Source organism: Carcharhinus amblyrhynchos, chromosome 14 (assembly GCF_965287045.1).
Source record: "Carcharhinus amblyrhynchos chromosome 14, sCarAmb.v2.hapA, whole genome shotgun sequence".
Taxonomy (NCBI): Eukaryota; Metazoa; Chordata; class Chondrichthyes; order Carcharhiniformes; family Carcharhinidae; genus Carcharhinus; species Carcharhinus amblyrhynchos.
In genome coordinates this window covers 76003280-76064227 of record NC_137337.1, presented here as the reverse complement: position 1 = coordinate 76064227, position 60948 = coordinate 76003280, and the positions used below count along the sequence as shown (strand labels likewise).

Below are 60948 nucleotides of genomic sequence, written 5' to 3'. Positions count from 1 at the left end.
CAAAGGGTGGCACAGTGGTTAGTACTACTGCCTTACAGCATCAGGGACCTGGATTCAATTCCAGCCTCGGGTGACTGTCTGTGTGGAGTTTGCACGATCTCCTTGTGTCTGGGTGGATTTCCTCCCTAAGTCCACATATGTGTAGGTTAGGTGATTAGCTATGCTAAATTGCCTCAGTGTCAGGGGGATTAATTAATACGGTAAATATGTGGTATTATAGGAATAGGACCTTGATTTATTGTCACATAGTGTACAGCAAAAAGATCTGTTTCTTACATATATACAAAACATACCATTCATAGAAAAGGAAATGAGAGTGCAGAATATAGTGCAGAGTCATAGCTAGGGTGTAGAGAAAGATCAATTTAGTGCAAGGTAGGTCCATTCAAAAGTCTGATGGCAGCAGGGAAGAAGCTATTCGAATCAGTTGGTACAGGACCTCAGAATTTTGTATCTTTGGAATAGGCTTGATGGGCTGAGTGGCCTCCTTCTGCCCTGTCAAGAGTCTATGAAATCAACGTATTGACAATTCCTCAACTAGGCATCACCCCATTGTCTTTAGGGATGAAAATATTCACAATCTATTTGACTCATTTTGATTTATTACCTCTCCTATAATTGTTCATGGGTTCAATCTGGACTCTGCTTGTCAGCCATCTAGCAATAAAATGCAAACATTGTGGTGCCATCACCGTTCCTGTGTTCATCACTTTATAATTTATGCAACAGTATTGTATATATTCATACTTAGTCGCTGCAATTTGAGGTTTCTCTTAAAAGGGAAAGCGAAGGCAAAACAAAGTACAAAACAGCAATTCTTAAGATTGAGTAATCCCATTTAAAAGAAACTGATGCACAAGTCGTCAATGAGTACTACATAAAGACATAGCATGTTTTATTCAAGTGCAAACTCACAGGAAATGTCTACTTTAATGTTTCAATTAAAAGAATACAGTGCTATGCACATTTTGTTAATGTCACCTTACTGCTATTAGTAAACAGCTGCATGCTCTACTGTAGTGCTTTCTTTATTGAAATCATAACTTATTGTTGCACAGTCATAGGCAAATTTTACAACCTTGAATCAAATATACAGAAAATACATTCACAGTGTCCAAATGCACTGAAGCAGCATTTCAGTGGCAGCTGATTGGCACTAGCGTGACAATATTGAAGAATACAGAGTTTCTCCTGTCCAAGTAGGGTACATGAATCTGGAGCGCAAAACAGTGTCACATCATCAGCTCACGGAGTCGAGTATAATGCCTTTTGGCAAACAAACCACTTCAATGTGAAGTAGCTTCATTGGGTTCAATAGTGGTTTTTGAACATTCTTCGCAACCAATTTAGTGCTGAGCTTACTGTTGACCACTTTCTGCAGTGCTGGTCTCCCAAACATTTCAACAAACGAGGTTTTTACGGTGTCGTAAAGCAGCTTGCAACTGCTTTAGTGCGTGAAAAGTTAAGTCCCCTGAAAACTGCATATACTTAGTACAGCTGCTCCAGGTAAGTCCCCACACTCTGCAGAAACAAAAATAAAGACATTTTCAATTGTTAGATCATTTCTTGTATGAACCAAGGTAAGCTACTGTTATATTTACCAAATCTGGTCATTTGTTTCCAAAATTAAATCATTGTAAGACAGCTGCACTTCACAGTATACTAGCAAGTGGCAAGTTTCATTTAAAGGAAAGAAATACAGTAGAATTGTGAAAATCACACCTAAATTGATATTTTATCTACTTATGTCTGAAAAAAGCTTGTGCTTAATTATCTGTCAAATAACGCAGCTCACTAGTATAGAATAGAGCAATTGAAAATTAAGATCTGATGGCACAATGGTTAGCATGGCTGCCTCAGTGCCAGGGACCCGGATTTAATTCTGGTCTTGGCTAACTGTCTTTGTGGAGTCTGCACGTTCTCCCCATGTCTGTGTGGGTTTCCTCCGAGTACTCCTGTTTCTTCCCACAGTCCGAAAGACATGCTGGTTACGTGCATTGGCCATGCTAAATTCTCCCTCAGTGTCCCTGAATAGGCACCAAATTGTGGCCACTGGGGGATTTTCACATTAACTTCATTGCAGTGTTAATGTAAGCCTTATTTATGACAATAATAAATAAACTTTAACATAAAACTCAAGATCTGAAGGCTCTCAATTAAACAAACCAAACTATTTTGATGAAAAATTGTAAAACTATTTCTTTGTCATGGTGGCCTTATAAAGAAAATAGGGGTAAGAGCTCAATGATTCATTTCCACACTCCCATCTTCACATTCAATGGCTATTAATATGTTAATCCAACTGAAATGTCAAAGGACATGAAATAGTGAAATCAACAACACACCACCATTTTCGGTTCCTGTATTGAGAAGAGATTAAAATATTTTTCTGCTTTTTCTGGGAAAGGAAGAAAAGACAATGAAACAGGGGGTTCTTACGTACTCTTATGCCAATTTCCCAGAGGCAACATTAATGACCAAGATGGGTAGGTTACTGGAATGGACCCAAGATGTAGCCCAGTTGCACAGTTAATGTACATGAAGTGCAAGGTAATATTTCAGAGGCAAACAAAGAATGAGTGCAAAGCTCATGGAATGCTGCTGACAACAAAATATTAATACATAATTCCTGTTGCTTCAAATTGCAAATGCAAATAGAATCTTTGAATCCCTACAGTGCAGGTGGTCATTTGGCCCATTGAATCTGCACCCACCACAATCACAGCTAGGCTGTATCCCCATAACTCCACTTACTTCTGCTGCAAATCCCTGAGAATAGGGTCAATTTAGCATGGCCAATCAACGTAACCCACACATCACTGGAATGCAGGAGGAACCCGGAGAAAACCCATGTAGATACAGGCAGAGTACAAGCTCCACACAGTGATCCAAGGCCGGAATTGAACCTGGATCCCTGGTGCTGTGAGGCAGCAGTGCTAACCTCTGCGCCACACCTCTGCCCATTGGTAAGCAGGTAAAGCACTTTCAGAAAAAAAATTAAATTTTGCAGTGGAGAACATAGAAGGACATAACTTGAAGCTAATGAAGATTCACAGGAATGGGAAGGGTGAGGAAATGTGGATAGTTTAGTATTATTCTAGGAAAATTAGCAAAGATGGAGCCAAATGATTTATTTTTATTCCCTTTCTCATCAGTAATGCACCTGATATTTTGATTGGGAAAGATGGGGTTGGGGGAAGAATCTGGGCATACAGAAAAAAAAACAATTTTCTCCCTCATTACTTTATGGATTGGAAACATTAACAATTTTCAGAAAGTTAACATATGAACACAAAAATATTTAAAAATACTAGAAATACATTACGATTGTAATTCCTTTATATTCAGTAGTCAGATGAGCCAAAAGGAATTTAAAACACTAGCAAGTGTGCCCAGCAGAACACAGCTTGTTAACCATAATAGCTATTGTTTGGTTAACCAACTTGTTAACTTTTACCACCAAAACTATTAAAGGAGATACACTGGCCAAGATTTTGCAATAGAAACGACAGTGAGGCAATCAGTACCCTGCTATTATGAATTGACAGCAATCTCTGGCGTCTGCACATGTGCAATTAAACAGAAAACCCATAGGTTCTGTTCCTCCACAGGCTGTGCTGTGAGTCATCTGCATGTGATTGCACCAAATAAACATGCCAGAAAAACTTGGGGCTGGTGCTTTTGGGTCCGAGTGAATTTTTAACAGGAGTTATCAGTCGTAATTACTAAAAGCAAAACACTTCTGTGGCACTGAAAAATTTACAAGTATGGAGTCTCATTGCTGCAGAATTTTAGGGTTGGAGATTACTTTTTCGTGTTTCTTGTTGCCCTCTCTTTTAATTTCATCTTTCTTTTGCAATCTCTTTTTGCACACAATTTAAATTTCATGGTTTAGACTCTGCATGTCTTAGAAGATTCTTCAAGGTTAAAGAGCCTGTTGTTTGTCTCCCTGCTTGACACAGATGTGTAGAGAGGGTGATGTGCAGAAAATGACCTCCAAACGCACACGATACATGACTAACAGCGAGAGATATTTCTTTGCAATTATTGCAAAATCTGGACCACAATCTTAGGAGTGGGGGTAGGTAGATGCTAGCAGCAGCACTGAGTAATCAAAGAAAAAACACAAATAGTTCCTACCTTTGCTACTTTTCCAGTATACCCTGGAACTGAAGATAAATGAAAGCCTTGTTCCCGTAGTTGTCGTAACTGATCTTTCAAAGCCTCAATGTTTCTAGAACAAATATTTCAACAGTAATATTTCAAGCTGTCGCAAAACTTTTCATCAGTGTTCAAGTTTTAGAAATATCATACTTCTAAAAATACAAAACGTAACATGATCCCCTGTTCTTCAAACTCAACTGATCTTTCACTTTCATTAGCATCATAATTTGGGGAGGGAGTTAACTAATGTACTTTTGCCACACAATATAACTAGAATGAAACTGGCTAAGCGCACATAACTTGCTTCTCTTAGTCTGTGTCGTTTGATGACTACAACAAGAAAAGCAACAAATTATCAGTGATTCAATACAACATTTACATCCTTGCTCTGTGCAACAAACTCAGTACATATAATTGCAGCCCAGATAACGACCAGTTAAAAAGGTTTCACAATCCTTACAGGATAGTGCGAGGCCTGAATAGAGTGGACACGCAGGGGATGTTTCCACTAGTAGGAAAAATTAGAATCAGAGGGCACAACCTCAGGCTAAAGGGACAATCCTTTAAAAGCAAAACAGGCACTGGATTGTTTGAGGTGGAATTTCTTCAGTCAGAGTGATGAATTTATGGAACTCTTTGCCGCAGAAGTCTGTGGAGGCTAGGTAACTGAGTGTCCTTAAGTCATAGATAGGTTGGTTCTTGATTAATAAGGGCATCAGGGGTTATGGGGTAAAGGCAGGAGAATGAAGATGAGAAAAATATCAGCCATGATTGAATGGCGGAGCATGCTTGATGGGCCGAGGGCCTAATTCTACTCCTATGTCTTATGGTCTTACAACAGTATTCTACACCTCCACTGAGAAATTTGACGTAAGGCTGAACAAAATGAGTGAAGGCTGGATCATGGAAAATATCCTGGGTTGAGTTCAAAAGATTTTTGATCTACAAAGGAGTTGAAGATTATGGGGACAGAATTAAGACCACAATCTCACTGAGTGGCAGAGCAGTTTTGAGAGTAATGAGGTGGCCTAGTCCTGCTCCTATTTATGAGCTAGCATTTTCTTTCTTTGCTAACCCAAGGTAATAAACTATTGCGTTGTTTTATACAAGATGATCCAATGCAATCATTTTGGGGATCAAAATGTTACTATCCATATTGGTTAAAAATATATTTACTTACCTATCCTCTACACGAGCTTCATCATTATTTTTTGTGTCTGCAGATAGCTCTGGCCACCACTGCTTAAGGACAGCTCGGAGCCAATTTAAACCAACGATCAAATATCTGCAATATATAGGAAACTGTTATCTGCATGTTTCACTATGTCACATATTTCAACAGGACACAAGTAAATCTAAATGCATGAATAAAGTTTGCGTTGTTGTGGCAACAAGATATGGTGTTGGGTTGGAGCCTTTCAATTGGTGTTGTGCATCAGACAAACTGGGCGAAATCTGTTTCATCGAGTTTACATGGGGCCACTACCAAAAACAACTTACATGAAGTTTTTTGGGCGTTACCTTACACACTTTGCCCAACAAGATAGATTTGATCCTGGCATAAACATTAAGCGCCGTAAACTCCATGTCTTTTGTGATTTAGATTTTTTTAAAAAGCCAAATGGTCAGAATGCAACTGACCTTTAATCACCTCCCCCAAATCCAATCCTATCAAGCTCGAGGCCCAACCTGAACAGAGAGGGAGGGATTTTCTGGTTGCGCTTGTCCCAACGTTGGAAATTGCTGCGCGAGGTGAACGGACCTTTGCATGGTCCGCCAAATTTTCTGTCCCGTGGTGGGCAGGGCAAGAAAATTCTGCCCAGAATCACTGGTTCTGAAGAAGTCATATTGGATCCAAAACGTTAACTGTTTCCCTCCTCACAGACGCTGCCAGACCCGAGCTTTCCTAGTACTTTGTTATTTCAGATCTCCAGTATCCGCTGCATTTTGCTTTTATTTGTACGGATTCTCTATCCATCACTCTAGTCCTTCACACAACAGTCCAAACACCAGCTGAGACTACGTCCAACAGTCTCAATCCAAATTGGTACATATCCCAGCTTAATACAGACATCATGCCATTGCTGTGAAAAAAATCACCCCACTTTGTACTGAACACATGAATGAAACTGCAAGTGCACCAGTTTTTCTCAAAGAAAAAAAATAAGCCAAGTTACTTGGTTTAAATGCAAGGCGGTGGCAGAGTCAGCAAAATTAAAGGAAACAGATGCTTATATTTTGAGAAGCCATTGGTTGTGCTTTGAAATACATGACTAATTCAAATTTGAACTCAGTCTGGACTTCAGACTCTTTGCTGTGAATTCTGTTCCTTGTGTAAACTAGTTTTCCTGTTGCTATCCAAGATGGAACACATCATCATGTCATACTCAGACTGTCTAGAACTACCAAATTTCTTGCCTTGTTACACAAGTGTAGAGAAGTATGATATAAATTTCTCAAGTTATCGCAAAGCTGTATATAGTGGAAACTCTCCCCCCCAGAGTATACAAAGGATTACATTGAATATATTGTAGAAACATTCGGACCAAACTCTGTCTGCACTTCCCGATGCCTCAGCAAAGCAGCCAGCATAAGAACCACACCCACCCCGGGCATTCTCTCTTCCACATTCTTCCTTTGGGAAAAAGATGCAAAAATCTGAGGTCACGTACCAACTGACTTAAGAACTGCTTCTTCCCTGCTGCTGGCAGACTTTTGAATGGACTTACCTTGCATTAAGTTGATCCTGCTCTACATCCTAACTATGACTGTAACACTACATTCGGCCCTCTCTCATCTTCTCTATGAACGGTATGATTTGTCTGTAGAGCGCGCAAGGAACAATACTTTTCACTTTATGCTAATACATGTGACAATAACAAATCAAATCAAATCTAGTCAAGACCAATGTTTACACTCCATTCAAGCCCAGTCCCATCTTTCTTCATCTAAAGTAGTCACCATAATCCTGTGAACCCTTCTCTTTCATATACATGTCGAGTTTCCTCCTTATACTTGTTACTTTAATCATTCCTGCTTGTCTGATATATTAGTTCCTAATGCAAGATTTTGTACTGAGTTATACTTACTCTTCAAACCTGCTTCTCAATAACTCTTGCACTAATGGTAAGAGGTCAACACAACAACCAATGGAGATGCTTTGTTTTTCTTCCTCCAGACTACGAGCAAAGACAAACAAAATTAAAAATTATTTTACAAACCAGCAACATTTATTCTAGATGGGGAAAAAAAAATGAATATTACCTCTTTGTCAGTACTGGTAGGCAATCTGCAATAACAGCAATGTCCTGTATCCTACAGATGACAGAAAGATTCAACATCAAATATGAGACAAGAATCAAAGCAAGTCACTGAAAAGCAATGGTTCATGACGAGAAACAAAATAGAAGATTTCCACCTTTCCAGTACAGATGGTGCTCATTTCAATCATATCATAGAACAGAATCATTGAATCCCTACTGTACACAATGAGGCCATTCTGCCCAGCAAGTCTGCACTGACCACAATCTCACCCAGGCCATTTTCCCGTAACCACACACATTTACCCTGCTAGGCCCCCTTGACACTAGGATCAATTTTTAGCATGGCTAATCAACCTAACCCGCACATCTTTGAACTGTGGGAGGAAATTGGAGCACCCGAAAGAAACCCATGCAGACACAGGAAGAAAGTGCAGACTCCACATGGTGACCCCAGGCCGGAATTGAACCCGCGTCCCTGGCACTTTGAGGTAGTGCTAACCGCTGTGCCACCCATTAAACTACATGGGTGGCTAATCTTTGAGTCTTAGACCTGTGTGATAATCTTCAGACATTCAAAAAGCACAAGACACATACAACCTTTACAGATACATTATTATTGTATTCACTTAGGTGAGGAAATATATTTAACAAAAACATAAGGGCAAATGATCTATAAGGTATATATAAATTCAATGAAGTTTACAAAAGTGCTGATCTCCCAGCCGCTGTGGCTTGTCATCCGGCATTGCAGAGAGCTCCAGAAGAATCAACCTCCAGCAGAACACCAATTCCCTGCTTCACAAGGCATTGCTTGCAAGAGTCGAGGAGACTCAATAGCCTGCTTCTGCTGCCTGAACTGTCCATGTGGAGTTTGCACAGTCTCCCTGTCTGCATGGGTTTCCTCCAGGTGCTCCGGTTTCCACCACAGTCCAAAGATGTGCAGGTTAAGTGGATTGGCCATGCTAAATTGCCCCTTAGCGTCAGGGGGATTTGCAGGGCGAATACATGGGGCTACAGGCTCGATGGCTTGTCTCCTGCTGCACTGTTGGGATTCTATTCTAACACAGTATTCAGCAAGAAACGCAATGTGTTATTCGCAGCAAAGGCTTTGCATGCATTTGCTGAATGATGAATGAATGAATATCAAGCATAGGAAAGGGCCCCAGGTGCAGTCACTAACAGATTGCGGGCACCAATCCACTCGCTACGTTCACATTAAAGTGAGGCCTTGTCTGTGCTCCCTTCCCATCCTGTTGACTGAGGTACCCTCTCTGCACAATGCGAGTCTGCTTCCTCCTCCCGGTCACTGAGCCACACGAAGCTCTGAGCCCCGGTTTGGACATTCGATACATCGTAATAGCAGCAATGAAGTTTACCTTTATAATGTGTAATACTGACTTACAGGAAACAGATTTAGTGTCAAGCTGAAGAAAAAAAGCAGAACTGTTACCTGACCAGGTAAGCTACCAGTTCGCTTGCACTTTTTTGCCAGAATGTCAAGGCTACATTGAGTCTTAGATTTCTACCAAACAGCACTTGTGTCATTGTAGCATGATCCTTGGAAATCTGTGGTATTGATAGAATCAAACAGAGAGAGTTAGAGAACGTAGTAACTTATACATTGTTACGAGTGTCACAGCTCACATGATCTCTTCAATTCTTGTTGATTTTACTTTGTGAAGATTAGAAATGTACGATAAAATTAGCAAAGGGCATTTCAATGATCACTGTTTTAATGGAGATATCAAAATAAATGGGTTAATATCTCTGCTAAATTAGGTAAGGGAAAAGCAAATGGTAATTTAAGCACTTGCCATTAATATTACCAGCGTGTTTTTTTAGTCTTTGTTGTTTGAAACTTTACCACTTCTTCAGTGACTCATGTAAAGTGTATTAACTGATGATTAAGAACCACTGGATACAGCTGCCTATTTATAATGCAGGGACGTCATGAGCAGCAATCCTGCAATATTACCCTTGGTGCCAGTACCATAGAATCCACCAAGGATAGGCTCTACAACAGAGGATACATTAAAATCAATTATATGACTTTTTAAGGTGCTGTCAATGGTAACAAAAGGGGACAAAAACAGCTCAGCCAGACATAAATGCTGGCCTGTCTCCAGGGGAGCCCACAGGAACCATCTCTGGCCAAGTTACCATGCTTGTGGATGAAGCATTCAATCTAAGGTGCTCCTGTTACCTTTAGGAGCAGCGCAGCTAAGTAAATGCCATTATGTTGACACTGACACATGTTTAGAAAGAGCCTAAAAAACACACTGCAAACAGAATTCACAGATCAGCAAAAGTGGGGCTGTTCACCACTTTCCTTGAATCAAAATTGGGAACAGCAAATGCCACGTATACCATGTGCAGAAAGGTATCTATTGAAACAAACAGAAGTCAAACACAGACACGGTGTAGTTTCCATGAGTTTGTCCCCAGAGTAGCACATTTGAACACCAGTCCATGTAGTTAGTTGACTTCAGCAGCAGCAGTATCAGGGGGTGTTTTGGTTGCCTTTCTAGGCTGGAGAAGCTTTGCATTTTCAGGTGGGAAGGGTTGATCACTGCCAGAAATTCCTGTTCAGATGCACATGTGGATTAAGACAGGTTGCAATGATACGCTAGATTGCGTTTACACTGACAGCACGATTCTACCTCGTCTACCATCTTTCACTGCCTTTGATGCCACACCAATTGCTGTCTGGAGCAGAAATTTCCAACAATTAAAATAATGAGCTTGCATTCACACGGTACCTTTCATGCTCTGCCAATGCTCTTTGCAGGCAGTGAAGCACTTTCTGAAGTGGTCACCATTGCAATGTGGAAAATGCTGCAGACAATTTGCACACAGCCAGCATTCAGAAACAACTGAAAAAAGTTACCAGTTCATCTGTGGTTTGTTTTGTTGATCAAGGGATGAGTATTACCTTCAGGATGCTGAGGCAAAGTTCCCTGCTCCTCTTTGGAGTTTGGTGTTACATCCACCTGGGAAGGCAGATCAGGGCCTCAGTTTCACATCTCATCCAATAGACAGCGAGTCGAGTGCAATGCTCACTCAGTACTGACACCAGGGGTGCTAAATACAGAAAAGACCAAAGCCATTGTCTTTAGTCCTCGCTGCAAATTCTGTTCCCCAGCCACTGACTGAGGTTGGTTTAGACGGATTGCAACCTCCACGTCTTATCTGACCAAGCTGATCTTCTGATCACATTTCCTATCCATCAATAAGAACATCTACTTCAAAATATATATTTTCTTTTTTTGTCACATCTCAGCTCACTGGCTGCTGAAACTCTACTACATACGTACCCCTGCTACCTACAGATATCATTCCAAGTTGTGTTAATCTGACCAGCCTCTGATGTTCTATAAACTTTAACTCACCCAAAAGTTGGCAGCCTGCATCCCAACTTGAACCCAAATTTTATCTACCCATGCTCACCAATCAACACAAGCAACATTTCAATTTAAAACTCATCATGGTATTCAAATCACTCCATTTTGCTAACCTCCTCCAACCTTCCTTATAACTCTCCCAGATTTCTGCACTTTTTTTAATTTGAGTCTTTTGCACAAATGACTAATACTCCACCATTCTGTTGTGGGCTCAGATTCAGATATTTCCTCTCTAAACCTTTCACCTTGCTCCTCCTCAGAGACAGTTCTTGAAAATCTACTTCTTTGGTCAAGCAAATATGAAGAGCACTGAACCATCTCAGATCCTGAGGGGACTTCACAGTGTGGACATGGAGCTGATATTTTGGCCTTGGAGGGAGTGCAGAGGAGGTTTACTAGGCTGATACCGGAGTTGAGGGGGTTGAGCTATGAGGAGAGGCTGAATAAACTAGGCTTGTACTCGTTAGAGTTTAGAAGAATGAGGGGAGATCTCATTGAGACGTATAAGATGATGAATGGGATGGATAGGATAGAGGTGGAAAGACTCTTCCCGCTCAAAAAAGACAGTAGGACTAGGGGGCACAGCCTCAAGATAAAGGGGGGGCAGTTCAGAACGGAGTTGAGGAGGAACTTCTTCACTCAAAGGGTGGTGAATCTCTGGAATTCTCTGCCCATTGAAGTGGTGGAGGCTGCCTCGCTAAATATTTTTAAGAAGCGGGTTGATGGGTTTTTGATAAGAGAGGGGATTAAGGGTTATGGGGAGAGGGCGGGAAAGTGGAACTGAGCCACGACAGATCAGCCATGATCTTATTGAATGGCGGGGCAGGCTCGAAGGGCCAGATGGCCTACTCCTGCTCCTATTTCTTATGTTCTTATGTTCTTATGATGTTCTCTCTTGTTGGGAGAAGCTTGTGCTAGGGGCCACGGTTTAAAAGTTAGGGGGTCATCTACTTAGAATACAGATGAGGAAAATGTTTACCTCTTGAAGGGTCGTGAGAATTTGGAATTCTCTTTCTCAAAATGCAGTGGAAACAGAATTTTTGCATAATTTTAAGGCAAAGCGAGATAGATTCTTGATAAACAAAAGGGAGATAAACAGGAATGAGTGGTTGATCTCATTCAAAGGCGCAGCAGGCTCAAGGGGCCTATTCTTGCTCCTAATTAGTACATTTTTATGAGGAACTGGAGAACTGAGGCTATTCTTCTTTAAGGAGAGAGGAGGGTTAATAGGGATGTTCAAAATCATGAAGGGCTTTATAGAGCAATTAAGAAGCTGACTCCTTTAGCCAAAAAAATTGTAAGCAGAAAACAGATTTAAGGTATTTGGCAAAATAGCCAGAGTTAGATGAAGAGAACACGCCAGCTACAATGACCTGGAATGCACTATCTGAAAGAATGGTAGAGGTAGATTCAATAACTTTCAAAAAGGGAATTGGATAAAGACTTGATGTCAGGGAGAAAAAAAGTGATTCCCTTGCAACCAGTTTCGATAAGCAAGATCAAAAAGCTCAGAAGTACGTTGTAGCAACATCACAAAATCTGTGACATCCTCACCTGTGCAAAATAATCTGCATATGTTACAGAAGAACCAGCCCGTGAAGCAGAAGAATCACTAGAGTTCAACAGTGAGCGCCGATTGTCATTGCTTAATTTAGGTACAGTTCCTGAACAGACTACTTCATTTTCTTTATTTGCCATGTCACAGTCCTGAAAACTGGGATGTGGCTTTCTGTTTCTGTTGCTCACGTTACTTTGGATTCGACGTCTAGTCTTCTTCTTACAGCCTGTCGCTTTGGATGTTCTGTGCAATGTTTTCTCCGTTTGTCCAGTAGGTGATCTGTCGAGATAAATCCAACAGTTGGACACTCACTGGCTCCCAGCAAAATCACATTATATTCAGTAAAGAAAAACAGATTGTACTACAGTTGTTCCCATGGTGTCCCTTTGTTATTTAGAACAAAAGTATCCCACCTTGTGAAACTAGAGCAGAATTTGAGGTTCTCATTTGGGCAAGGGGGTACTACACTGGACAGGCAGGTATGTGAAAAATTAACTTTGTAATGTTTGGGAATAAGTGATAATTCAAAGCAATAAACTCCTCCATTAAATTCTAGGTATGAATTGTGATGAAATATGCAACATTAATGACCTCACTTAACCTATTTCTATTCTACAACCACAGTAAGACCAATTTCATCACCACCAACTGGTTATCCAATTGTTCAGCAGATAGCATTTGCTCCCCCCCGTCCAGCATTTGAATCTACTAAATAATCTCTAGACCAGAAGTTGCATGAAAGCAATTGATGATTTTTATATTCGGAGTCAAGGGAGTGGAAGATGGCACCTTATGGCATTGGTGTGACGGGGTTCCATTTCATTTTTCTGTATCTAAAACATCAGAAACTAACGCACTGCAGTTGGGGAGAATGACTAATTACTTCGCACACACAAAACCAATAAGAACCAGTTTTACAGCATAGAAAGAAGCCCTTCAGCCCATTATGTCCATTCCAGCCACAGCACCTATCCTCACCCCATCTTCCAGCACTTGGCCCACATTTAGGTAAAATGTTAGGGGTCAGCTTTTACATAAGTAATGTTTTGGAAGGGCTTACTTTTAACCGAAGCACATCTAACATGGCAATCAAAAGAATACACAAGATAATGGGGGAAGATGCACTTACTCCAGCCATTTTTCTGACTGCTGTGTGACATGTTGGAACATTGGGACACATACTGAAGTTGCTCTTTTTTAGAACTCTTTCCTGTTTTCATCGCTGTCTCCCAGGAGAGAAAGCTCTTGGCTAGGTCAGTGGTTACTGTGCTGTTTGAGATTGGGGGCAAGAGCCCTGTCATTGGAAAATGTCACCCTGATGGCTCCAAACCCTTGATCTCAGCCTTGGTGCAGGGGGATTGCACTGAGTCGCACTTGCAACGACCTGTTGGCAAGGCTTGGCCACCTCTTCCTTCCCCAGGGGGGCAAAGGTTGAGGACATGAGACCCGAGCGCTCATTTATTTCAAGTGTGCACTGGAGGTTGGTCCCTGCAGCTTGCTTTCACAGGCGCAGTTGACTACTCCTCTCCCAAAAACAAAATTGATCTCTTCCTGCCTTAATTGGCCTGAGTAGCTTGAGGAAATATGGCAAGTTCAATTTCATTCATATATAGCGAATTGAGGTTCATGACGTGACTGTAGAGATTATATTTCGGTTCCGAAAATTTTGAGCTTTGACCCTCAAAAAGCAGGATTGACTGTTACACAGACTGACCTCGACATGAGTCTCTATCGTGTACATCATCTTAAAAATAAGCCAGTAATTACTTGCGAGTAGAGTCTTTTCCAGTGAATTTAAAAGCATGACCATCACTTCAGTATCCAGCCCAACTTCTCAACATGTCACGTGAGACTCAGATCTCTAAACGTGCTGTACTATCACTATCTACAGATGCACAAATGTGTGACCTAATTCACAGCACAGAAAATGGTCACTGCATCAAGATAGAAACAAATCTCAAAACTAATTTACCCTGGAGAACATAAGGGAGTCCTGCTAACCATTGAAAGTCTAAGGCATAACCTATGACTGTTCTGATGACAGGTCACTGACCCGAAATATTCAACTCGGCTGCCTTTACAGATCCTTCCTGACATACTAAATATTCAATTTTAGGGGATTTACCCATTTGTTTCCTGGTGTAAATTGGTTGGGGAAGGGGAGGCATGGAAGTAGTTACTGGGTTGAAAATTAAAACTTTTAAACTTTGCTTTTGGCGGTGTCTCATTGTGTTTTTTCTGGCTTTTATTTAGATGGGCTGGCACGGTGGCACAGTGGTTAGCACTGCTGCCTCACAGCACCAGGGACCCAGGATCAAGTCTGGCCTCGGTTCACTGTCTGTGCGGAGTCTTAACGTTCTCCCCATGGTTGCATGGCTTTTCTTCGCATGCTCCAGTCTGCTTCCACAATCCAAAGATGTGCGGGTTAGGTTGATTGCCCATGCTAAATTGACCCTTGTGTTGGGGGATTAGCAGGGTAAATGTGTGAGGTTATGGGAATAGGGTGTGGGTGGGATGTGGTCAGTATGGACTCAATGGGCTGAATGGCCTCCTTCTGTACTACAGGGTTCTATGATGGTCTATGACAAGTGTGTCCTCAGAATTCTGACCTAAACATTTTGCTAAGATCCATTTAGATCTAAGATCCAATTTTGTTTTTTCTCTTGAGCGAAACATTTAATTTGATTCATGCAAATGAAAAGGCCCTGGGGGGATGAAGGGGGTTGAAAACAACAGCTCTGGCAATTACTTCTTGAGGTCAGGAGGGAGTATGATTTCTCCTTGCAGCCACATAAAAAAAAGTCCTTGCCTGCTGTCAATTTCTCCACTGCACCTCCACACCAACAATGCAAGGAATGCAAGGAGGGCCCAGCCTAAAGACAATCCCCGCAATCCTCTGCAGAGGAACCAGTAGTTTTCCCACTTGCACCCCCAAATCAGTATGCTACCTGCCCATGCTTGTTCAGCTCTGGCAGTTCACTGTGCTAAAGTGAGGCACAACTACAAAAAACAGACTGAGTCTTGAACTACATCAGGTGCAGGGGACTGACTCTCTTCCTACTTTAAATTACAACATATTCGAAAACCAACCTCTAGATAGCAATTTGGTAAAAAGGTTTACCCTTTAAAGTAAAATTATGGATACTGCAATAGGTGGCCTAACGTCCAGACAAGCGTTATCATGCAAACTGGTTAAACCAAGGACTCATCTCACCTTTTAGTTTCAGGAATCGCCTCTTTACATTCCGAGATTCTAACCTGGTATTAAAAGCACAATCATTATAAATTTCTACATCACAGGCAATAGCTTTCTCAGATTAATCTTTGGCTGTCATGAAATGGGTATTTCTTGCTGAGAGAAAAAAAAATAAATTGAATAATTTCACAAACATTTCCCTCTCTGACGAAGGGTCATTCAGACTCGAAACGTTGGCTCTATTCTCGTTCCACAGATACTGTCAGACTTGCTGAGATTTTCCAGCATTTTCTGTTTTTGTCCCTCTCTAGCCTACTATTTCCATCGATGAAACATAATCAGCAAGTCTGCTGTATTTCTCTAATGTGCAACAGCCTGGATCTGACTACAGACTATATAGTTAGTCTGAAGCCTGCAGCTGTCATTGTTGTGGACAAACCTGACTTACATTGTGAAGAATTTAACAAAACAATACATTTAATGTTGTTATTTCCAGAAATCAATTTCTGACCCTGCCAGAGTGGGTATTAACTTTGACAGTAAAAATACAGATCATGAATGCAATCAATTCTCATTTCCATAGTTAATTCATTATTTACCGTTGTATTTAAAGGATTTTTAAAAAAAATGGGGATCCTTGATTAATTGCGTTACTTGGGCACACACATGGATCACTGGAAAATAAATGTTACAGCACTTTAAACAGCATCTTCCAACAAAGTCCATCTGTCTGAAATTTTAAAAATAATTAATGTAAAATTCAGCAAACAGATTAGCATCTTTGGAATAATCATCGAAATTCTGTTGCACACAATTTGGGGCAGCACGGTGGCACAGTGGTTAGCACTGCTGCGCCACAGCGCCAGGCTTGATTACGAACTTGGGTCGCTGCCTGTGCGGAGTCTGCACATTGTTGTCTGTGTGGGCTTCCTCCAGGTGCTCTCACAACCTGGAAGATGTGCTGGTTAGGTGGATTGGCCTTGCTAAATTCTCCCTCAGTGTACCCGAAGTGGTGGCGACGAGGGGGTTTTCACAGCAACTTCATTGTAGTGTTAATGTAAGCCTACTTGTGACATTAAACTTTTACTTTAGAAATTCAAAAGTAGTGGCTGAGCCAAGTCAGAAACGTTCCAGTTTTTTTTCAAATAAACAGTTTTAAACAAATTGTATCTTTATGCTCAACTAACTACTGGATTCTACAGCTAGAAAATCCATGAAACAATGGTACAGTTGGATGTCTTTTAAGTAAGCATTTTTATGCATCAAGAATTGATCCAATGAAACTTGCAGCTGACATTTACAACAGTTGTATAGATTATTTAATATAGGTTTATGTGCTTCACATACATGTCAATACTTTACTTCAATATATATAAATCTTCAACCTACCCAGTGCAAATATTACTATTTAATTTTAAGATATCGATAAGAATGTTGCCAATATTAAGAAAATTAATTTAATTAGCTTGACCTCATACATTCAATGCATTTGTTTTTGACAAAAATATGCTTAAAAAGTACTGCATACAAGAATGAAGCAATCTGCAATTGAGTATGGCAGAGGCAAATTCAATCCTGGTTTTCAAAAGGAACTGGGATAATGAACTGAAGAGAAAAATATCGAGTCCTCAGGGAAAAGGCAGGGATGTTACGATTAGCTGCTGAGTTCTGCCGGACAAATGTGAGGTAATGCATTTTGGAAAGTCTAATACAGACAGGAAACATATAGTAAATGGCAGAGCCCTTAAGAGTATTGATAGGCAGAGGGATCTAGGTGTAGAGCTACACAGGTAACTGAAAGTGGCAATGCAGGTGGAGAAGGTAGTCAAGAAGGCATATGGCATGCTTGCCTTCATCAGCTGGGGCACTGAGTTTAAAAACTGGCAAGTTGCGTTGCAGCTTTATAGAACCTTAGTTAGACCGCATTTGGAATACAGTGTTCAATTCTGGTCACCACACTACCCGAAGGATGCGGAGACTTTGGAGAGGATACAGAAAAGATTTACCAGGATGTTGCCTGGTATGGAAAGCATTAACTGTGAGTAGAGGTTGGAGAAACTTAGTTTGTTCCCACTGAACGGTGGAGGTTGAGGGGCGACCTAATAGAAGTCTACAAGATTATGAGGGGCATGGACAGAGTGGATAGTCAGAAGTTTTTCCCCAGGGTGGAAAAGTCAATTACTAGGGGGCACAGGTTTAAGGTGCGAGGGTCAAGGTTTAAAGGAGATGTACAAGGCAATTTTTTTTTTTTTAAAACACAGTGTAGTGGGTGCCTGGAACTCGTTGCCGGGGAGGGGGGGGGAGGTAGCGGAAGCGGACATGGTAGTGACTCTTAAGGGGTGTCTTGACAAATACATGAATAGGATGGGAATAGAGGAAGGGTAGGGAGTTTTAGTTCAGTCAGGCAGCATGGTCGGTGCAGGCTTGGAGGGCTGAAGGGCCTGTTCCTGTGCTGTGGTTTTCTTTGTTCTTACAGAAAGATGACACATTAATGATGGGCCAAGTGGCCTCTTCAGTGCTGCAACCCTTCAATGATTGTAAATCAAACTAATAATCATCACTTTGTAAATATCTTGGTGATTCAGTATGCAGAATTAGATCATATAAAGGATTTCACTGGATGCTAAAATGTCAACTTGAAAACAAAAGTGCTCTTCTAATGGTCGTGATAAAAGTAAAAATTTATTTAGTCGTAAGTAAGGCTTACATTAACACTGCAATAAAGTTACTGTGAAATGCCCCTCTGGTCATTGATGTGAAACATTAACTGTTTCTCTCAACACAGTATTTTGTGTTTACTTCTTCATTTTGCATAGGCATGACAAATAGTAAAAATATGCTTTTTGTACTTACCTGTGATAGACACATCAAAAAAAATCAATGTTTTGACTATGTTAATGCTTCGGCTAATCACTTTAAACCAAAAACATCAAAAACAAGTGAGTTGATCAATTAAAATAATTGTGTTTTTTAAAATTTTGAACTTGAACTTTAACACAACAACTCCAGGAAGACTAGTTGGAGCCACAGGTTTTAACTATTTAGACAAAGGTTTATTTGTTATTGGGCCAGGCACTGTAGATCTCAAACCAGATTAGCCAGTTTGTGGCATGTCACAAAGCTCTCAGTCTATTTAGGAACCTTTCCTTTGAAACTTTGAGGGTGTGAGGAGATGGAAAGGTAGCTGGTATTATCAATAGGAGTTATACTGGCAGATCATGGAATGGGAAAAATGTCAAAAAAGTAGCCTTCCCTGTGGCAGGTAAGAGACCAAGAGAAATAGGAGTCACCTAAACAACTAGGGCAGGGGTGCAAGTCTGACCTTGAAATGGGAAATTCATTCATATCAGGTCCAAAGTCAATCAGAAAGAAAACATCTACCAAGAGAATTTCAACAAGGAAGATTCTTAAATTTTGCTGTAATTAAAAGTCAGGGGTGGCACAGAGGTTAGCACTACTGTCTCATAGTGCTAGGGACACAGGCTTGATTTTGGCATGAGTTGGGGGAGGTGGCATAAACCCTGGTGACAGACTAGTGACCTGTTCCAGGAACGTAGCTACAGAAACAGGCAAAAGTCTGATCAATGCATCATCAGGGTACAGAATGGTTGAGAGAGAGTTAAAATCAAGGGGAGATTTGATTAAAATTATTTATTAGTACCTTTACATGCTGTCTGTAGTACTACAAAGCTGAACAACTAATATCTGCCGTACAAGCGTGCTTCTGCGCTACCAGCTTGTCTTCCTCTGGATGCTCCGGTTTCCTCCCACAGCCTAAAGATGTGCAGGCGTTGGGTGGGATGGCTGTGCTAAATTGCCCCTCAGTATCAAGGGGATTAACAGGATAAATACGTGGGGTTACAGGGATAGGGCCTGGGTGGGATTGTTGTCAGTGCAGTCTCAATGGGCTGAATGGCACCTCCCTCTGCAACGTAGGGATTTTAAGGTATTGCAGAAATGTATTTAATTGCTACAGCAAGGCTGGGGAGGTGGGCTACTATTAGGCTTACAGATTACACTATTGCAATAACATATTGGCCTTGTTTCTATACCGCTGATCAGAAGCTTAGAGTCACACTTTAGGCTTCTGTCAGAAATGGGGCAGTGTAAAAGACAAGGACTCCAGGAGGGACAGGCTACAACACATTGTTAGTCTATACATTGTGGAATGGCAAGATGAGGTTCTCACTTGCACTTCTGAGAGACTAGGAGTCTCTGATGGGCAGGATCAGTCACCCCAGGTCACTTCTGAACAAATGCAAAGCGACTGATACAAGGCCTGGAACTGCAGAAACCTTGGTGCAGTTTCCCTGCCCAGAACCTATGACCAAGTCTGAAGCAAAAAAAAACCTAAAAGTGTGTGGGAACATAGGGATAACTATTGAGAAGACTGGTTCAATAGACCAATGTCATGGAAAAGGAAATAGTACAGTACATGATGCACTCTGGCATTTCTCCGGTACAAGCTGCAGTGATTTCAGTGAATTAAAATAATCCGTAAGAGACAATAACTACACTGGAAAGGATATATGCACTGCAGAAAGAAATGATATAAATATTTTCTGCTTACCTTTTTCATAGTCTCAATGCAATCAGGATGTATTCTTTTACTAAGTTGCCTTCTTTCAATGAGTTCATTCTCCAGAGCAAATAACAATATATCTTGCTTGACATTTTGATGTCTAGATGCCATAATCACTTGCAATCCTAGATCAGAAACAGAGGAGAATAATTACTATACAGTCTTTTTAAAATTATTTTTCAGACTTGCTGCTCTTTTTTTAAAATCATAAATCTGCTGAGTTGGAGCCTTCCTGGCCCCTGGATGCCAAATTGTATCAGTGATCTGTTAGAACCATAGAAAGATTATGGTGCAGAAAGAGGCCATTTGAGCGATTGTATCTGCATCTGTCATCACTTCTTGGCTAGTAGCTTTTATCCAAAATCTTTCTTTTTCTTATAATGCATTATAAAGGGTTCCTTGCTAATTTCTAAACCATAAACAAAATTTCACTTAGCTTCTATAACATGAGAAAGTTGCCTGAACGCTGCTGAAGGTAAAACAATACTGGGTACCAAACGCTGGAGAGAAGAGGCAGTTTCAAGGGAGATTTGAAGGGTTGACTTGAGAGACAGACCACAGCTGCTTGAAGAAAAAGCAACAATGGAGAAAGTAAGTGGAAAATGCAGTGGTCAGAGGCCAAAGGCACATGTGGATGGACTGCTCAAGGAAATGACTGAAGTGTGATGGAGCAAGACATTAGATGGATCTGAACACAAGTGAGGATCCAAAAAACAATTCACTGGACCTTGTTCAGCCAGGTGAGAGGGCACAGGTGGACTTGTAGGACAGGAAAGTAGACAGGACATCATGTTCTAATTTGTGAAACCAGCCACGGATTTGCAGCGAAGAAAACACTTGTAATTCCAGCCTCAAGATGCTCAGGAAATGGACGCTTAAATTAGGGGTTGCTGATGCTTAACCAAGTACATTGTATAACATTTCCTTCATTACAAAACATACCAGATTCAGTACCTTAAATTTCTACTGAACTTTGTTATTTCCACACTTCACTGCTCTGTGTCAGCTGTGGCTCACTTGAAAGCACTCACACCCAATCACAAGTCCCACTCCAGAACTCAGGTACAAAAATCAAAGCCGGCACTCTAGTACAGCGCCGAGGGAGCGCTGCTTTGTCAGAGGTACCATCTTTTGATTGAGACATTAAACTAAGGCCCAAGCAGCTTATTTGGATGGAATTGAAAGATCCCACAACAGAATTGCAAAGAGGAGAAGGAAAGTTATCCCTGACCTCCTAGCCAATGTTTATTCCTCGATCAATATCACAAGAGAGATGATTTGGTCATCACATTGCTGTTTGTGGGATTTTGCCGAGTGTAAACTACACACTTGCATTTCACACATTACAACAGTGACTACACTTCAACATGGACTTCACTGGCCATTGAGACATCCAGTGGTCGTGCAAAGTGCTTTATGAATGCAACTCTTCCTTACTTTCATATTCGTACAGGCCTGTCCCTATACTTGGTACCTGTAATTACAAGGTAACATGAAACTGACCCCCACCCCAAACCAATCCAGCTTCCAACCTGGGCATTATATCACGTTCCCAAATTCCCATCTGTTTCATTCTCCTGGGTGCTGGAATATACACCAGCAACAGCATATAGATTTATAATATTAAAAATCAACACTGATTTTAATCAAATACAAACCTAATTTCTAGATTTAAGAATTAATAAGCAGTTGCTCCTGAATGAAACATTGGACACAAGGCCTCATATTCAACAGCATCACTTGGTATTTCCTTTGTTGAAAAAAAACTACACTGCTTTTTGGAAAAATACTTGAATGGATGCTTTTCCACCTACTTATTTGCTGGTTACATGTAACTCTTCATATAATTTCATAACTTCATATCATCTGAAAGATGTGCTAGTTAGGCCACGTTAAATTCTCCCTCAGTGTACCCGAACAGGTGCCAGAGTGTGGCTACATGGGGATTTTCACAATAACTTCATTGCAGTGATAGGATAAGCCTGCTTGTGACACTAATAAATAAAGACAAAAAACTTAAAATTGGAATTTTTTTTCTGCTTATAATTTTGTACTTCCTTCTTTTCACTCACAGGGCAATTCCAGTATGCCATATTCATCAATATATTGAAAAGCACCAAATTAAGAAAAGGTTAAACTTGTGTGAATAGTTCTTCTAAAAACGTGCTTAAAGCAATAAATTTTAGGCATGCTAAGCATCACTGCCTCGATGTTCTTTTGGCCCATTAAATCGTTTTGCACAGAAACGCAAAAGGAGTCTACCGTCCACAAGGGAATGTTTAAGTTGCTGTGCAGCTTAGAGGGACCACTGATACCAATACCTGATACTCCGTTTGGAAAGGAAGAATTAATATAGTACGACATTCTTCCCACTATTTGAATGTGAACCATTGTACAGAGGGTGGCATCGCAGCACAATGGTTAGCATTGCTGCTTTACAGCGCCAGGGACCCGGGTTCGATTCCCGGCTTGAATCACTGTGTGGAGTTTGCAGGTTCTCCCCATATCTGCGTGGGTTTCCTCCGGGTACTCCGGTTTCCTCCCACATTTTGAAAGACATGCTGGTTAGGTGTGTTGACTTGAACAGGTGCCGGTCTGTGGCGACTAGGGGAATTTCGCAGTAACTTCATTGCAGTGTTAATGTAAGCTTTACTTGCGACAAAATAAACTTTAATGCTTCCCCATGCAAGTGACACCCCAGCCACTTCAAACTGGCATTTCAATGATTGAAACAACACGCTTCATAGCTACAGAGAATTAGTTAAACCACTCCTTTGCAATTTCTGTGGTGGCGACTGCAGTAAATTCCCAAAACTGGGAACAAAAAACCCTTTCAAAAAAATGTGAAATATTCTGTCATTGTGAGGTGGTGGGTGCAGACATAAGGAAGTATTTCTAAATAGTTTTTTTGAGGCAAGTTTATCTTATTCATTCACACGATTTAGAAGTCGATGGGAATACAAAGGTTTATTGTCCTTCTCCTTGAAAACTGCTGGTGAATTGTATTCATTAACTGCAGCAGTGCAAAGGAACAGGAGACGGCCATCCAGCCTGCTCCACTATTCAATATCTGATTATAGCTGATTAGACACTTCACCTTTTACACACACTATCCCCACACCCATTTACATTATTGTTAATCAGAAATCTCTCAATCTCTACCTTAAACATACTCAATGACTGAACTTCCACAGTCCTGAGGTAGAAAATTCCAAAAATCCACAACTCTGTCCTAAATGGCATTGAGATTCTTGTCCTTATTGGACCTACACTCACCCAAACAAAGTGGAGAGAATTCCAATACAATTCCAACTACTGCCTCATAGGTGGTGGGAGATGGCATGAATCATTTGCCACAGGTTCTGATGTGCTCTAGCAGTCTCAGTGTGTGCGCGGCTGGCTCACTTTGATGATGGCAATGCCAACTGAATGTCAAGGGACAGTGGTCAGACTCCCTCTTCTCACAGCTGATCACTGCCAGGTACTTGTGTGTGCAGATGTTACCAGACAAAGCCTGGGTGTTGTTCAGGTCTTGCTGCATGAGAACGGATTGCTTTATTTTGCAGAAAATCAAATGATACTGAACACAATGTGATCAATCCCACTTCTGATTTTATATCAAGGGAAAGGTCATTGAAGATGATCCAACTGTCTACCAGCTGCAAAGCAGAAGGGAATGCTTTGACATTGCGTAAGAGGTACATACAGTATGAACACAATTCCCCATCAATTTGGGAACTGTGAATTCTTCCAATATCTCCTCGCCCCTGAATATGGGGCAAAATAATGAAGAGGTTAAATAAATACTTCCATAAGGAAGAAAATAGCTGAGAAATAAACCATGGAGAAATCAGAGGCTGCTGTATCCATCTGAAACATTGTGGTTCACCAATTCTAATTATAAAGCTATGCTCTCACCCACAAAGAGCAGCTGTTGCATAGAAAAAGGGAAAAAAAACCGTCTGCTAGCTCTAGACCAACTGTGGGGTATCGCTGAAATCCCTAAGGTCATATATACTGGAGTTCAGCCACATATATTCTATACAGGCCTGGATGAGCAGAAAGGGAATGAAAGGGAAAGAATGAGATAATGACCCAGATTTTCATGTCAAAATAACAACGATGTAGATATGCTTGCTTCTAGGGGATTTTCACTAACTTCACTGCAGTGTTAATATAAGCCTATTTGTGACACTAATAATCTATCCTATCAAAAGCGCCAAGCAAAAATCAAGCACTTCACCAAAGTTGAGAGGACAAAAAACAAAAGCAACAAACTAGAAAGATTTTCCATGGATTTCTGAACCCTACTTCCTACCCTAACAGACAAGGTTGCTGCTATCTTATGCAGTCAAAATAAGACTTCCTCAATGATTAATTACAGTTCTGTGATGATTACACATAAAACAGCTTTGTGTTTTAATTATCATTCTGTTATTCAGATCCAGACATGGCAGGGTTTAAGAAAGGATCCTAAAAACAATACAGGAAAAACTAACAATGCAACATTAGGACACAACTTCAGTCTGTCTTCCATCAGTTGTTCTTTAGCCATCAAATATACCCAGTAGTCTGTAACTAGTTAGGAGTAAGTTACAGGAATACAGTATTCAGTGGATTCCCACTACATTTTAAAACAGAATTAAAGCTTAATTTACATATACCATTTTCACATTATAAACTACTTTGGTGTAACTCAAGCCAAATCCTCAACTGACTCAAACACTTCAGAATCAGGTGTTAAGGAACAAACTCTACCAGTGACACACACTGCTTCAAGCTGACAGCCATGGCATAGTCACCACATTCAATTTATTAGGTGCACATAATTGTCCAATTCCATCCACGTCAAAATTGGAGAATGAGAATTCATTAGTAGCCTAGTTGCATCACTGTGGAGTTTGGAAATGATGCCTTCCTGGCATAATACCCCAGTTATAGGGAGAATTGAATACATTATTGATGCAGCACATTAGTCATTATTAGCTCAAACGATGAGACTTAAACAAGGAAATACACAGGTGTTCTACAGGAATATTCCACAAACATCAATGAGGAAATGGGGCGGCACGGTGGTACAGTGGTGTAGCACTGCTGCCTCTCAGCACCAAGGGACCCAGGTTCGATTCCCGGCTTGGGTTAGTGTGTGTGTGGAGTTTACACAGTCTCCCCACGTCTGCGTGGATTTCCTCCAGGTGCTCCCATAGTCCAAAGATGTGCAGGTTAGGTGGATTGGCCATGCCAAATTGACCCACAGTGTCAAAAGGACTAGCTAGGGTAAATGCATGTGGTTATGGGGATAGGGCCTGGGTGGAATTGAGGTCAGTGCAGATTCAAAGGACGGATGGCCTCTTTCTACTCTGTAGGGATTCTATGATTAATAGCCAATTAATCTTTTTGGTGGTTTCAGCTGGTTTAGTGGGAGATTTCCTGCCCTAATTCTAATGGTACAATCTGCTGAATAGTTGCAGTCTTTGCTGTTCCGACTTCAGACATCCATGATCTGCAATGCACTACTTTTGTATTAGCAACTATCACATCTTGTAAAAGTCCTAAACAAAAGCTAAACACTTCACCAATATCTGAAGCATGCTATATTACACACACAAACCTCCCCACTAAACAAGGAAATGCATTTAGAAATCCTATTCAACCTCACTTTCCTCCAATGTATCTAAAAACTGGTGAACAGTGAAACTGCTTCAGAAACCTAAAGGACTGAGAAGACTTTACCCACACAACCACTACCATTGTCTTGAGCTTTCACTACTTGGCTCTGTTCATGTGCTTTATTCATAATGAATGGAAGGCAAAAATCAGGCTCTGTAAAGAAAAGTCAGGATTCCAGGGCAAAACAGTAAATTCAACACAACTCAATGCCAGTTTCAAAAACTATGAACAGGTTTATTTTATACTTTGTTCAGTGCTTTTGCAAGATGATAGTTTTATAAACAGGGTTTAGAACCTGCAAGTGGGCCCTCCAAGCTGATTTTGATGTGTCACATGTAATAGTATACAGCGAAATGTACTGTTTCTATACAGACAAAGCATACTGTTCATAGAGAAGGAAAGGAGAGAATGCAGAATGTAGTGTTACAGTCATACTAGGGTGTAGAGAAAGATCAATTTAATATACAATATGTTCATTTAAAAGTCTGATGGCGGCAGGGAAGCAGCAGTTCTTCAGCTGGTTGCTAAGTGATCTCAGACTTTTGTATCTTTTTTTCCCAAAAATGTCCAGGGTGCATGGGGTCCTTGATTATGCTGGTTGCTTTTCTGAGATAGCGGAAAGCATAGACAGAGTCAACGAATGTCAAAAAGCTACAGTAAAAGCAGCCAAGAGAAAATGCTGGAAAATCTTAACAGGTCTGGCAACATCTGTAAGTCTGACAACACCAGGTTTTAGTCCAACCTATTTATTTGATAATATATTATCAAATATATTATATATTAATATATATATTAATATATATAATATATATATTAATTATATATAATATATTATCAAATATATTATCAAATAAATAGGTTGGACTAAAACCTGGTGTTGTCAGACTTTTTACTGTGTTTACGCCAGTCCAACGCCGGCATACCCACATCATAACATCTGTAAGGAAAGAAAAGGGCTGATGTTGAGTCCAGATGACTGTCAAAGTTCTTAAAAAGCTTTAAATACATTAAAAGCAGCTTTGACTGTAACACTACATTCTGCATTCTCCTTTACTTCTCTATGAAGATTATGTTTTGTCTGTACAGCATGCAAGAAACAATTCTTTTCACTGTATACTAATACATGTGACAAAAAAATCAAATCCTGTATTCCCAGCAGCAACAGAGAACACCACAGCTGTCTAAGAGCACAGGAGCTGCCAGCCACCAATCCCACAAAATTGGCTTTGACAACTTTGCCCTGTTTTGAACTGCCACTCCCAGACAGATAAACAAAATGGACCCAAACAGATGTCCCACTGAGGTGTGGCAGCTCTTCAGGGAGAACAGAGTGTGATGGCTGAGTTGACAAATTTTAAAATGGGCCATCTTCAGGTTTTATTATAACATTAACCAGGTTAAAAATACATAACAATGGTTATACTTGGCTTGTTAATAAGATCTCAAGAATGTAGAGCAGTGCAGAGGGAGGGTTTATAAACCTTGGATAATTATATTTGGATTAAAGGTAAGAAGCTGCCCTTCCCCCTCATGCTAATCCCAATCCCTTTACTTGTCAGAAACTAGCCCGGTTTGAGGCCTCGGCCCGGGCTTCTGGCCACAAGGAGGGCAGTCACTCACCTAAACATTTTACAGCATTTCAGTGGGATTGCGAGCGGGTAGAATCAGTCCTGGCTCCCTCTTTCTGCTCTCCTCTCTTCTCCCTGCCACTAAAAGGCCGCACCTGCCGCCGCTCCCCTCACCTGAAGGTGCGCCATGCAAAGCACAGGCCGCGCGGCACGCCGGGATGGCTCAGATCCTCCCAGCCGGCGGACCTCCTCTGCCCTCGGGGGGGGGGGGGGGGCGACGCGCGGCACGCCGGGATGGCTCAGATCCTCCCAGCCGGCGGACCCTCTCTGCCCTCGGGGGACGCGCGGCACGCCGGGATGGCTCAAGTCTTCCCAACCGGCGGACCACCTCAGTCCTCAAGGGACGCGCAGCATGCCGGGATAGCGCAAATCCTCCCAAACCTCCTCAGCCCTCAGGGGCGCATGGCATGCTGGAATGGCTCGGTCCTCCCAGCTGGAGGACTCAGTCGGACGCAGGCACAGCTGCTGAGACTACCCCCACTGTTAACATTCACCAAAACAATAAGCCTGGGAACATGTTTACATTCACAGGCCCCTTTCCGTCACCTGCAACACCACCTAATATTTATGCTGCTTTATTTTTAATTATTGATGAGAGAGGGGAGGGGGAGAGAGGGGAGGGGAGGGGGAGAGAGGGGAGGGGAGGGGGAGAGAGGGGAGGGGAGGGGGAGAGAGGGGAGGGGAGGGGGAGAGAGGGGAGGGGAGGGGAGGAGGGGAGGGGGAGGGAAGAGGGGGAGAGGAAGGGAGGGAAGAGGGGGAGGGGGAGAGGAAGGGAGGGAAGAGGGGGAGGGGGAAGAGGGGGAGGGGGAAGAGGAGGGGGGGGAGGGGGAGGGGGAAGAGGAGGAGGGGGGGGAGGGGGAGGGGGAAGAGGAGGAGGGGGGGGAGGGGGAGGGGGAAGAGGAGGAGGGGGGGGAGGGGGAGGGGGAAGAGGAGGAGGGGGGGGAGGGGGAAGAGGAGGGGGAGGGGGAGGAGGGGGGGAGGGGGAGGAGGGGGGGAGGGGGAAGGGGGGGAGGGGGAGGAGAAGGGGGGGAGGGGGAGAAGGGGGGAGAGGAGCAGAGGAAATGAGGATAGTGGAGGGAGAGGGGAGGAGAGGAGTGGAGGGAGAGGGGAGGAGAGGAAGGAGAGGAGTGGAGGGAGAGGAGTGGAGGGAGAGGGGAGTGGGCAGAGGAAGGGGGAGTGAGGGGAAGGGGAAGAGGAGGTGGGTAGGAAGGGGGCAGGAGAGGAGGGGAGAGAGGCAGAGGAAGGGGGAGAGGATGGGGTGCAGAGTGATCTGATGAGGTGGGTGGGGGTGTGTCAACATGAGAGGGACACTGCGATCCTGGAATCATAAAGGGCTAAAATTTTAAAAATCAATTAATTAAAAACTCCCAACTTATCTTACTGTTGAGTCGCACTCCCATTTGTGCATATAAACTCTGTCCACATTAATGGGGACGAAGTAGAAATGGTTGAGAGCTTCAAGTTTTTAGTTGTGCATCAGAGCTTGGTATGGCTCCTACTCTGTCCAAGACTGCTAGAAGCTACAAACAGTTGTGAACGAACCCCGATCCATCACTCAAAGCAGCCTCCCATCCATTGACTCTGTCTATCCCGCTGCCTCGGGAAAGCAGCCAGAATAACGAAGGCTCCCTCACTCCCCGGACATTCTCTCTTACACCTTCTTCCATCGGGAAAAGTATATATTTTTTTAACCAAAAATATACTTTACTCATAAAAAAACTCGATTAATCTATTTCAAATATACAGGGCTTTGAATAGCAAACACAACGAGGAATCAAAATATTTTTACAGATCTGTACAAAAAGATACGAAAGCCTGAGGACACGTACCGGCCGACCCAAGAACAGCTTCCCTTCTGCCATCAGACTTTTGAATGGACCTACCTCTCATTAAGTTGAGCTTTCTCTACACCCTAGCTATGACTGTAACGCTATATTCTGCATTCTCTCCTTTCCTTCTCTATGAACAGTATGCTTTATAGTGCGCAAAAAACAATATTTTTCACTGTATTCCAATGCATATGATAATAATAAATCAAATCAAATCAATAACCATAAGCAATAAGAATAGGTCACTTGGCCCCTCCAACCTGCTCCAGCATTCAACGTGTTCACAGCCGTTGTGTGCGTTTCAAGTTTCACATTTGCATCTAATCCCAAAAGCCTTTGATTTTATTGCCTAACAAGAATCTATCTAACCCCCGCCTTAAAACTATTCAATGACCCTCCACTGCCTTTTGAGGCAGAGAGGTCCAAGGTCCTATGATCCTCTTGTCACCCAGACTCACCCTGGGGACCCTCCATCCCTCCCTCAGGAGACAGGAGAAAGAGAAAGAAATGGATGATGTTTGACCAGGTGTATAGAGTTTTGCAGTGTTGCAATCCTGCACCTAGAGAATCATGTTCAATACTAGACACAACACCTCAGGTAAACTCATATTGGCTTTGGAGACAGTTCAACCCAAATTCATCAGATTACACCAGGGTTAAATTATGAAGATGAGTTTCATAAGTGTCTAAAATTGCAAAACCCACTTTCTCTACCTAACCTGGAAATTCATTACATTAATGGAGAAAAACTGCAGAAACACTGGGGGGTACTTGTGCACAAAACACAGAAAGCTAGCACACAGGTGCAGCAGGTGATCAGGAAGGCAATGGATGTTAGCCCTTATTTCAATGGGGTTGCAGTATAGGAGTAGGAAAGTCCTGCTGTAGCTGTACAAGGTACTGGTGAGACCACATCTGGAGTAGTGAGACCTGTTTTGTTCCCCTTATTTAAGGAAATACATTATTTAATTGGAGGCAGTTCAGATTCACTAGGATGATCCCCAGTATCATGAGGTTGTCAAACCAGTCAGTGATAGCATTGTTCCTGATTAGGATTGAAAGAACTCTGCAGTCACACCGGGATGAAAGGAACTTAGAAACTAGGAGCAGGTTCAAGCCAGTTGGCCCTTCAAACCTGCTCCTGATCCCCTCCTTCCCCCAAATCCCTTGATCTGTCAGAGCTATACCTAATTTCTTCCTGAAATCAGACAACATTTTGGCCTCAACTACTTTCTCTGATAATGAATTCCATACGTTCACCACTCTCTGGATGAAGAGATTTCTCTTCACTTGAATCATAGAATCCCTACCATGTAGACGGAGATTGTTCAGCCCATCGAGTCTGCACCAAGGCCCGATCTCCATAACCTAATGTATTTACTCTGCTAGTACCCCTGACACTAAGGGCCAATTTAGCATCGCCAATCCACCTACCCACTCATCTTTGGACTATGGGAGGAAACTGGAGCACCTGGAGGAAATTCATACAGGCACGGGGAGAACATGCAAACTTCACATAGACAGTGACCCAAGCTGGGAATTGAACAGGTCCCTGGTGCTGTGAGGCAGCAGTGCTAACCACTGTGCCACCCCATAGGTCCTAAAAGGTTTACCCCTTATCCTCAAACTATGACCTGTAGTTCTGGACTCCTTCACCATTGGGAACATTCTTTTAGAATCTACCCTGTCTAACCCTGTTAGAATTTTATAAGTTTCTATGACATCCCCTCTCATTCTTCTAAACTTCAGTGAATATAATCTGAATCAACATAGTCTCTCCTCAGTTAACAGACCTGCCATTGCAGGACTCAGCGTGGTAAACCATTGCTGCAATCCCTCTATAGCAAGGACAAAAGGAAAGGTGAATGAATGGCGTTAAATATGGATAGGAGAGTTTCAATAAGGAGCAAGTTGTGGGCAGGTTTCCCACCATGGTGAAGAAGTCAATGCAATGTTCTACACTAAGGACTTGCTGCAAGGACAATAATCTCTTCCTCAATGTCAACAAAACGAAAGAGATAGTCATCAACTTCAGAAAGCGTAAAGGAGAACATGTCCCTGCCTACATGAACGGGGATGAAGTAGAAAGGATTGAGGGCTTCAAGTCTTTAGGCTCCAGATCACCAACAACCTGCCCTGGTCCCTCCATGCAGACACTGTAGATAGGAAAGCCCACCAACACCTCTACTTTCTCAGAAGACTAAGTAAATTTGGCATGTCTGCTATGACTCTCACCAACTCCTACAGATGCATCATAGAGAGGATTCTTTCTGGTTGTATCACAGCTTGGTATGGCTTCTGCTCTGCCCAAGACTGCAAGGGACTACAAAAGGTCGTGAATGAAGCCCAATCCATCACGCAAACCTGCCTCCTATCCATTGACTCTGTCTACACTTCCCGCTGCCTCAGGAAAAGCAGCCAGCATAATTAAGGACCCCAAGCACCCTGGATGTTCTCTCTTTCACCTTCTTCTGTCGGGAAAAAAATGCAAAGGTTTGAGGTCACGTACCAACTGAGTCAAGAACAGCTTCTTCCCTGCTGCCATCAGACTTTTAAATGGACCTACCATGCATTAAGTTGATCTTTCTCTACACCCTAGCTATGACTGTAACACTACATTCTGCACACTCTCCTTCCCCTCTCTATGAACGGGATGCTTTGTCTGTATAGTGAGCAAGAAACAATACTTTTAATTATATACTACTACATGTGACAATAATAAATCAAATCAAGTCAAATCAAATCAAATTTTAACATTTCTCATCCTGTCCGTATAATTTTCGCTGTGTCCCTATCTGATTCAGGCTCTGGATTTCTCTGTCTAACATTTTTCTTATTCTCCTTGCTGTCTTTTTCTCTTGTTCTTGATTCCCCCTGCTTTGAATCCTTACATTGGTTCCAGTCTCTCTGCCATATTAGTTTAAACCCTCCTCAAGCACTCTAGCAAGTTAACCCCCCCCCACAAAAGGACATCAGTCCCGGTCCTGCCCGAGTGTAACCCATCCAGTATGTATAGGGCCCACCTCCCCTCGAACCAGTCCCAATGCCCCAGGAATCTGAAATTCTCTTCCTCTCACCATCCTTTCAGCCACGTATTCATCCAATATATCCTGCTATTTCTATATGGCATGTCGCACTGGTAGTAATCTTCAGATGACTATCTTTGAGGTCCTACTTCTCAGCTTGCTTCCTAACTCCCTATATTCTATTTTTAGGACCTCATCCTTTTTTTAAGCTATGTTGTTAGTATCAATGTGTACCACGAGCACTGGCTATTCACCCTCCCCCATAAAAATGTCCTGCATCCTCTCTGAGATGTCCTTCACCCTAGCACCAGGGAAGCAACATACAATCCTACAGTCTCTTTTATGGCCACAGAAACACCTGTCTATTCCCCTTATATTTGAATCCCCTATGACTAATGGGGAAGGCAATGGCCTAGTGGTATTATTGCTAGACTATTAATCCAGAAACTTAGCTAGTTTTCTGAGGATTCAAATCCTGCCACAGCAGATGGTGGAACTTGAATTCAATAAAAAAATCTGGAATTAAGAATCTGCTGATGACCATAAAATCATTGTTGATTGTCAGAAGAAAAACCATCTGGTTCCCTTTAGGGAAGGAAAACTGTTGTCCTTACCTGGTTTGGCCTACATGTGAACTCCAGAGCCATAGCGATGTGGTTGAATTTCAACTGCCCTCCAAGAGCAATTAGGGATGGGCAATAAATGCTGGCCAGCCCATGTTTCATGAATGAATATTAAAAAATGACTAATGCATGTCTACGGCTTCTGCTCGTCCCTTGTGTAGAGGAACCAACCATGGTGTTATGGATTTGATTGCTGCTGTTATCCCCTGAGAGGCCATTCCTCTCAACTGTATCCAAAACAGTATATCTGTTTTGTGCTTTGCTACTTAAACTGTGCATGTTCATGTTCAGAATCTGGGGCTAATTTTCTCTCTCCCTTCACCACAGTACAGAGCATTTCAGAAATTACCTAGGTTACTGTCTGAGGAGCAGTTGAGTAGTTTGGGCTTGTACTTGCTGGAGTACAGAAGAATGAGGGAGGATTTAATTGAGGTATGTAAAATACCCAACGGGATTGATAAAGTAAATGTTAACCAAATGTTCCCCCGTCTAGAGCAGTCTTGGACAAGAGGTCAGAGTAGTAGAGTAAGAAGGGGGAGGTGCAAGAGAGAGAAAAGGAGAAGCTACTTCTCACAGAGGGTTGTGAATCTATGGAACTCACTACCCCAGGGTGCAGTGGATGTGGAATCAATCAATAGATCCAAGAAAGAGATAGATAAATATTTGATTGAAAGTGGGATAGAGGGCTAGGGAAATGGAGTTACACTGAAATAGCAATCAGCCATGACCATATAAAATGGCAAGACAGCCTTGAAGGGCTGAATTGAGACTTTTGCTCCTAATTCCTACGTTCTGATGTTCCTAAGAGCTGCCTGTATTTTTGGGTTCAGGCAGTTCTGTAGAAGGGTCATTTCAACTTGAAACATTAACTCTGTTTTTCTCCAGAGATGCTACCAGACCTTCTGTATGTACGTTTAGTAATTACTCCCTGCATCTAATGCCTGTAATTATCCACACGCCCAATAGAGGGAAGAACTTTGAATATCCCTCCAGAGCTGAAATATTAGTAGCAGCTTAAAAGCAGTTTGGGAGCGATCTTACCAAAGAAACTTTTTAGTCCAGACGGGTGAGTAAATGGGAGAGTTTCAGATCCGTTTTTTCAGCAAAGCTGCAAATTGAATCTTATGCACTTTGAGCAAAAAAAATCCCTCGAATTGGTTTCTGCCTGTAGAGGGAGAGGGTAGGGCCTAAATTGCCCAAAAGCTGCCTGCCAGTAGCAGAGGGCTCCATTGCGCATGCGCAGGTCTTCGTGTCTCTGAGATCAGCAGAGACCTGGCAGGCCTCCATGGCCCAAACCCAGCAGCCCCCTCACCCCACCCCCCACTACCACGGGTCCCACGGCTGATCATGAGCCTGAAGCTTCAGGCCCACTAACATTTCCCCACAATCTGCCAGGAGTGCTTCACTCCAGAGGCCATGGAGGCACCTCCCCAGGAGGTTGGGGGTAGGGGTTGCCCCTGGGGCACCTTGGCACTGCCCACTGGGCATCAGGCTGTGCTAAGGGGATGGGACTAGAAGGGGAAGGGTAAATTGGGATCATGGCCTATTGGAGGGTGATTGGTTGGGGTGGGGAGGACCTGCTGCCACTCTGCAATCGGGATCACTGGCCAAGGGAGGGAGACCTGTGATTGGAGTGGGCCATCAGAGTTGGAGGGGGGAGGCACGGAGGGTCAGGCTGCAGGTGGGGAAGGTGTTGGGACTGCCAGCTGGGGATTGGGAGATTGGGGTTGTCCTGGAGAGGTCAGTGGTTGGGTGGGGGGCAGGAGGCCAGTGATTGGGTGGGGGTCAGGATGCCCAGTGATGGGGGGGACGGTCACGGGGCTGGTCAGCAATTGGGTTGGCCAGCAGGTTGGGACCATTGCGTACGCGGCGATCTCTGTTCTGACAGATCGGCACATGCGCAATGGCCCACTCAGTGCTATGCTGCCGGCCTCACCAACAGGAATAGGTCCCGTCCACAGATCCCCAGAGTGAATCATGCGAAGGCACTCTGCAATGCACAGAGCGTAGGGAATTCATTCTGCAAACCACACTAAAAGAAACAGGAGTTACTCCCTTTTCATCCAGATTAGGGAGTTAGAATGTTTTTTGGGAACATAGTGTTGCAGTCACAGCTAGGGCATAGAGAAAGATCAAGTTAATATAAGGTGGGTCCATTCAAAAGTCTGACAGCAGCAGGGAACAAGCTGTTCTTGAGTCAGTTGGTATGTAACCTCAGACTTTTGTATCCTTTTCCCAATGGAAGAAGGTGGAAGAGAGAATGTCCGGGTGCGTGGAGTCATTGATTATGCTGGCTGCTTTGCTGAGGCAGCGGGAAGTGTGGACAGAGTCAGTGGATGGGAGGCTGGTTTGTGTGATGGACTGGGCTTCACTCACGACCCTTTGTAATTTCTTGCGGTCTTGGTCAGAGCAGGAGCCGAATCAAACTGTGATACATCCAGAAAGGATGCTTTCTATAATGCGTCTGTAAAAGTTGGTGAGAGTTATAGTGATGCCCACTTTTCTTAGCCTTCTGAGGAAGTAGAGGCGTTGGTGGGCAAAGATTCTGCTTGCCTAAAACAGGCAAGACTTTTGAAGCAAAAAAGTGCCGTGGAACTCCACAAGGTGGCTGTAAGCAACCATGGAAAAGTTGCGGATTGAAAGACTACATCCGTACACTCTGAGCAACCACATCGCTGCTTTCATCTCAGCAGGACAAGCCAGAAAACATTCCCAACGGGTGGGACTTCCTGCTCCAAAATCCTTGGCTTTGGGGTGGTGGGGAATTACACTTAATAAATCAATGCATTGGAAAAATAACCTGCTGCTACACAGCATTTAATTCACTGTTGGTAACGAGAGTAAAACGTTGCTGTGTGGTGCCAGAAGGCTGACAGGACAATACAATGCACTTGTGTCTAATGCAATCCACTCTGAAATGATCAAATATATGTTTATGATTGCGGTTCCCTGGACAGTGCCGTTATGGTGAAGCGTTTAGCAGAGCTCAGGTCATTTCTCATGGTCTTGCTGCCGAAATGCTCCCCATCACAAGCCAGACCACTTTTATTTTCCTGTCCTGATGCCACTGGTAACCTGAGCGGAGTCATAAACAGCAAGATTGGGACGAGCTGCTACATCCTGCCTGACTTCCCTTTCTATATGCCTGGTTTTGACATTATTCGCTTGGAACAGAGCTGCCTTTTGAAGAAAGGGAGACGGTGATACTCCCTCCTAGGGGAGGCAATGGCCTAGTGCGATTCAAGCTAGATTATTAATCCAGAAACTCAGCTAATGTTCTAGGGACCTGGGTTCGAATCCCATCGCAGCAGACGGTGGAATTTGAATGCAATATAAAAATATTTGGAATTAAGAATTTACTGGTGCCCATGAAACCATTGTCGGTTGTCGGAAAAACCCACTAACGTGAAAGAAATCTGCCGTCCTTACCCGGTCTGGCCTACATGTGACTCCAGATCCACAGCAAAGTGATTGAATCTCAACAGCCCTCGGACAATTAAGGATGGGCAATAAATGCTGGCCAGCCAGCGATACCCATGTCCCACAAATGAATAAAAAAGAGATGAAATTATGGTTAAATACACAGGGCAGGAAAAGTCCCCCTCATTCAACTTCTTCAAGAGACTTCTTTAAAAATGAGAAATTTCCATCTTTCCCTTTGTACTTTTTCTTATATATAATATTCAGATATACGCATACACAGACATAGACAACACACATACCTGTACATACACACAGACACACAGACACACACACACACACAGGCACATGCACAGACACAGACACACACACACATACACACATGCATAAACAGGCAAACACACATGCATACACACACATACACAGACACATACATACACACACACATACACACATGGACACACAGACTCATGCACAGACACATACACATATACACAGACAAACACACATGCATACATATACACAGACACACACACATGCATGCAGACACACATATATATATGTGTCTGTGTGTATGTATATACACATATATATACACACAGAGACACATACTTACATATATACACATATACATATACAGGCACACATACATAATACAACACACACACACATACATAGACACACACACACATACGCAAACATGGTGGCACTGTGGTTAGCACTGTTGCCTCACAGCGCAAGGGACCCAGGTTCAATTCCGACCTTGGGTGGAGTTTGTGTCATAAATCTCGCTGCAGTAACGGCCGCAGAGTGAGAGATGTTAGCACATCTACCCACACCTGCGAAAGTCATCGAGCAAAGGTTGCTGAGCAACCTTGGTGAAAATAAAGTTCCTCTTGGATGCTGGTTTGTTTTTCTCCTCTTCACATGCAATTACTCCAAAGCCAGAAAACATTCACATCGCCACTTTTGTGTGCGGCAAGGTTGGGCCACAAATCAGCTTCTGGAATGAACTGATTGGAATTCTGTTTGTTCCAAACACACAGGTTGTGACCCACCAGCCAGAACATTCCTTACTCCAGCTGGTGTGGGTGAGTCGCTTTGAAGGTCACATGCAAATAGCACAGATCCAGAAGCAAAAGAAGAAGTGAATCACAGGGATGTGCAAATACAGAAATAACTGATACAGCAGTGATTTATCCATTTAAAAACAATCCTACATTTTACCACACAGGCTGCAGCGGTTCGAGAAGGCAGCTCACCATCACCGTCATAGAATCACAGAATCCTACAGCACAGAAGATGACCATTTGGCTCATTGAGTCTGCACCGACCACAATTCCACCCAAGCCTTATCCCCATACATTCACCCCAGCTACTTCCCCTGACACTAAGGGGCAATTTAGAATGGCCAATCCACCTAACCTGCATATCATACCCATATGGGCAGCAGAGTGGCACAGTGGTTAGCACTGTTGCCTCACAGCTCCAGGGACAGGAGTTCGATTCCTGGCTTGGGTCACCGTCTGTGTGGTGTTTGCATGTTCTCCCCGTGCCCGCGTGGGTTTCCACCAGGTGCTGCGGTTTCCTCCCACAGTTCAAAGATGTGGGAGTGAAGTTGATTGGCCATGCTAAATTACCCCTTAGTGTCCCGGGATGCGTAAGTTAGAGGGATTAATGGGGTAAATGTGTGGCGTAATGGGGATAGGGCCTGGATGGGATTGTGGTCAGTGCAGTCTCGATGGGCTGAATGGCCTTCTTCTGCACTGTAGGGTTTCTACGGTTTCTTCTATCTTTGGAGTGCGGGAGGAAACCGGAGCACCAGGAGGAAACCCATGCAGACACAGGGAGAAAGTGCAAACTGTGCACAGACAGTGACCCAAGCCAGGAATCGAACCCTGGTCCATGCTGCCCGTCAGTTAGTTGAGAATAAATAGTGGACAGTGCCTGAGATCTCCTGGTCTTCCCTGAGGGTTTTTATGCCTGCCTGAGTGGGCAGATGTGTGCCTAGCCAGCAACGCACACATCCCGTGGAAGGATAGAAAAATGTATTTGACCCTTAGTGATCTTTGACATAATGGCAGATCCCATGACAACAAAGAAGCTTCATATATCTAATTTACTCAAGTTCACAGAATATAAAAAGCAGGGCAATTAATTAATAAATATCTGAGCAGCAACTTCAATTCAACAAAATGATAAATATAATGGCCACATTTAACCGCTGGTAACAACAGCAAACTCCTCAGAATGGATCGTTGCCTATCGCTAACTTGTTACTTTCACAGTATATTGTAAAAACTTTATTTTTAAGCTGTTAAGTGACAGGCTAGTTTAAGTAAGAATATTTGTACTTCCTCTTACGTATAACATTCACACGTACACACACACATATACACACACACACACACACACAGAGAACACACATACACACATATATACACACATACACATAGACACACACACACAGACATCCACAAGCATATACGCACAGACACAGACACACAAACACACACACATACACACACACATACATACACAGGCACACGCATATAAGCACACACATATGCATATATGCACACCTACAGACACACACACAAATGGTGGCATGATAGCACAGTGGCTAGCACTGCTGTCTCACAGCGGCAGGGACCCGGGTTCAATTCCCGCCTTGGGTGACTGTCTGTGTGGAGTCTGCACGTTCTCCCTGTGTCTGCATGTGTTTCCTCTGGGTGCTCCGGTTTTCTCCCACAGTCCAAAGGTGTGTAGATTAGGTGGATTAACTCTGTTAAATGCATCGTGTTATGGGGATAGGATGGGGGAATGGGGAACGCAGAGTCAGTGTAGACGTGATGCGTTGAATGGCCTATTTCTACACTGTACGGATTCTACGGACGCACCAAATGCAGATACATACTTAGACATACATTCACGCACATATGTATACAGGCACACAAATGTACTTACACACATGAGCACCAGGTACACATGTACACATGTACTCACACTCACTCACAGTGCCAGGGACCCGGGTTCGATTCCTGCCTTGGGTCACTGTCAGTATGGAATTTGCATGTTCTCCCCATGTCACTGTCTGTGCAGAGTCTGCACATTCTCCTCATGCCTGCGTGGGTTTCCTCTGGGTACCCTGGTTTCCTCCCACAGTCTAAAGATGTGCAGGTTAGCTGAGGCAATGCTAAATTTTCCCTCAGTGTACCCGCACAGACTCCGGCGTGTGGCGGCTAGGGGATTTTCACAGTAATTTCATTGCTGTGTTAATGTAAGCCTACTTATGAGACTAATGAATAAACTTTAAAACATACATATATACACACTCCTTCTCACACACACACATACCAACATGCACACACATGTACGCACATACACAAACACACACACAGACCCATTCAAAGGGTTAAAACATTGAATGGAAGATACCTCCGCTGATAGAGGTGAGCACTGCCAGTGTTGGAGAGGGAAATCTAAGGGCACTTCCATCCTGAGGCCTATGAACAGATTTTAATTTGTTTGAAACAACAACTGTGATGTCCCCTCCCCGACTACACCGACCACCTAGGCCCTACTCCGTATCCCTACATATTTTACCCACTAATCCCCCTAACCTATGCATCTCAGGACACTAAGTGGCAATGTTTAGCATGCCAGTCAACCTAATTCACACACATCTTTGGACTGTGGGAGGAAACCGAAGTACCCAGAGGAAACCCACGCAGACACGAGGAGAATGTGCAAACTCCACACAGACAGTGACCCAAGCCTGGAATTGAACCCAGGTCCCCGGAGCTGTGAAGCAGCAATGCTAACCACTGTGCCCTCCCTGATGGCCTCAGCCCCGGTGAGATGAAGGGGAGCAGGGGGACGGGGGGGCTGGGGGTGGGGAGGTGCTCTGGGAGTTGGGGGGTGGAAGTTGGGAGTAAGGGGGCCTCTCAGGAATGGCTGGCATGCTCAGTGAGGAAATGGGCAGTGAAGATCCTGGCAGTGTGTACACGCAATCAACCAATAAGGGACCTTTCATGGTGCAGATTGCCGGTGATGACTCCCCCATCACTGGGAGGATTGCAGGAAGGAGGGGAAACATGTTATCCCGACTTCTATGAGATTCCTCTGAGTCTCATCTTCAATCCCATGGGAATGGGAAGATTCCACTCCTTCTGAGCAACAATATCAGTTTCATTTTCTATCTCCATCACCAACCTCTTCAACTAACGTATTCCATTATCTTACCTCAAAAATCCCTTCCTGTTGAGCTTTCCCAATCCATTAGATCAAAAGGAACATCTCTTCTCTCTCCAATTCCATCCATACTTTCATCCATTCACAATCCAAGACCTTAGTGTAGAACATTGCTTGACTTGTTGACAAGGATGGAAAACCCACAACTTGCTCTTTATTGAAACTCTCCTGTCTGTATTTGTGGCTGTTCCCTCAACCTTTCCATCTCACCGCTTTCTTGATCTTAACCAAAGACAATGATCTAACTGACTGCTTTGTTATATCCCTCACCGTGTACTTCTCCCTACCCAGCCACAACTCCACCCCCTGCAGCCTCTGCCCATGGAAAACTCTCTCAACTAATTCTCTCGACTGTCAAGCCTTTCCCTCTTCACTGACACCTCCTGCCATTAACCTGCTGAATCATTTGTCATTCTCTCTTTGCAGATGGTGTCAGACCTGCTGAGTTTCTCCAGCATGTTCTGCTTCAGATTCCAGAATCTGCAGTATTTTGCCTTTGATGTATTGTAGTCACATATCGGGTAAGGAAGGCAGATTTCTTGCCTAAAGGGATATTGGTGAACCAGATTGGTCTTTATGACAATCGATGATAGTTTCATAATCACCAATTATTGAATTTAAATTGCACTAAATGCCAATGGAAGAAGTTGAACAAATGGTATCAGAGCTGAAGCATGGGTCCCTGGATTATAGGCCATTATCCCCCCCCCCCCCCCCCACTCACATATAAATGTTTTGCAGCAAGTTAGAAAGTCAGTCTTTTATGCTGTAGACATCTGGGATAAAACTATCGATTTTGAGGTTGTTTGCTTGACAGTGTCTGTGCCCTGTCATCCTAAAGGATAGGAGATTGTGATATACTCAGGATTACACTTAGAATAAAGAGAACAAAGAACAAAGAAAATTACAGCACAGGCACAGGCCCTTCAGCCTTCCAAGCCTGTACTGACCATGTTGCCTGTTTGAGCTAAAACAGCCTACCCTCCCACAGACCATCTAATCCCATCCTCATCATGGATTTGTCAAGATGCCCCCTGATAGTCACTATCACACCTGCTTCCACTATCAGCCCCGACAGTGAATTCCAGGCACCCACCACCCTCTGCATAAAAATTTTGCTTCGTACATCTCCTTTAAACCTGCCCCTCATACCTTAAACCTTTGCCCCCTATTACGCGACTTCCTAGAACCTCTAGAAGGGGTGGCATGGTACCACAATGGTTAGCACTGCTGCTTCATAGCTCCAGGGTCCTGGGTTTGATTCCCGGCTCAGGTCACTGTCTGTGTGGAGTTTGCACATTCTCCTCGTGTCTGTGTGGGTTTCCTCCAGACGCTCCGGTTTCCTCCCACAGTCCAAAGATGTGCAGGTTAGGTTAATTGGCCATGCTGAATTGACCCTTAGCAACCTGAGATGTGTAGGTTAGAGGGATTAGAGGGTAAATGTGTAGGGCTATGGGGGTAGGGCCTGGGTGGGATTGTGGTCGGTGCACACTTACTAGGCCAAATGGCCTCTTTCTGTATTGTAAGGTTTCTACGAATCATAGAATCCTATAGTGCAGAAGGAGGCCATTTGGCCCATCGAGTCTGCATTGCTCACAATCCCACCCAGGTCCTATCCCCATAACCCCATGCATTTACCTTTGCTAGTCCCTTGACAGTAAGGGACAATTTAACATGGCCCATCCATCTAACCTGCACATCTTTGGTCTGTGGGAGGAAACCAGAGCACCCGGAGGAAACCCACACAGACACGGGGAGAATGTGCAAACTCCACACCGACCCAAGCTGGGACTTGTCCTGTTTATGCTCAGTAAGGGTTAAAACGTTACAGATGAATCCGTGGAGAGTAGGTGTTGAGTCTCAGATGATGGGAAATATTCTTTTCATCATCGTTCCCACTAAGAACAAGAGCACAGGCGTGTGGGGGGGAATAATCTGTAGTTAGTGTGACCTCCACATCTGTTCAGTAAGAAGGCAGCACCTATCCAATTATCATCTCTCTGCAGCTGTCATCTCAGCGCTGATTACATTAATTAATAAAAACAACTGCAGGAAGAAATTTGAGATGAATTAAAAAAATGTCAGCGCTGATTTCCCCACCTGACACGGAATATATAACACACAAACAGGCCATTCTGCCCATCCAGCTCATGCTGGTGTTTATGCTCCACTTGAGCCTCCCCTCTTCATGCTTCATGTGGGTGGCAAGTGGTTAGCACTGCTGTCTCACAGTGCCGGGGACCTCGGTTCGATTCCCGGCTCGGGTCACTGTGGGTGTGGGTTTCCTCCGGGTGCTCTGGTTTCCTCCCACAGCCCAAAGATGTGGGGGTTAGGTGGATTGGCCAAGATAAAATTGTCCCTTAGTGTCAGGGGGACTAGCTAGGGTAAATGCATGGGGTTATGGGGTTAGGGCCTGGGTGGGATAGTGGTCGGTGCAGACTCAATGGGCTGAATGGCCTCTTTCTGCGCTGTGGGGATTCCATTATTCATCCAAATCTATCAAGGTTACCACAAGGTGGAACTTGTGTTCAGACTTTCATTTTGATGCTTGGGTTCAGATGGTCTGTTTAATCATTGCCGTCTCCACTGCCAACCTGCTGAGTTTAAGAAGCCACACAAGTGGGAGCTTGTGCCTCAGGTTATGGTCTATTTGTGCACCAAGGCACAACATTCCGGTACATGCTGCCCCAACAGCATGCTGGGAGTAGGACAATGTTCACTGAGCAACCACATGTAAACAGGCTTTATCATATCCTAAATACCTTTCACGCAAAGTTCAAAGAATGCTTATTAAGATTAAGAAAGCAGAAAGAAACGCCTTGTGGCTTCATCATTTAGCTATTTGAGTGATTTAAGAGTGGCAACCTTGGCAGTGCTCTGAGCCAGAAGGTGAAAGGTTCGACACTCCAGTGCAGCAGCGAGAGAGTGCTGCACTGTCTGTGACGCCATCTTTCAGATAATAAAATAAAGCCCCACTCAGGGTAGGTATAAAGACCCTCAAAGAAGGGCAGGAGATCCCAGGCACTGTCCACTATTCATCCTCAACTAACTAACTAACAGGGCAACAAGGTGGCACAGCGGTTGGCACTGCTGCCTCACAGTGCCAGGGACCCGGGTTCAATTCCAGCCTCGGGTCACTGTCTGTGTGGAGTTTGCACATTCTCCCCATGTCTGCATGGGTTTCCTCTGGGTGCTCCTCTTTCCTCCCACAGTCTAAAGATGTTAGATGGATTGGCCATGCTAAATTGACACTTCGTGTCCCAAGACGTGTAGTTTAGGGGTATTGGCAGGGTGTATACAAAGGGTTACATGGAATGGGAGCTGGGTAAGATGCTCTGTCAGAGAGTCGGTGCACATTCGATGGACTAATTGGCCTCCTACTACACTGTAGGGATTCTATGATTTTATGAATAGCTATCTGGTCATTATCACATTCCTGTTTGTGTGATTGGTTGATGCCCTTCCTATATATAAAATTGGCATAGGTATAATGGCCTGTGTAGCCTCCTTCCGTATTTTTTTCATTCTATGTATCGTTCTAGTACAATTCAACAGTACTTATTTAGCTGTAAAGCATTTTGACAGCTCCTGAGCTTGTAAAAAGCAATCTATAAAAGCCTCACTCCCTTTCCATTTGATCAAATAAAACAAAGAATGGCACAATGGGAACCAGGTACGGTGAAAGAAAGACTGACGGAGAACTTTAGAAAGGAAAGGTTCGTGAGTAAAGAAGTAATGTCTAGATCTGATGTTCGATCACCAGCCATTTAACTAGGCAAATCACCCAAACATAATGCAGCACACTCGCTGACACAGTTCCCTCACTCCTGCAGTGCAAGATGGTGCACGGGTGGAGGTTTTAAAGTGTATTTGTTAGTGTCACGAGTAGGCGTACATTAACACTGCAATGAAGTTACTGTGAAATCCCCTAGTCACCACACTGACTTGATTTGATTTATTATTATCACGTGTGTTAGGATATGGTATTGTTTCTTGTGCGCAAGTCAGACAAAGCATGCTGTACTTCGAGAAGGAAAGGAGAGGGTGCAGAATGTAGTAGATTCATAGAATCCTCCAGTATAGAAGGAGGCCGTTCAGCCTGTCGAGTCTGCACCGACCGCAATCCCACCAGGTCCTATCACCATAACTTCCTGCTTTTACGCTAGCCAGTCCCCCTAACACCAAGGGGTAATTTAGCATGGCCAATCCACCTAACTTGCACATCTTTGGATTGTGGGAGGAAACCGGAGCACTCAGAGGAAACCCACGCAGACATGGGGAGAACATGTAGACTCCACACAGACAGTGATCGAAGCGGGGATTCGAACCTGGATCCCTGGTGCTGTGAGGCAGCAGTGTTAACCATTGTGCTACCGTGCCACACATAATGTTACAGTCATAGCATAGAGAAAGATCAATTTGATATGAGATGGGCCCATTCAAACATCTGGTGGCAGCAGGGAAAAAGCTGTTTGGGTACATCGAGGGAGAATTTAGCATAGTCAATGCATCTAACCAACACATTTTTCAGACTGTGGGAGGAAACCGGAGGAAACCCATGCAGACACGGGGAGAATGTGCAAACTCTGCACAGACAGTGACCCAAGCCGGGAATCAAACCCGGGGCTCTGGCCCTGTGAGGCAGCAGTGCTAACCACTGTGCCACCGTGCCATGGTGGTAGGAGGTAGCCAGCTACATAGATTATGGCTGCATTCCATAATCCCACTGGAAGATCCATCATGGGATAGCTATGACAGGAGTCAGGGGTGGTGCTGAAAGGATTGACGGGGGCAGTACCCCATGCTTAACCCTCCATCTCCAAAACAACAGCAGAAACAGGACCCGGACTTCACCGTTTGGACATCAAGTCTGTTCCTCCATTCAATACAATCATGGCTGAACTTCTACCTCATCGCTTTGCCACATCTCTTGATTCTCTGAGGGGTTGAGAATTTATCGATCTCAGCTTTAAATATACTGAAGGACGGGGCACCCCATAGCTCTCTGGATTAGCCAATTCCAAAAATTCCAGATGTGAAGGAATCTCTCCTCATCTCTGTCCGAAAGGATCAGCTTCTTATTTAACTGTGTCCCTGTGTTCTAAATTCACGGAAACAGCCTGTCCATCTCAATCTGGTAAAATCATTGAAGAGTCTCCGATTTCAACAACTCACTCCTATCCTGATAAGGATTAGAGATGGAGGCATTTATTTTGTCACAATGAGAGCAGCTTGCAAAAGATTTTATTGCTAACTTGCATTATAAATAAATGAGTTGGCCATAAAGGAAACCTTATCCAGCATTCTTGTTTCCACAAAATCCCAGGGCCCCTTTGGCAAACATCTTTGAACTCTCTTATACTACTTGCCAGCTTCAAAGTTTCTTAAGAACTTTTAGAAATAAAGAAACATGGAAACTAGAAGCAGGAATAGGCCACTTGGCCTTTCAAGCCTGCTCCATCTACCATTCAATATGATTATGGCTGATCTTTCAACTCAAGAGCCTGATCCCACCCTCCCCATTTCCTCTGATCCCCCTGTGCCTGCCAAACAGGCTGTATTAACCCTTATATGGCAGACAAAGAATTGCCTTCTTGTTAGTACAACAATATTTACTTAAATACACAATCAATAATCACCCACCCAACCAATAATAACTTATTTTACAGAAATACTAAAGTTCAAGTCCAATACTAGACCTAGATTTAACTTTGTGTGACTGGCAAGCACCCAAGTAGATATTGGCCTTTATCTGTGTACTGGTCTCAGTAGAGGTCTGTGAAATCTGGTCCTTTGGTCTGGTCTTTGGACACTAAGGGACAATTTAGCACGGCCAGTGCACGTAACCTGCACATCTTTGGAGTGTGGGAGGAAACCAGAGGACCTGGACAAAACCCACGCAGGCACGGGGAGAATGTGTGGAATCTACACAGACAGTGACCCAAGCTGGGAATCGAACACTGGTCCCTAGCGCTTCAGAGGAATCTTTTAAAAATCAGCCACATTACGGTGGGTCCGGAGTCAAGTGTAAGCCAGAGTGAGTAAAGACGGCAAATTTCCTTCCCTAAAGGGCATTACCAGATAGTCATTCAGAAGACCAGGCTAATGGTCTGGGGCAATTGTCAATGGTTTCATAGTCACCATTACTGAGACTGGGGTTGTGATCTCTTGGCTCTTCACACCAGCGGGGATCTTCTGCTCTTACCAATGGTGCACTCCCGCTGTGGGTTTATTGGTGATGTGGAGTGGATTCAATGGGAAATCCCATCAATAGCAGTGGGACTAGAAGGTCCTGTTGCTGACCAATAATGCACTGCCTCCCATTGCCGAGAAAAACACTGCCCAGAGAATCTCAGCAAACATTTGAATTCCAGGCGTATTGATTGAATTTAAATCCTGACGCAGTGGGAATTGCCCCCAGAGCAATGGCTTCTGAATGACTAACACAGTATGATTCCCCCCACACCACCCATCTCCCCACCCTCCCAGCTGCTGTACTCTCCTACACCACTCAGTCTCCGAGTTATAGATTCCACTCAGATATGCAGTTTAATCCCTGGAGCAAACAATTACAATACTTAGGGACGTTTGACAAAAAGAGTGAATCAGAGAAGCCTTTGCTTATTCTTGGAGGAAGTATTCATGTACGCAGCTTGATCTGTAATGCAAAAACAAAGGACAGGGGATTTTCCGAGCACATTCCAAGACCGGAAAACCTGCTCTGAGGTCAATAATCCTTTGCGTGGTCAGTCCCCTGCTCGCTACAATTCTCGTGGTGGGCTGGATAGTGTAAACCAGTACTGGATTAGATACCCAGTCAATTGTTATAAATCTCTGGATCTCATCAGGATGATTTTACTGTCCAGGTTTTTGGATTGTTGGCTGCTGACATTTGATAAGAGGAATTGTAAATGTAGGATGTGCAAACTGAACAAGAAGATAAGTTACTGGCGCTGGCCAAAGAGGATAATGTTTTGCCAAGCCCTAGGGCGGTAAAGGAGAGTTTGTACTAAATTCCAACTGCATAAAACATGTAATAAACCTTAACTACTTACACAGCCGTAGTGGTATAGCTATTCTTCCACCCATGGAAAACATATAAATCAACACAGCAACCAGAGCTAAGAAGTTCCTTACCATATATAGCTGGGTATTGTTAATTCACTATTTGATGTCCTGTCTATACTATGAAAATTTCAACATTCATAGAATCCTACAGTGCAGAAGGAGGCCATTTGGCCCATCAAGTCTGCACTGACCTCAATCCCACCTAGGCCCTATCCCCTTAACCCCAAGTATTTGCTAGTACCCCTGACACTTGGATTAATTTAGCATGTCCAATCAACCTGCGCATCTTTGGACTGTGTGAGGAAAGCAGAGCATCCAGAGGAAACCCACGCAGGGGAGAACGTGCAAACTCCACACAGTCACCCAAGGCCAGAATTGAACCTGGGTCCCTGGTGCTGTGAGGCAGCAGTGCTAACTCACTGTGCCATGGTGCCGCCCATTGCTGTCTTGCATGTGATGCGTAGCAGGTATTAATCCCATTGGGTTTATACGTGGGCCGGAATTCTGCAGCCGTTCATGCCGGAGGGATTGTCCAGTCCCACCGGCAGCACACCCCCACTCGCAGGTTCCCCACTGGCGTGGCGGTGGCACCAATGGGAATTCTCACTGACAGCGGCGGGACTGGAGAATGCTACGGCTAGCAAACAACGTGCCACCTCCCGTTGGCGGGAAACAGGTGCTCAGGTGCTGGAGAATCTCACGTTTAATGTTTAACCACCTGTTTATTTTTAGTTTCTGATTGAATAACCATTGGAGCAGCAAAGATCCAGATTTTACTGTCAAAACAACAGTGAGGCTAATAATGTCTCTTGTCATTTTAGTGCAACTGGTGTAGCATCGGGGCAGATGTATGGTTAAATGTGAACACCTGGCTGAGTTGGACCACTCTGTCATTGCTGTCTCACTGTCTGCCTCTCCATTGAATGGCAAAATGTTGCTATCCCTGCACACAGTATCCATCGACATCAATCCTGCTGCCTTTCCCATGACCTAACTGAAGGTTAACCATTATGTAATCATAAGACCATACGATCATTAGGCAGAGGAGCAGAGGTAGGCCATTTGGCCCATTGAATCTGCTCCACCATTCAATGAGATCATGACTGATCTGGTGTGATAATCTTGAATTCCACTTTCCCGTCTTATCCCCATAGCCCTTGATTCCTTTACTGATTATAAATCTGTCTCAGCCTTGAACATACTTAACAACCCAGCCTCTACAGCCCTCTGCAGTAAAGAATTCCATAGATTCACCACCCTCTTAGAGAATGATAGAATCCCTATAATGCAGAAGGAGGCCACGTGGCCCATTGCGTCTACACTGACTCTTAACCCAGGCTTAGCCTATAACCCCACATATTTACCCCACATATTTACCCCACTAATCCCCCCAATGTACATATCTTGGGATACTAAGGGGCAATTTAGCATGACCCCAATCCACCTAACCTGCATATATTTGGACTGTGGGAGGAAACTGGAGCACCTGGAGGAAACGCACGCAGACACAGGGAGAACGTGCAAACTCCACATAGACAGTGACCCAAGGCTAGAATTGAACCCAGGACTCTGGAGAAGAAATTCCTCTTCATCTCTGTTCTAAATGTACACTGATATTAGTCAGCACCTTCACCTGTCTACTCATAGCTTCAAGCTTTTAGGTGTCCACACCACCAACAACCTGTCCTGGTCCCTCCATATTTCTAATTTCTCAGGAGGCTAAGGAAATCTGACATTTCAGCTACGACTGTCACCAACTTTTACAGATGCATCATAAAAAACATTCTTTCTGGTTGTATCACAGCTTGGTATGGGCTCCTGCTCTCCCTAAGACCGCAAGGAACTACAAAAGGTCATGAATGTAGCCCAATCCATCACGCAAACCAGCCTCCCGTCCATTGACTCTGTCTACACTTCCCACTGCCTCAGCAAAGCAGCCAACATAATTAAGGAGCCCATGCACCCCATACATGCTCTCTTCCAACTTCTTCCATCAGGAAAAAGATGCAAAAGTCTGAGAACACATAGCAACCGACTAAAGAACAGCTTCTTCCCTGCTGCCATCAAACTTTTGAATGGATCTACCTTGCATTAAGTTGATCTTTCTCTACACCCTGGCTACGACTGGAACACTATATTCTGCACTCTCTACTTTCCTTCTCTATGAATGGTATGTTTTATCTGTATAGAAACAATACTTTTCACTGTATACTAATAAATGTGATAGTAGTAAATCAAATCAAATCAAAGCTTCATGCCTGCAGGCTGTCACACTGTGAGCTTGTCTTTTCCACTGAAATCTTTTTCAGTTCAGGCTGTGAAGAGCCCTTAATGAGCTGATCTATCAGCCTTTCATCTGTTTACTTCAATTTACATTTTCTGGCTGCATTTTGCAGTCTTTCAAGACCTTGTAAATGGGCTAACCTGCATCCTGCCTCACACTTTCAAATTGGTGAATCTGATGATTTGACGTTTGGCTGGAAAACTGCGTCGGAATTTTCAGAAACTTGGTCTGGAATTTTTCCAATCATTCTGCCCTAGCAATCAACTAGTAAAAAAATTCACCCTTTCCCTCCTGCTCACAAAAGGATCATAGAGTCCGACAGTGCAGAAAGAGGCCATTCGACCCATCGAGTCTGTACCCACCACAATCCCACCCCAGTTCTATCCACATCCATTACCCTGGCTAGTCCCCCTGACACTAAGGGGCAATTTAGCATGGCCAATCCACATAACCGGCACATCTTTCAGAATGTTTTCCCATGAGTCACTCAGTTTATCTCCCTCTGTTTGGTACTAATTGGTGTTTCTCAATCTAATCCACCATTATATCTGTTTAGAACTTTTGGGTTTTTACTCACAGACCTCCGTTGCCACCATGTTATATCTTCTTGCTCCCTGCAGTTTGGAATAATCGTACCTTTAGACTCAAGAATGTTGCCTCATTGAATTAATTTCTGGTTAGTTCTCTCCCCTGGTGAACTGGTGCAACGACAATAATCTCTCCCTCAATGTCAGCAAAATGAAGGAGATTGTCATCGACTTCAGGCAGTGTAGAGGAGGACATGCTCCTGTCTACATCAGTGGGGATGAAGTAGAAAGGGCCAAAAGCTTCAACTTTTTAGGTGTCCAGATCACCAACAACCTGTCCTGGTCCCCCCATGCCGACTTTGTAGTTAAGAAAGTCCACCAACGCCTCTACTTTCTCAGAAGATTAAGGAAATTTGGTGTGTCAGCTACAACTCTCACCAACTTTGACAGATGCACCATAGTAAGCATTCTTTCTGGTTGTATCACAGTTTGGTATGGCTTCTGTTCTGCCCAAGACCACAAGGAACTACAAAAGGTCGTGAATGAAGCCCAATCCATCATGCAAACCAGCCTCCCATCCATTGACTCTGTCGACACTTCCCACTGCCTCAGAAAAGCAGCCGGCATAATTAGGGACCCCACACACCCCGAACATTCTCTCTTCCACCTTCTTCCATCAGGAAAAAGATACAAAAGTCTGAGGTCACGTACCAACCGACTCAAGAACAGCTTCTTCCCTGCTGCTCAATCTCAATGATTCAACTCCTTTTTTTAAATACATTCTTGGGACATGGGTGTCGCTGGCTGGCCATTTATTGCCCATCCCTAGTTGCCTGAGGCAGTTGAAAGTCAACGACATTCCTGCGGCTCTAGAGTCACATATAGGTCAGACTGGGTGAGGACGGCAGATTTCACTCCCTGAAGGATATTTGTGAGCCAGATGGGTTTTTCTGACAATGGTTTCATGATCGCCAGTAGATTCTTAATTCCAGATTTTTTTATTCAATTCAAATTCCACCATCTGCCGTGATGGAATTTGGTCCTGGGTCCCCAGCACATTAGCTGAGTTTCTGGATTAATAGCCCAGCGATAATACTACCAGGCCATCGCTTCCCCTAGTCCACATATGCGCAGGAAATATGGTGAAGTCTTTTTAACATATTTTCTTCTGCCTGCGTGGATCTTACTTCACAATAAAGTTAAAGTTTATTTATTAGTCACAAGTAAGGCTTACATTAACACTGCAATGAAGTTTCTGTGAAAATCCCCTGGTCACCACACTCCAGTGCCTGCTTAGGTCAATGCACCTAACCAGAGCCATAAGTCATTTTTAACTTATGAATTATCAGTATAGCTAATGCATCATAAGTACATTAACAATTCATCATTTATCAAGCAGTTTTAACTGAAGATATGAAATATGGATATAAAAATTATGTGCTGCAGTTTTAGCTAATACAAAAAAATATAGTCAGAGATTCAGCAAACTTGCAATCTATAATTCGCCGACCTAAAAGGCTGCATCATGAGTATTTAGATGTCTGAGGCTGATTTTCATTGGATAAAGATACAAGTTTTGAAGTTTAAGTTTATTAGTGTCACAAGTAGGCTTACATTAATACAGCAATGAAGTTACTGTGAAAGAGGTTCTAAGGTGGTTAAATTATGATTAAGACACAGATCAGTCATCATCTAACTGAAACATGGCAAAGGCTTAATCCTAATCCCTTTTCTATGCAAGAGCAACAAAATATATGCAAAAGCATTGCAAAATGTCTGACACCTATGACTTCTACATCTCTGGCCCCGCTTCTAAAGTCTCTTCAAAAAATATCTCTTCCAATCCACATACTTTTCCCTCAATCTGGCACGATGACACAGTGGTTAGCACCGCTGCCTCACAGTGCTAGCGACCCAGGTTTGATTCCCGGCTTGGGTCACTGTCTGTGAGGAGTCTGCACATTCTCCCTGTGTCTGCGTGCGTTTCCTCCGGGTGCTCCAGTTTTCTCCCACAGTCCGAAAGACATGCTGGTTAGGTGCGTTGGCCGTGCTAAATTATTCCTCAGTGTACCTGAACAGGTGCTGGAATGTGGCGACTAGGGAATTTTCACAATAGCTTCATTGCAGTATTAACGTAAGTCTACTTCTGACAAATGCATAAACTTTACTTTAAAACTTCCCACTTAGTGCCCAGATCTCGCTGTTGCTAAGTCCCTTCATTGTAGTGAAACACCATTCCAGTGTAAGTTGGTGCAGGAGCTGGTGGTAGAGAAGTTCATGATCATCTTCATTATCTGTCCATTTCAGTCACACCAGCTCTGTCGCCTTCTTGGCAAAATACAATTAAAAGAAATTAAAAAGAAGACTAAAGATGAAGGAAAAACCCTACAGATTTAGCCTTGCGTATAAAAACAAATGCTTGGTGATATGTAGCCAGACCAGGAGCAATTGCTAATGTTGACAAAGCATTGCCTTTGTGGTTTAGGATGTTGCCGCAACTTACCGCTTGACTTCTTGCTCTGTAACCAGTGATGGTTGGTTGTCCACTAAGCAAATGGAAATGTTGTTATTTCTAAATATCCGTGAGAGGATGTTGTTGAACTTATGTTCACATCTGACACTGTTGGCAAAAAAAAGTACACAGGCAAACATAGTTAGGTTTGGGTTGAACTCTCATAGCAACGAAACCGTAAATTGCTTGGAACTGGATGAGGTTTACCGAGTAATGTTAACAGCCAGCTTAACGCAGGCGAAAATGCAGATGCAAATCCACTTGTATAGGAGAATGCAAGTGGTGTGCAGAAAGATATCTTTCGTGAAGCAAAAATAACCTGGCAATGCTTACTCCAAAAACCAAATTCAAAATCCAATAGAATCCAATTCAAGGTCCCCAAACGAGAGACAAACCAGATCCAAGCTGAGAAGATGAGGCATTGCACCCCATCTTGGGCTCGGCCTGACGCTTGCTGCATTTTTTTGAGGGCACAGAATTCTCTGTGGATTTAATTCCTTCATTTTCCATTACCTTTCGTGAGAGAATAATTGAATCTATGCTTCAGTTCATTAAGCAGGTCGGTTAGACTAATTTTCAGAAGTGCTTCTCGGGGCCACTTATCACAAATCCATGTTTTTTTTGGCACCGTGAAACCAATTGTTGTCTCCAGCCCTCCAAAATATCACAGACCTTCCTCCATGTTCTTCTTTTGTCCCCTCCCCCACCCCCTCCCCTATTACATTTCTAACTTTTCCAAGTTCTGATGAAAGATCACGGACTCATTAACTCAGTTTGTCTCTCTCCACACCTGCTGAGTTGAATTGAATTATTATTCTCACATGTATTGGCGAGTTATACAGACAAAGCATACCATTCATAGAGTACATGGGGGAGAAGGAAAGGATAGCGTGCAGGATATAGCGTTGCAGTTACCGATAGGGTGAGGAGACAGATCAGGTTAATGTGTGATGGGACCATTCAAAAGTTTGGTGGCAGCGGGGAAAAAGCTGTTCTTGATTTGATTCGTACATTATCTCAGACTTTTACATCTTTATCCCAAAGGAAGAAGATGGAAGAGAGAATGTCCAGGGTGTGTGGGGTCCTTAATTATACTTTCCCTGATCTGCTGAATCTTTCTGTTTTTAAAGGGATGTGCGATTTGATGTGATCCGGGCATTGCTATGTATAGCTTATATACCTGGCATTATACAAGTACTGAAATTCATATACCAGATTACTCATTTGTCTGATTGGCTGGATGTCTTTTTGGCTTGAACGCAGAACCCTCGTGTTGCAAATTACATATTTACAGCATGCAATAGCTTCCTTCACCTGTTACTCAAATATCTGCGGCAGATTTGCCTTCCAGGATAATTTGAGGTAGGCTGGACACTTTGGTTGTTTGCAACAGGCAAAGTACTATCCTTACCCAACCAGCCTGTGCTTGCAAACACATGGTCCAACATTAGATGTGATTCCCCAATTGGACAACACTTGCTAAACAATCCTGATTGTGCTAAGAATTACACTGAAAACCAAGTTAAGATTGTCAATCAGATTGGGGTATAATATGTGCTCCCAGTCCCATATATTCACACATAGGGTCCTGTCCTTTGCACACAGAGGGAACATTGAGCTTTTTTCAATGAAATGGTGTTAGAGAAATAATCAGGGATTTAAGACACTGATTAAACTTCTGGTACTGAGTGAAATGTCTCCAGATCAGACTTACAGACTAACAGAGGTACTGTCTGCATAAAGATATATACAGTAAAAAGTCTGATAACACCAGGTTAAAGTCCAACCAATTTATTTGATAGTAAACTCACTAGCTTTCGGGTTAGCCCCTTCGTCAGGTGAATGGAGAGTTCTGGCCTCAGACAGAGCATATAAAGCACAGACAGTTTACAGATTACTGATTAGAATGACTTGCCTGGGTTTGCAAAGCCTCACTCACTGTACTGTCTGGAGACAATACACATCTCTTTAACCTGTGATCAGTGCTCCTTCCACTCACACTGTCGGCCACTTTAAGACTTGAACAGCAGGTTAGGTGTAAAAATTTGCATTCTAATCAGTAATCTGTAAACTGTCTGTGCTTTATATGCTCTGTCTGAGGCCAGAACTCTCCATTCACCTGATGAAGGGGCTAACCCCGAAAGCTAGTGAGTTTACTATCAAATAAATTGGTTGGAGTAAAACCTGGTGTTGTCAGACTTTTTACTGTGTTTACCCCAGTCCAACGCTGGCACATCCACATAAAGATATATAAACAAATAAGAGATTTGAACAAGTATTTCTGGTTTAAGTATGTATTTTGGATTTTAAAATGTATTTCAGATGTATTTTTAAGTACACTTTAGCCAAAAAGCAGGCTGCTCTAAGGGCATGGTGGGATGCAGGCTTAGCGGGACAAACTATATTCTTTGGAACACTGTAACTACAGAATGTGTGTGTTCTTATCAGCATAAGTTACAGACAGTATTTCGCCATACTATGAATAGAGCTGTTCAATGTGGGCAGCACAGTGGCACAACTGCCTCAAAGCACCAGGGACCCGAGTTCGATTCCGGCCTTGGGTCATTATCTGTGCGGAGTCCGCATGCTTTCCAGTGTCTGGGTGGGTTTCCTCCAGGTGCTCCGGTTTCCTCCCACCCTCCAAAGATGTGCAGGTTAAGTTGTTTGGCCTTGTCAAACTGCCCCTCCATGCCATGGGGACCAGCTCGGGTAGATACATGGAGTTATGGGGATAGGGCCTGGGTGGGATTGTTGTTGATGCAGGCTCGATGGGCTGAACGGCCTGCTTCTGCACTGTAGGAATTCTATGATATGTATTGATAAGACAGCGCTTCTCAGACGTGGGAATATTAACTGTCTGACTCGACAACGGACATAATTGGGAGTTGGTGAGAACGGGATCTTTGAACCCTATAGCTAAGCATCAGGAGTTGCTAAACAACAGGAGGAAGGAACTTTCGGGTTTAATGGACCAATGAAATCCCATGATGTCAGAGGGTAGAATGTAATTGGCTAAGGTCCATATCAGTGATTGATTCGTACTAATGATGATTGGTTCATAGCTAACGGGAAGGCGGGAAAAGTGAACTTGGGAAATATATAATTGCTTTGACGGATGTACGATAATCTCAGAGTGATATTGGAATGCTCAGGGCCTTCTTGTCTAGGGAGGCATTGGACTGCCCAGTGCTATCTCCCCTCGTGGTCGTTGGTCAAATAAAGATTCACCTTTAACCCAGGATACTAACTCTGCGAGTCTTTGTATTAGCTGAAGTTTTGGCATTATGAAATCTCTGATAAAAACCCCAACAAATGAAAACCCTTGGGGAAAAGTCATTGCGTGGTTCATTCTCCAGGGCAATGTCTTCACCAATCAGACTTGACCTGTCTGACTTAAATCTGAACAAAGCTGGGCAGTTGACTGTTCCATGCTGCAGTCTCCATGGCAACCAATTCACTTTCCAACCAATCAGCAGTCTCCTCTAATGCAGTAGAAATTGTTCTTCCCTCTTTATTGTTGGTAATTTCTTGTGAGCTGTCCTGATGAGTGCAAGATATCTCCTTTTGACAACATATCTCCTTTTCCAGCAATATCAAGTTCTGTACCACCAAATAACTATCCCCTTCTTTGGCTCTTCAATCTGCTCTTATGCCTCCGCAAAGTGCTCTGAGATTCCTTTTTACATTGAAGGCACTGAAAAAAAGGAAAATATTATTGTTTTTGACTGGCGCATAGCAGACTGAGGTCAGGATTTCATTAAACTAATCTATTATATTCTTCAGGGACATTCCTTTTGTTGTGTTATAGTACTGCCTGAAAACGTGTAGTTTCCTCCAAATCTGTGAAATCTCTACAGTGCAGAAGGAGGCCATCGGTCCATTGAGCTTGCATCAATAACAATCCCACCCAACCTCTATCCCCTTAACCCCACGTATTTACCCTACTAGCCCCCCTGACACTAAGGGTTAATTTAACATGGCCAATCTACCTAATCTGCATATCTTTGGAGTGTGGGAGGGAACCAGAGCACCCGGAGGAAACCCACACAGACACAGGGAGAATGTGCAAACTCCACACAGCCAGTCACCTGAAACTGGAATTGAACCCGGGTCCCTGATACTGTGAGGCAACAGTGAAGAAACCATTGAACCCCAAAAGTGCAGAAGGAGGCCATTCAGTCCATCAAGTCTGCACCAACCTTAATCCCAGCCAGGCCCTATCCCTGTCACCCCATGTACTTACCCTACAAGCCCCCCTGACACTGAGGGTCAGTTTAGCATGGCTAACCTGTACATATTTGGAGTGTGGGAGGAAACCTGAGCACCCGGAGAAAACCCACACAGACACAGGGAGAATGTGCAAACTCCACACAGACAGTCACCTGAAGCCAGAATTGAACCTGAGTCCCTGAGACAGCAGTGCTAATCACTGTGCCACCATGCCACCCTCCCCACCAAACCCTTCAGTAATTTCCATGATGTTTGGTACATGAAACGTAAAATTGTCTTTTTTGGAAATGGCTGTTGGAACTCATTTGATTGGTTTTTGCATTATTTTCTATAGGCAGAGGTGGCCAAGGGGACCCTGAGCCACAGGGTGGAGTGGGGGTGGTGGCCTTTGACAAGAGACCACTCTGAACTTGTAGCTCTGCATTGCAGTGAAATACTCCCTGATAAAACCTACCAGTGCCACAAACCAGAGGTGAACTTCCTTATTTAGGCCTCCACTCACAATGCCTGGCAAAGGCTTCCATTCTGACAATACAGTCAGCATTGCTCATGAGCCAGCTACCAGTAGCTGACTGAATAGGGAATCATAGCACTGGTCAGCTTAGCACATAATCCCTCAGAACAATTACCCTCATTCAAAAGCTTGACTAATGCTTATGTGTACAAAGTGCAGATAATACTTGGCGTTCGTTGGTAATGATTTTATTTTTGGCAATATTGCTGCCATTTGATAAACATCCTTCTTCAAGTTTCTGAGAATCCATCTAATGATTGCTGGATTTCTTACAGTGAAAGATCAGCAAGCAATCAACACATCTACAGATGCTTTTTAACGTTATTTGCTCACTAATAAATATCAGAGGCCTGAACCATTTTACGATTGGGCCTCATTATCCTATCACAGATGCACCGCCCCGAGTTGTCATGTAGAATCCCTACAGTGCAAAAGGAGGCCATTCAGCCCATTGAGACTGCACCGATAACAATCCCACCCAAGCTTTATTCCTGTGCCCAAATGTTCATCCTGCTAGCCCTCCTGACACTAAGAGGCAATTTAGCAGGGCATATCAAACTAACCTGCACATTTCTGGGGAGAGAAAAACCAGAGCACTCAGAGGAAACCCACGCAGACACAGGGAGACTGTGCAAACTCCGCACAGACAGTGACCCAAGGTCAGGATTGAACCTGGATCCCTGGCGCTCTGAGGCAACAATGCTAACCACTGTGGTGACACACTGTTGATGAATTGCTTGCCAGTGAGAGTTGGGATCTCAAGCAGCCTCAGTGTTGTATATAATATGTATTGGAGCTATGCAGGAATGACACCAACGTCAATGTGCGCTACAGATTTTATTTACAATGCATTAAAATGTCTTCTCCATGCTCCAGCTCTGGCTTCCAGATCCTTACTTCAGTTTGCTGATGTTTTTTTCTCTGAGTCCATGCCCAGGCTTAACCAATCAAGTACAATGAACATCAATAGGAAACAGACTCACTTAATCAAACACAGGACAACTGAACACCAAACTCAGCATCCTGTAAAACGAGGCATGGATTTCTTAAAGTGGAATGCATCATCTTAAGGTTGGCTTAGCTTGTAGCACTTTGATGCCAAGTTGAATAACAGCAAGGGCATATTCATTTCCCAAAGCAGCATTGGAGATATTGGTTGAGGAAGAGAGGGCACCTCTTGCTCCTCTTCAGAAGGTCAGGCAGATCTCACAGCCGGAGTTCCAGGATTTTGACCCAACGAAATTGAAGGAACAACAATATATTTCCAATTCATGGATGGTGAGTGACTTGGAGGAGAACAGCAGGTACCCGCTGCTCATGTCCTTCCAGATGCTGGTGGGTTTGGAAGGTGATTCTTGAGGTATGTTTTGTGCAAGGTAAGAGTTCCCCATATCCCTCTTTGGAGGGTACAGTCTCCTGCGTGGAGGCTGCAGGGTGGTCTGCAGTCAGGCATCCCATCCTGTGTGATGCTGCTGTTTTGAACTCCCTGATTACATTTTGCTCACTACTGCTACATATGTTAAATCAAAAATAGGCCTTGGCAAGTTTTCCCTTTGCCGTCTAATCCAAGAAAAGCAAATTCAGGACATCACACTGGGGTTTAATGTTGCCTTGTTCACTTGATGGGGAGCCAGGGACAGAATGTGAAGCCAATGTTTTTGTGTGCAAGAGTCTTCCTGGTCTGAAGTTGAGCTACTGTTATTTCAGATTCCTCAGGCTTTATGTTTTCACTTAAAAGAAAGGACATTGAGCATTATAATTCAAAAGGAATTCTGAGCTTTTTCCAATGAATTCACTTTGTCCCTCAGTTTGAATCCTACCAGAAAGGTAAATCGAGGTTACAACCATCGAACTTGTTCAGAATTCAGGATGCGGAAGTTGTTTGCTTCTAGTTTGCTTCGCTCGGGGAAATGGTCCACGCGCATTTGGAAGGACAGCATAAAAAAAGGTGAAAGGAGAGATTAGGTTTGCGAGGAGCCACAAGGACATTTTATCTTGAAGTGTAGAAGGCTGATGGGTGATTTCATAGAGATCTATAAAATAATGAGGGGCACAGATTAGCTGGATAGTCAACATCTTTTCCCAAAGGTAGGGGAGTCTAAACCAGAGGGCATAGGTTTAAGGTGAGAGGGAAGAGATACAAAAGGGTCCAGAGGGGCAATTTTTCATACAGAGGGTGGTGAGTGTCTGGAAAAAGCTGCCAGAGGCAGTAGTAGAGGCGGGCACAATTTTGTCTTTTAAAAAGCATTTAGACAGTTATATGGGTAAGATGGGTATAGAGGGATATGGGCCAAACGCAGGCAATTGGGACTAGCTTAGGGGGAAAAAAAAGGGCAGCGTGGACAAGTTGGGACAAAGGGCCTGTTTCCATGCTGTAAACCTCTATGACTCTATCTTCTCCAGCTCCTGTTTCTTCTGCTTTTAGCTTCAACAACAGAAGTTGTGGGTTGGGGCAGGTGGTTAGCTCTGCTGCCAGGGAGCCAGGTTCGATTCTGGGTGCCTGTCTGTGTCGAGTTTGCGTGTTCTCCCCATGTGTGCGTGGGTTTCCTCCGGGTGATCCGGTTTCCTCCCACAGTCCAAAATGTGCGGGTGAGGTTGATTGGCCATGATAAATTGCCCCTTAGTTTCAGGGAGATTAGCGGGGTAAATTCACAAGGTTATGGGGAATGGACCTGGGTGGGGTTGTCGCTGGTGTGGCTTGACAGGCCGAATGACCTCTTTCTTATTTAAGACAAAGATAGATAGATTTTTGAACAGTAAAGGAATTAAGGGCGGGTAAGTGGAGCTGAAAAGATTAGCCATGATCTTATTGAATGGTGGAGCAGGCTTGTGGGGCCAAATGGCCTACTCCTGCTCCTAGTTCTTATGTTCCTGCACTGTAGGGATTCAATGATTCTATGAAATTGGGTGTGTTGATCATAGAATGATAGAAACTCAACAGTGAAGAAGGAGGCCACTCAGCCCATTGAGTCCACACCAACCACAATCCTACCCAGTCCCTATCCCATGCATTTACTCTAGCTAGTCCCCCTGACACTAAGGGGCAATTTAGCATGGCCAATCCACCTAACCTGCACATCTTTGGAGTGTAGGAGGAAACCAGAGCACCCGGAAGAAACCCACGCAGACACGGAGAGAACGTGCAAACTCCAGACAGGCAGTGACCCAGGCTGGGAATTGAACCCAGGTCCCTGGTGCT

At 43.6% G+C, this 60948-nt stretch overlaps 1 protein-coding gene across 1 annotated transcript; it reads right to left on the bottom strand.

The window, feature by feature from the left end:
- Nucleotides 1–293: 293 nt before the first annotated feature.
- katnbl1 (katanin p80 subunit B-like 1) lies at nt 294–27669 on the bottom strand. Its single transcript, XM_080203140.1, has 10 exons — nt 27455–27669; nt 20153–20289; nt 15601–15644; nt 12383–12665; nt 8878–8993; nt 7429–7479; nt 7254–7343; nt 5345–5449; nt 4141–4234; nt 294–1521 (listed from the first exon to the last, which is right to left on the bottom strand). The coding sequence occupies exons 2-10, from the start codon at nt 20273–20275 to the stop codon at nt 1489–1491; spliced, it is 939 nt and encodes a 312-aa protein (XP_080059266.1). The 5' UTR covers nt 20276–20289; nt 27455–27669; the 3' UTR covers nt 294–1488.
- Between the last annotated feature and the right edge of the window lie 33279 nt (nt 27670–60948).

Excerpts from the sequence above, each read along its gene's own strand:
- katnbl1 (XM_080203140.1), bottom strand. The coding sequence starts at position 20,275 with ATGGCATCTAGACATCAAAATGTCAAGCAAGATATATTGTTATTTGCT. Across the intron at positions 12,666-15,600 it reads GCGATTCCTGAAACTAAAAG|ATCACCTACTGGACAAACGG; the intron begins GTGAGATGAGTC and ends TTATCTCGACAG. Across the intron at positions 1,522-4,140 it reads ATACTGGAAAAGTAGCAAAG|AGTGTGGGGACTTACCTGGA; the intron begins GTAGGAACTATT and ends TTGTTTCTGCAG.